At 34.9% G+C, this 72,089-nt stretch overlaps 2 protein-coding genes across 2 annotated transcripts; both read left to right on the plus strand.

Moving 5' to 3' along the window:
- Positions 1 to 935: 935 nt before the first annotated feature.
- LOC150108549 (uncharacterized) lies at positions 936 to 15,779 on the plus strand. Its single transcript, XM_090415978.1, has 6 exons — positions 936 to 1,095; positions 5,375 to 5,436; positions 11,679 to 11,780; positions 13,499 to 13,522; positions 14,987 to 15,054; positions 15,303 to 15,779. The coding sequence occupies exons 1-5, from the start codon at positions 1,005 to 1,007 to the stop codon at positions 15,038 to 15,040; spliced, it is 333 nt and encodes a 110-aa protein (XP_090272104.1). The 5' UTR covers positions 936 to 1,004; the 3' UTR covers positions 15,041 to 15,054; positions 15,303 to 15,779.
- Positions 15,780 to 43,665: 27,886 nt separating this feature from the next.
- LOC150108550 (uncharacterized) lies at positions 43,666 to 57,101 on the plus strand. The gene is made up of 6 exons (XM_090415979.1): positions 43,666 to 43,784; positions 46,073 to 46,134; positions 50,382 to 50,483; positions 52,143 to 52,166; positions 56,328 to 56,404; positions 56,654 to 57,101. Exons 1-5 carry the CDS (start codon positions 43,694 to 43,696, stop codon positions 56,388 to 56,390), a joined length of 342 nt encoding a protein of 113 aa, XP_090272105.1. The 5' UTR covers positions 43,666 to 43,693; the 3' UTR covers positions 56,391 to 56,404; positions 56,654 to 57,101.
- Positions 57,102 to 72,089: the final 14,988 nt, after the last annotated feature.

Genomic DNA, 72,089 nt, shown 5'->3' on the forward strand with positions numbered 1-72,089 from the left:
GAGTTGATCAACTTATAACAATATGTCACAGCAAATCACTAAAGATTAATATTCTGACTTTTTTTTACTAAAATCTTGGTCAAGTGAGTTGTGAACAGGGTACACAGTTCCACCAGAATATCGCGATAATGGTGCAATGATATCGTCGAGAATGGAATGCTAATACTGGTTTCTTCTTCAAAACGAAACGCTCGAAGTTACAAGACGAAAAACATATACAGTATATTAAAACCAACTTTAAAATGTGTGCGTATTTTTAGAATTTTTAAAAAAAATTCTTACTTATGTAAATGCATTCACGTGCTTTAGTTCTAGCATAAGATGTATTCATTTTATTGAATAAAAGTTGTCTTATTTACAATTATCTTGTTTATTTAATTTTAATTTTTAATCACTGAGTAATACTTTGCCAAATTTATGTTTTAACATACTTGTGATGAATCCTGATGCAATGAAAAAAATTTAAATAATAACGACATGTTTTCATCCCACTTATTAATATTTTGTTGATCGAAAAGGGACCAGTGAACAACTTCCTTTACTAGAAAACTATTCCCAACTATTAATGATATGCTATCTACCAGAGTTTAGTTGGCAACCTCGAACTTATCACTTGTCAGTTTAATATATAATTAGCTAATCTGTATTCAAATGAAAGTCCATGTGAGAAAGCATACCAGATTGGTAGTTTTTTTGTTGTAATCATATGCGCAAGGGCATTCATTCCATTAAACACCAATAACGAAAAACTTGTCAAATAAGCAGTTGTCCTTCCTGGAAAACAGTAGCCATTTAGTCTTATTCTCTTCTACAGCTGACCTCCTTTGAAAGTATCACGGTAATAAAATTGCCCCACCTTTCTTTTGTTTAATATCAAGATCACGTGATTTTATTCTCTTTCTTTCCTTATTGGGATCTAATATAAATTCGAAACTCAGGAGTCGGTTGCTTTTTACAAAACTTATCTACGGTTGTATTCAGATAAATCAAGAACCCGCATCAAAATGAAACTCGAAATTGCTGTCGTATTAATTGTAGCCGTTTATGCAGGCTCAGTCCTTTCATTCACGGAAAAAGAAGTTGGACTTATATGTGGTAAGTAGCTGCGATATCCTAAACGTATTTTGGTATTTTCAGTTTAAATTTTCACTTAAACTGAATTTAAATCTTATCACTTAATTCCAATTAAATTTAGTCTTCTTTTAGTAGAAAATGAGGCCAAAATGCATTAAATGAACATTCCTTAAAAGCCACTTTTATCTGTTTTTTTTTTAAATATTTTTCTATATTAATAATACTTAACTGAATAGCTTTACGGAATGTGTTAATCTAATGAGTACACATTTGCTTGATATTCCAACAACTGATCATTTTCTTATTAATCATTGAGAGTCAGAATATCTTAAAAATTAATCAACTTTCATTATGTCAGATTTCTGTTTTGAATGCTTCTATTTATTGTTCGGTTTGATAATGCGATGTGCCTATTTCAATTCATATTATAAACTGAATGTGATAAATATTTAAATCTCAAATAATGCACGTTTTAAAATAATAATACATTTAGCACTCGTGAAAATTGGGTAATGTTTGCCGTTTATGCTTAATATTAGCTATCAGGAGAAATGAAAGCAAGCGATCATTTGCGCAAGAAGCTCAGTCGGAAACGATAATATGAGTCCTTCTTTTGAAAAGGCTTCGATTCGAATCTCGTTTAGGACATGAAGGACTTTTCATTTGAAAGTGGATGGCAGAAAATGTTTTTCCTTTTGTGTTTCTCGGATACCTGAGTTTTTCATTCTGCCAAATATGCAGGCTTGTTAGAGAATACATGCAATTAGCAGACATAACAAACTGGATTCATAGCTTCGATCTTTAATTCTACACAAACAACCAATGACAACTCGCTTTATGTGTTAATACCATTTATTGTTCACATTTGAAAAGTCGTTGTATGCGTGAAGGGTGAGGAGAATGATATATGTGGAAATATACGACAGGATTGGTTGGTATTCCGACTGGATAACGTGTCCGCTTTCTAGTTAACCATCTGCGGCATAGATGCTTGTGAATATCTTTTGATGGTAGATAATTTTCGACAATAAGCAGACGATCTGAAATGACTTTGTAAAGTATTATTCTGGATTAGTGTATCTAAATTATCTAACTCATATTCAGCCCCAGAGCTAACGATTTAGGTTCACAACTTTTCTAAAGATCTGTTTACAACTGAAGGAATACTACAGGGTGTCCCAAAATTCACGCAAGAAGTAATTTTGATAGAAAACACAGGTTTTTAATTAAAAATTGTAATTTCTTATTGATTCATAAAGTATACAGTATAGGGTTATGCATGGAATAGCATATCGGGTAAATGGCCTCCACGGCTTTGCTGGCACACACGCACTCTTTTGTCGAAATTTTCCATGACCGTTTTGCATAAATGTAGCTGAATTTCGTTGATACAGCTATTTTTAATAACCCTGAACGGTCAGCTGTCACGCTGTCTTTTTTTTTTCTCGTTGGCAACACTTTACCTCACAAATGGCGCTAAATTTAAATCTTGCGTGAATTTTGGGACACCCTTTAGAAAGGACAATTCCAATGTTCAAAGAACAGCTTCTGATTTAGTTCCGAAGCATTTAAAAGTAGGATATTTAGGGTCAGGTAGAGATTAAACAATAATTATAAAGATGATAAGTAAGGAATATGAAATTGAAGAGGTAGTATAAGAATGCTCTCTTGCTATATAGCAAGTAAGAGGAAGGATGATGATTTTGGATGAAATGGTTTGGGTTTATGAATATGGCGATGATAAAGTTAAGTAATTTTGTGCCTATTTCATAAAGGAATAAAGCAATACAGATGGGCACATTAAAAGTGAGTAACTCTGGGTTCCTTTGATTTCTTTATTTAATCAAAGCCTCCAACCGAAAAGGTCGGTTACAGACAAGTTAAAAGGGAGAGAAATACAGGATTAGGATACGGACATTATCCTTTATGATGGCCAAAAGGGATTGTTCTAGACATGTTAAATTTTAGTAATTTGCTTACATTTTTTTATGAAGTGACATGGCATTACACGAAGGAGTTTCGTAATCAGATACAGTGGAATCTGTCTTTTGCAAACTTTTGACCAGTGGAGACTCGTTGCTGGCTTAAAAGAGCAAGCTAACCTTACGGAATGGTTGGTAGGCTTGCAACCTTGGCGGGATGGAAAATCGGAGTTTCCTGGAGACATAGTAATGGTTTTTCACGTCTTACAGGGGATTTGAACCGATGTTTAATAAACGAAATGGGATTATCGGTAGTGACTAAGCCACGGTAGCTAATAGGATAAAAATCATGTACGGAAATAATCCGAAAGGATCACAAAAAAAAAAAAAAAAGGTCACGCTTCGTGAGTGATTATATAGAATCGTTCTATCAAAAAAAGTGAGCCAGTCAAGTCTGCGTACTTGACTATTTTACCCACAGTAAGTAAGTAATCGTTTTATCATTGGCATTAGCAAGATCTCAAACTATTGTTCACCTTGGTCAGTGTTGTCAACGACTGCAAACTAGTGGTCAGTGCACTAGACCCATGTTTTCCCGCTCCAAACCTTCTACCGATGCCACTGAGATCCTTACAGCATGTTTTACCTATGAGGTTACTGTATTATCGCAGCACTTGAACACAAAACGTTTTTGACTTAAACATACACAGGTTCTGTTTTTCTACTGTCCTTTGTAAATTATAAACATAATTGGTGTAATTTTTTAATCATTTGCACAATTTTTAAGGGAAACGATTAGTTGTAACATAAAATCAGCCCTAAATTGACTTGATTTTCACCAAAAATGGAGAAGAGAGGTTACTGAATAAATTTTTGTAAGTTTTGGATTTTTTGTTTTACTGTTTAATTTACAATACAAGACACAATATAAGAAAATAAACAATATACTAATATTTATTAACTAAGTTGCTAATATTTAGCTAGTTTTATGTCCAGCATTTTCAGAGAACAAATAGCAACAATTATTTAATAGTGGGAACAGTTTAAAATTGTAACGGACAATATAAAGAACTTAAACTTAATTGACGCCATCTATTGTTGAATAAAGAGACTTGAATAAAGAGTATTAATTTAATTTTAAAATGACTCTCATTTTTGGTAAATTGATACAGCAATACTTGTTGAGTTTGGTGAATTTTTTTATAGTCACTGCTAATTCCAAATACAGCCCCTCTCTCTCTCTCTCTGACTTCTATGTAACACTGTGTTTTTTTGCCCATCTAATACTTCCTGAATGGGTATGTTCCCCGAAGCATCAACAGATCTTCCGTCTGTTCATAGCAAGTCAGGTCACGAGTACAGAGCACTTCTTATGCTTCTAGATATGATAAAGGATGGAGTTCTTAACATGAACGGATGAGGATTGCTAGTTTGATATTTGATTTAAATGTGATTTGGAGCTTATATTTGATAAGTATTCTTGATATCTTTCTAGATGTGTCCCGAATATATGGAATAGTGACATTTTTTTCTAGGGTCTTATGTATTAGGAAAGGAAGAATTGGAGAGGGGGGAATTTTTAGCATTTTATCTACTTTTTGTTTGGCGAAGGTAGTTAAATTCAATGGTAAGAAGAGTATCATCGGAACGGAGCCCTGGCTCTATGTTAGTGTTTTTCGGATACCATACTGTTGGGCTGCATAACTTTTGTGGCTGTTTGTGTAAATATCATATTATAGTATGTATAGGTTTTCTATGAATAGAAAAAATAACCAACCATTCGAAAACATAGACCTAGTGTATGTAGAAAGGACAGACAGTTATTTGATTATTTTCATTGTGAAGTAGATTTTAAAATGTTGGCTATTTAAATGCACTAAAATGTATCTACTGTGTCTGATCTAAGTGTGGCTGTGGTCAGTGCTTGGTTCTCTAAATGTTGTACACGTAGAACACTTATTGAAATTGGCTAATGGGAGGTAAAGGATAAATCCAAAGCTAACTCATCCAGTTTTGTATATATTTCCTTCTCCTGTGAAATAACCAGCATGTACTAGTTATTGCTGGTAATCATTAGTTATTACTGGAGTAATATGATAATTAATTTTCCCTAATTAATTTTAAAAATAAATAAAATTTTAAATGAAAATTTTGTAGTAAAATAAACGAAAAATGTAAAAAAAATATTTCCTGAACCACCGTCGAGCCAACCACAAATGTTAATTCGAGTGAAAACACATTGAAATGGTTTAATTCAAATGTTCATTTATTAAAATGTGAACGGTTTTGAATTTTATTATACAATTTGTATTTTAGTATAGAAGAAATCCACATTCTATTATTAATTAAAATATTAAGTAAAGCTAATTTACTTCCAGCATTGGATCAAGAGGATAAGGACGAGCTTGTCTCATGTTTGTTAGGTAAAGCATCTTCTGGAGTAAGTATGAATATTATTATCACAAATAAATTAAAAAAATCATATGTATTATTTGGAGCAGGAGTGGAAAACCTTTCCAAGAACAAGAGCCATAATAGCTAAAAATACGTTAAAAATAAAATAAAATACTGGTTTGGTGGAATTTAATGAAATTCGGCATGCAAGATCTTAGTTAATATTTCAACTATTTGTAGGTGGTAAAATTAGGCAAAATAAAATTAAAATTGTATATGTCTAGAGTTTGTATGTAAGTCAAAAGAAGGAAGAAGTTTAATAAAAAGCGTTATAAATTTTGACACTTGTAAGATTTTTTATCAAAGTACCACTGATTAGTGTGGTTCGTAGTGCGATTTAAATATCGAAAGTTTGTCGTATAAAGTTATGGACTTCTGCGGTTGGATTACCAGCTTTCTGTCAGGACGCACACTATGTGTGGTGGTGGATGGTTCCCTATTCTATCACCATTCAACTAATGCCAGGGTTCCAGAAGATTCTGTTCTCTCACCAACCTTCTTCCTTCTATATATCAATGACCTACTTCAGTTGACCAATACACAATTTAGCCATTGCACATGCTCCCTTTCATTCTTCCCATTCTTCTTCTCTTTGATAAACCTTACTCTATACAACTCACCTCAACCTACAGAACATCAACCACCACAGTCCTCAATTCTGATCTCCAAGCCATTCTCCAATGGGGTTCATATAACCTCGTCAATTTCAACGCTAATAAAACCCAGTTCTGTATACAAAAAATGAACCATTTTCCCTCAGTATTATTTTTAGACTACACTCAAATTTCCACACAAAATGAGATTTCTCATCTTGGAATCACCCTGCCATCAAGCCTCTTCTGACTTAAAAACATTACACCCATTGCCTTCTCAGCATCTAAAAAACTGGGATTTCTCTTTCGCCGATTATTTAGACATTATTTCACCTCTGAACAGTTGTTAACCTCATACAAATCACAAATCCGCCCAGCTATTGAATACTGCTCTCATTGACGCAATGAATTCAGAGGAGGGCAATTAGATTGATTAATAATCCATCTCTTATCTACTCACCCCTACCACTTTCACATAAGCGTTTGGTTTCTGCATTATGTGTATTCTATAAATATTTCCATAGCAAATGTTCATCTGAAATAGCATTAATAATTACCCCACTCAGTACTATGTCAGTTGGAACTCGTGCAGCTACGCCCAACATCCCTCCACGGTACGCCTTGAAATCCATAGAACAAGTTTCTTTTCCTCCTCCTTCATGCCTGATACTGCTGTATTGTGGAACGGTCTTCCCCTGATGTGTTTCCCAAGGAATACAATATACATGCTTTTAAATCATGTTTCAATTTAAATTTAATTTTCAATTTAAAACAAGTTTCTCCTTTTCAACTTACTACCCATACAGGGTACTAATGTACTACAGGTTGATTAACTAACCTCTTGTGTATGGGCTCAACATAAAAAAATAAAATAAAAAAAAGTGAAAATTAAAAGGAACTGTTAACGCTAATACTCCATTGGTGAACCGCAAAAGGCAATAATAATAATAATTAGTATTATGTTTAATAATAATAATTTTTTGACAAAGTTTATTAATCTCTTCACATGTACCGAATATTTGCAAATATACAACTGAAGCATTACTATTATATTTTTATATTCTGTACTGAATATTACAAATATTTAGTACAGAATGGTAAGTAAATATCTTATTTAAATACTAATATTACTATTTATGTATTTTACATTTTTTTCACATATATATTTACAATGATTAATTTAATGTGTTAAGAGAGAGAGGAAGAGAGATTTTTCATATTAATGATATCGGTTGTGAAATAATTTATATAAATATATATAATTTTTTCCTGCATTTTATCATTTAAATTTATATGTCAACCTGCAGCTCATTTTAATTCACAAATTCTATTTACAATTTCGTTTTGTTATCAGTAGAGAATGCTGAATGGATTCATTTCACTTTTTAACATTGCTATTTTTTAATCTATAATATTTTTTTTTCAATTTCAATTTACAATTTATTGTGATTTACAATTTATAATTCACTTTGATTTACAATTTACAATTTATTTTGATTTATAGTTTGCATTATCAGTTTCTTTTCTGTTAACATGCAATAGGAATGCTGAATGTATTCATTTCACTTTTTCACAAATACCATTTTTAAATCAATAATAATAATTTTTTCTTTATAGTAAAATAACACTTTATTAATATACAATTTAAGAAATAATGCTACGATTTCTCACATATGGTTCAGTTCAGATTCCAGTTCATGTCATATTTGCGCACTGTATGCTATTCATTTAGTAGAACAATTCATGTAATATTATATAACAGTTTCTATAACTATATCTATAACTATCACAGTAATAGTTTGCAATTAAACTTCACAGTTTCACAGGGTAGTTAACATCCTACCTTTTTCCCTTTTTCAGTTTATATATAGTCATCCCTCGAATTACGTCAGTTCGAGTTACGTCCTTTCGAAGATACGTCCGTGATCCCATAAGGGAATAACTAACATTTTTTGGCTATTCTTTCGAACAAGACGCAAGCGAGCGTAAGGTAAAGCATGCACAGTGGCAACAGCGCTTTCAGCGACAACCTCCCTCGGCAGTCGGCACGTGTCTTCAACAGTTCCTCTGTTTATTTTGTGTTTGAGAAATAGGTTATTTGTGTATTGATCGTTAAATATTTTGCGATGTTTTGCGCAACATGGCCCCTACACGCACAATCAAAAAACCTAATGAAGAATCACAGAAAATGAGGCGAGCAATTGATCTTGAAACGAAGTTTCAAGTTATAAAGCAATATGAAGCTGGTAAGCCCGTCATTGTGATCGCACATGACTTCGGATGGTCTCATTCTACAGTGATGACCATTTTAAAAAATAAGGATAAAATCGTAGAGGCCGTGAAAGGATCTGCTCCCATTAAATCGACGATAGTGACGAAGCAACGACAAGGTCCTATCGGTGATGTGGATAGAGGACCTGAACCAAAAGCGCATATCCCTTAGCACTATGACCATAACTGCTAAGGCACCAAGTCTCTTCAACATGTGATGAAGGAGAAAGCAGAACCCGATTATGACTACGAATTGGACGTTTCTTCCGGTTGTTTCATGAGATTCAAGCCGCGTTTTGCGCTGCTTGAATAAATCGAAAATGTTTAGGAATCTGCAAGTGCTGAGAAGGCTGCCAAGGAGTTTGTGGAAAAATTGGATAAAATTATTACGGAGGAAAATTATTTGCCACAGCAAATATTTAATATGGATGAGACGTCCTTGTTTCGAAAAAAAATGCCCGAGCAGACATTCATCCACAAAAAAGCTAAAATCTATACCTAGTTTCAAAGCTCTTAATGCTCGTGTTACGATTCTGATCCGGGTAATGTGGCTGGATGTAAACTGAAACCATTTGTAATATGGCACAGTGAGAATCCACGAATCTTCAAAAGCATTAGGAAGTATACTCCCAGTTCATTATCGAAGTAATAAGAAGTCATGGATGACTCAAACATTGTTTGAGGATGTCTTAATCAACTGTTATGCGAGTGAAATAAAAAGCTATTGTTTGAAATAAAATGTAGAATTTAAAATTTTATTAATTCTAGATAATGCTGCAGGTCGTCTTCACCAAGTTCAAGGTCATGTTTCTCCCACGAAACACTACTTCATTGATCCAAACGATGGATCAGGGAGTTCTTGCAGTTTTTAAAGCTTATTATCTAAGGAGAAATTTTTCACAAGCCATTTCTTCTACTGAAGGAAATGACCAGACTCTCATGCATTTCTGGAAACCATTTAATATTTGTCATGCTATTAAAAATATTGCTGTGGCTTGGGACGAAGTGACCTCTCAATGACATATGGGTGGCATATGGAAAAGAGACATTAAAAAGATTTGTGCATGATTTTGGAAGTTTGTAATAGTGGGTCTAACAAACAATCTGAATCTCAAAGTGAATGATGCCGACATAATTCAACTCATAGAAAGATCCCCTGAAGAGTTTGACCAACGAAGAATTGGATGAAGTGGAGGAACAGCGTGTGGCAGAAGAGGAAGAACGAGAAAAGTAAGAGGGGAAAAGAGAAACAAGAGATGTAATTAAACAATTTACAGTGAAGGATCTTGCAGAAATGTCATTTGCAGTTAGCGATGTTCTCAAAATTGCTGAAGACATGGACCCCAATGTTGAACGCTCCTTATAAGTAGAAACGAAAGTAAATGATGCGTTTGCTCATTATGAACAAATTTATGATGAAAAGAAGAAGAGGAATAAGCAAAACACATGGGATATTTTCATCAAAAAAACAAAGGTTACAGCAGAAGCGCCGCAGCCTGATCGTTCACACAGAGAAGGCAATGAAGATGTGATTGTGGGGGAAGATTTGGGTGATTATTCTCCTGTTTTACAGTGGCAGTAACACACTGTACAGTTTCATAATAAGGTTTAAAAATTAAAATGACAGTATACTTTTTACTGTCATTACCCTAAACCCTATAATTCTGTTGATTTAATGCATCGACTTACGTCCTGCCGGATGAAACGGAACCCGGACGTAAGTCGAGGGATGACTATATATAAATATATATAACTGAAAAAGGCTTGCCAGATGTCCCGTATATACGGGACCGTCCCTTATTTTACGTCGAATTTTGCTGTCCAGTAGTGAACTTGTAGGGGCAGCCTAATGTCTCGTATTTTAAGGAAACGATAAAATTATAAATATTATGTTAAACAATTATAATTTTCGAATAATCCAACTTAAATTGATGGTAAGCCATTAAAACTAACAATTCGACGAAATTAATTGTGTTTACAGTTTACAGCGGCGGCATTGCGCCGAGTTCCTTTCATTGATCGCTTTTTATTTAGTATAAGCATTTTTTTTAAAAATAATTCTGTACAGATATATTGCATTTACTTATTTTCAGACAGTTCTAATTTGGACGTTGTGCGGTGCGGTATCGGTACAGAACGTGGATGTTATTTCAATAATTATTAAAAAAATAATTTCTCGCTTTTTCGAATGTGCGATATTTGGTTAATGCATAAAATATATAATTAAAGATAAATTAATTTTCTTTATTAGTTATACAAAGGTAAATTAAAATTTGCTTTTTTCCTTAAGTCCTTAACAATGCCAAAACTAAAGTGCGTTTTTAACGATGATTATTCGAAAAAATGGAATTTTATTGCAAAAGGAAATCATTACGACGAAGTTGAATGCAAATTCTGTAGACGAACGTTTAGTATTGCACATGGGGGGACGATTGGATATTACACAACACGTTAATACTTAGAAACATACATTGGGCATTTCGAGTTCCAGTTCCAAAAGTAATGATACTTTTTAAAAACCAAATACCAGCAATGAAAGAAACATTATTGCTGCCGAAATAACTATGGCATTTCATGGCGTAAAGCATCATCATTCTTTTAATTCTAATGATTGCAGCAAACTTGTTCCTCTAATACTCTTTTTTTAATACTATTCACATATTATATTTTCGGTTTAGTACAGGATGTTACATAATAAACTATATGATACAGTGCAACATTCATTTTTAGATAAATAGTTATAAAGAATACTGGTAGATGTGGACCAAGTGAGATATTATGATATGCACAAAGAGAGTGAAGTATATGTAACAAGGAATGAAACAGATTGCTGTAAATAATATCTTAAAGGGTCAAGTAGAGGATATCAGTTAAGGTATTGTCACGTGGAAGTTAATTGTAGTGATTGGATAATGAGGATTAGTTGATTAAAGCCTGCTAATCCCACGACTTCAAAGCTAGGGTTAGCTTTTATAAATAGAGTGACATGATAACAATAATAAAAATTATTATTATTATTATTATTACTTATATCATAAACTAAATACTTGATGGAATAAACTTATAGAAGGAAAATAGTTAACATTAACCATTTTCGTTTTACTTTTTATTTAATTGTTATTTTTTAACATTACAAAATAACATCAGTTTGTAACAACGTAACCTAACTTTCTCGTTGTTTTATAGTAGCACCACTTTTAGGAAATAAGATTAACAATAATAAAACTAGACCTTCATATGCTGCTTTGAAAAATAAAATTTTAATTTTCAGTAATTATAAAATGTCTTAGTTTCTGATTATACAGTTTATGCAGATATTTATTGGAAATTTGCATATTTAACTTTCGTATTCATGAAATTACAGATCCAAGACATATGGAATGATTGTAAGCTGAAAATTTATGAAAGAGAGATATCAAATGAAGAATTAATGAAGATATCTTGCGATTCTGGACTCAACAAAAACGTAAGTGAAATGGATGGATGGATTGCATTTATGTAAGTAATAAAACTTCGATAAACATAAAATTTCCACTAAACAATGAGAGTAATTTAAATACAGATGTTTCTTTTAAAAAACTAAGCTAAAACAGTAACAAATATTGCGATGAGACAGTTTGATAGACTTTTTATGAGTAAGTTCAATATAAGCTCTGTGTATGGATAGTTGGCACACATTCAACCTGGTATCTCACTGCTTATCACGTCCGCTCCTACATTAATATTAGAATACGTATAGCAGTGTCTAACGTTGTCTTGAATGTTTTGTAGTGAAGTAATTTTTAATGTCAACACTTTATCTTTTCCGTAACTTGATAAGGGAAAATGTTTTGGATATAAGTTCAAGACCGCCAGGTGATCAGGAAATTTATATTTTTTTTTACTCAGCTATTTGTTTTTCTGAACATTGCCAGTTTCTTTAAATACATCATTCTAACAACTGAGATCCTCCGTAACTCAATTGGTTTCGAAGAAGCAATTTGGTTAGAAAGCTCTGGGTTCCATTTCTGTCTATGATGCGAAGAATCTTTATCAAGGCTTTTCAAAGATGAGTTAGCCAGTTTCACACAGAGAGTTTTCTCCGGGAAAGGGTTTTTTATTTTTTTTTTTTTGTCCATCAGAACAGCAAACTGCCCCGGTGAACACAGGTATCTTGTAGACATAAATCCTTACTGTTGAGCAAGGAAAGCAACGGAAAACCACTTTGTTTTATAATAATTTTCAGTAAAGTTGCACTACTATCCCATTAACCATTGGATTGAGCGATTGCACACTATTACTACCAACTGATACATTTATCATCAAATGGATTAGCTTGATAAATTTGTCTAAATTTTATGGGGGCAAATTACTTATCAAATTTGTGTCTCAAACACATATACAAACACATTGAGCATTTTCGTTGAATTATCAACAGTTTGTGATAATGGACAAATGGGATAACCACATGCACATATAACTCTTCGAGTGGGTAAACAACTAACTACCTTAGGTTAGAAAACTCAACAGTTTGGGTTCATAAATATTAAATCCTACGTTAAAATATTTGTATTCTTCTTGGTAAACCTTCACTTAAAACTGATACCTATCGTTCAGATACTTTTCCCAAATGTAAAATCATCAATTTTAGAATACGAGTCTATGCCCATGATATGCGATATATAAGATGCCAGTTAGAATCTGCCATTGATGTTTTTTTTTTTTTTTTTAGTTTAATTGTTGTTTGAAATACTTGTCTACCTAGCTGTTTAAAAGAGTTGTTATGGCGAATTTGCCAAATTATTGTATTTACTCCAGTCAATTTAAAAAAAAAAAAAACATACAAAATATTTCATTTGGAGTGGGAAAACTCAGGTTTGTTTTCGTTTCGATAATGGAGTTGGAACTTGTTTAGCTGACACAGTTCAGAAAACACATTGTGTAAATGCGGCCTGCATCCCGTGCACCATTCCGGTGGTACCATTGCAAGCCCATGTGTACTCACATTAATAGATTTTTCATAATTCGTTTATTTCATTAATTCAAAATGCGATCATAACAACAATAAGCTGTTTGTAAATTCTCAGTACCTTTTTTTAAAAATATTAATTTTAAAGTATAATAATTTACATCCAATAAAATTATATTTAATTTTATATTTATGTATTTAAATTATATTTATATCTGCATTTCTTTACTTTTCAGTTCGAGGACTGTCTGTATGGAACGGTAAGTACTGATATATATATATATATATTTTTAATGAAAGTATTGAAAATATATGTCTCTGCTTGTTTGTGATTTTTGAAGTAACTTCCCTTCCCACGTGGGGTAAAAAGGTCCTAATTTCAGTATGCTTTCCTCTTTTTTTTTGTTAAAATTCTATTAAATTATTTTATTTATTATTATATTGTGTTTTTGAATTCATTACAAATTCTTGCGTTAATAATTTCCAAAAGTGTGTCGTTTCAAAGCAACCAAATCCTTTTTTAGAAGAATCATTTATTTAATTTTTATTATTTCTTTATTTATTAAAAATATGTAGTTTACACAAGATAGGTTGGAGAACTAAAATATAGGTTTGTGGAATTCACACGCTTTATCGTTATCAGGGAATCTAATTTGTGTCAAGCAATGTACTCAACACTGTTCCAATGTCATCACTGCAGTGCTGCTTGCTGACTCAATGGATCCTTTGATTCACGTTGTGATCGCTATATCGTGATCCTGCAGTAAACTTGAACTTGGAACCAAGATTTTTCGAATCACGTCGATCTTCTCTTTTATCGTCGGTGTAGCCACTTGTAAAAACAAGTTTTAGTTGATAGGAATGGAACTCGATTTAAGTTGTCCGCTGCCGTTGTTGTCGTTATTGCTTGCTGTACCCATAACTTACAAGAGATATAGCAGCGGTACCAATACTGTGCAATCCGATATGTTCCTTTGCAGACTACTGTGGTACTATACCAGCTACCTGACAGATTGCGACCTGTCTATATACTGCACAGTTTTTTTTTTTTTTAATCTCCATCGACAATCATGTCAACAAACTTGGCCGAATGCTTTTGATTGTAACCATTTGCGTTCTAGTCGCTGTTGCGCATAAACACCTCAACAGAGCGACGTTTATAAATAAACCATTTATTGACATTTACTATAAATGGTTTACAGACAAGTCAGTAAATAGTTAACTAATGGTTAAATGATTAAATGGTCTGTAAATGGTAACTGACTTGTCTGTCTGTCTGTATAAGAAATCTTGTGCATGACAAGATATCTGCTGATAATAAATCGTAAAGACCTGCTGATGTCAGTCTGGTGGGACGAGTGTTTAACATACTACTTTTCCAACCCATAGGCTATAATTGCGAACCCAGCCGTGGAGAGAGGTGTTTGTGATTTGTCTTTAGGTGAGAGAAAAATGATATGGTCCGGTGGGTGAAACTACCGCTTATCAAAGGCTTGAAGTGGCTTTAAAAAGTTCCATGTTTGATCTTAGAGTAGGATGTCGCTATTATGTGATTGAATAAAAATTAAAAAAAAAAAATCACAATTTTTCATGGGTGAAGACACATTAAATAAATAAATAAATAAATAACATAAAATCGTGTTATTCGAGAAATATTTTAATCTGATTTTTTCCCCCAGCAGATGTATTCTTAATGGTTTTAAGGTTTGTTTTCTTTCTTTTAGTTCACCGAAGAACATGTAGCAGAAAAGAAAAAATTAGTTAAGGAGTGCTTATAAGCAACCTTAACAGAGTAAGTAAACAAAAATAAATAAAATAATAACAATTAGACTTCGATTGCAATTTAATAATTTGTGGAATCTAATATTGTAATAGAACCATTCATTTTTCTGAATAATTTGTGGTTAATTTGCATTATTTGAATTTAACTGCCAGTCTTTAATATTGCAATCATCAATTTCTATATGATGTCTTTTTCATATCTAAAAACAAATAAATTATAAAATAAGCAAGTATTCATTGTTATCTCATATTTTTTAGATTTTCTACAGCTAACACTGTGTAACTGAAGGCAAGGTAAACTTCTGCTATCTGAATTAACCTACCTATCTGCTGATATGACAGAAGTAACCAGCTTTCTTACCCCTGGATGCTGTACCATAATAACATTTTATTTGCTAAAATGTTTTCTTATTTATGTTCTTCTCAAATGAACTTCATAGTTATTGTTCTAAAAACATTAATATGTAGAAGAATGTAAAGTATCACTTAAACAGTAATATTATTGTAAAATATTGTAAAATAATTCAAACAGACTGTTACAAGTGAGGTGTACAGATTAAGTAACGTTTTTAAAACAAAAAATACAGTGAAAACCTTTGATTTTGAGTATTAAATATGCTGATGTCTTTTAGCTTTAATTTTATTATAAATGAAACTATGGAGTGTTCCCTACATCCTGTATAAATACTCTGTGTTGTAACTCTTTTTTGAAATAAATTTTGCTGATCTCCACTATTTCAGTTTTCCATTTGCGTTAAATTTGGAGTGTATATTACTACTACTAAACGATGTCTCTGAGAGACATCGTTATAACCTTATAGGAATTTTATGTACTTGCTGTATTAGGAGAAGAACACTTAAGAATTTAAGTGTGTTAGAATCACTACGAAATTTTTAATAAATTAATGAAGATTAAATTCACAAAAACGAAAATATTAAATTCAAAAAATATCAAATTTATTGCTCGTCATAGAGTACAAGCACTTGTTTCGCTTTTATTGCTTAATTTGATTGCCATTTACAAAAATTAGTGGGGACCTGTTTCCCTCCGTTATCATGATCCGTTTGAATGAGTAGAGAACTGGATATTTTTTTCGTCGAATATATTTATCGGTTGCCTAATAATTCTTGGCTCCTTGTGATATTATTTATTCTGAAAGTACGGCGTTTTTGGTCAACAGGCATCGGAGATGCATTTGTTGGGTAAACACTGACGGAAGCTTGTTACACTTTTGCAGTCCAAATTGCAGTCCGAATGCTTCCAAATTCTTCAATTTGGAAGCATTCGTAAAGACCATTGAAGGGGAATAATTCAATTCTGTGCATATTCAAGTTAGAATATTTATATTGAAAAAAAAAAGGTACAATATATTTTTACGTTGAAAAAATAATTTTTATATTTTAACTGTTCTTGGACGATGTCTGTTTCACAGATTATTAGACAAAGTTAATTATTAAAACAAGTTAAAAAACTGTTATATTGTTTTGAAGACTGATTTTCTTGTGCCTAAGGAGTAAACTCTGCAAAGGCTATTATAACACAAAAATAAAAGAAAAACAATCCACGAGAATCATGATCACAAAAAGAGCAATCTAAGTGATACGAAAACGCCTGCTTTGGGCTTCGAAGAAAGATTTTCATTTCTCTATGTGTTCTCCTTACCTTTTGGTTTTTTTAGAGCTTTGCCAGAAAAATAGGTTTTGTTAGTCTGTTTCTGAGGAGAAGAAGCGATAGTCGGTGGATATATTTTTAAATAAATTTTAACTTAATAAAAATTATGCATTCTAGTAACAAATTAACTATCGGGTAAACTATGGACATTAAAGAAAATACATATTTCTGAAACACACAATTCCTATATACAGAAATTTATGTTTTAAAATTAGTTTTGTTTAATTCACTTCTCTTTATATGCTGCAGAGAGAGAGAGATAAGAGATAGACACAATGAATTATTATTATCGGCAGGGCATACGTAATAAGATTGAAATTAAGAGAAATAGAAGATTCTTAACACAAAATCAAAGACAAGAAATGTCGACGATTTCTCAAATATCGTTAACAACGAAAAAACGACCGCCTCACTAGTAAGGAGGTAAAAATCACTGCTGGATTAGCACAAATATCGCCAAACACAGAAATCATTTCCGAATCCTGATCCTGGATAAAACTGTAAATACGACTTCTTCGGAGTATGATTTTGCAAGTCCAGAGCAAATCTTGCTTGACAAGACTACTTAGCAGTTTATAAGACTTGTAACAAATAATTCACATTTAACTAAATCCCTCCGCCTTTCATCTGATTATTACATCCGTAATACTAATAAAAACAAATATAAAGAAATTTGGAAAGAAATTATACTTTCAAAACTTCAAGTAACATAGATTACCTGATCTAAATAAACAAGACAGTAATTATTTCCTATATAATTTTTTTTTTCACGACAGGTGTATAGAGATTTTTTTTGTTATTAAAATAAGAGATGTATAAATTACTAAAAACTAATAACTTTTTGTGTCAAAAATACAAAACATTTCATTATTTTATGTTTAGCAGTAATAAACTGAAAATGAACAGAAGAAAATCTATTTTTTAATAATTTTTGTTGTTCGTCTTCCCATCCAATCTATTATAGAGTAGTACGGTGGGTGTGTTAAAACATTTTTATAATTTTTAACCTTTTTTTGTATTTTGTTTAATTTTTATATAATCCGGGAACACTCTTCTAGAGACCAAACATGAAAGTCAAGTCACTTATAAAGATACAGAATACCATTCATCCATGGCTTTGTTTGAATCGAAAATTCTGAACCGGAATGAAATTTCCAGATTCATTTACGGTGACCATTCCGCTCTTTTGACGGATTCACAATGATAACCCACGGAATCAGTTATCAATAGCAGAAGATGATCGAGTAACAAGCTCTAAGTGAAAGTTAATTAAAACTTAATGAAGTATAGGCTATATTATTAATCGTAAAGATGATTATTAAATTAAAAATTTTGATCACGGATAAATTCACTGAGTGATTATTCTTACCTTGAAGCAGTCCTTGAACATTTAAAAATATCTCATTCCACTAACTTAAAATCTACAGTAACAGTTCAATGTTCTCAACTACGCTCATTAAGAAAACTTTCTGCTGTGCTGTGTTCCACTTACGCTTGTTTATTTTGGTCATCCATGCCAAGAGAATAGTTAACCGCGCGAGACCGAGCAGTTTACTTTGTTTCTGTGTTGTTTGCATGTACATTCATGAATACTGATCATTCTCTGTGGATGATTTTAGTAAGCAAACTTATATAGAAAGATCATGCAGGAAGAAATAAGGGGCCAAGTACAAAAAGAATCAGAAAAACAACTCACTTGCGAAGATATTAGTCTACTTCATGTAAGACAAAGCAAGTCAATCTAAGAAGTTTTTTAAAATTCATAAATGAAATAAAAGGAAAAAGGAATCTAAGAGGATTTCAAAACGCCCAACATGGATAACTTGTGAAACCATAAAGCTTTTGTTCCCGATGGGATAATGAAACAATGGAACATAAGAAATCCTAGAAACAGTTTACGGCATAAGGAGTAGGAGAGAACAAGAGGTAACTCCTGGAAACTGTGTAAGAGTATGATTAGCAAAGGTGTGCGGGCAAGGTTCTTTGCTTGAAGAGTGGTGAATGAGTAGAATGGATTGCCAGAAGTAGATGGACGTGCCTCAACGGTGAATAAGCTTAACATGTGCATTGCCAATCACGCGATATCACGCGATGCGAGCTCTCACCAAAACGGCCGATCACGCGTTATCGCGTGGACGTCGCTAACTAAATAAAATAATAAAAAAAAATTTGCCCACCACACGAAATTCCAATTTTCAGCTTGGCAATGAAAGTGTTAAGGAGAAGTGGGATAAGTATTATGTGCATGATGATTTGTGTGTGGATCTCCGACGACGAGTCTTTTGCAGTTATAGAGATATCCGTATACTACCACTACTATTACATTACTACTACTGTAATTTTTTATTATTATATCTCAGATAAATTACATACATATATACATAAATTTTTTTTTGCTAACATATTTTTCAGTAATAACATTTTTTGTTATTATTAAGAAATATGTTAGCAAAAAAAAATATGTTTTTGTACAAGTATTCTGTATGTATCCATATATCTTTACATTACATATGCATAACATATAATTTATTTAGCATTTTATTATGTCTCAGATAAATTACATACAATACTTTTTTTGCTGCATTTTACATTTTATTATATGTACATACATATATTTTCTTTTCTTTAAGTTTGGCAAAGTATTATGATTATCATACAGGCTATTTACATATATTTTTGATTCAGTACAGAATGTTATATAATTATTATTATTAATGTTATATAATTATAAAAGAATAATTTTATTTTTATTTTGTAATAACTTTATTATCATTCACATATAATATTTACAATACGTACTTGATAACAATATGTGATAAGATATTTTTTTTAATAATAATTTTTTTGTATACAAGAACTTCTGTATATATCCATATGCATATGCACTATTACAATTTTTTTAACATTTTATTATGTCTAAAATAAATTAGATGGGAGGCATTTGTGATTTCTTCCTCGAAGCTTTGCAGAGCTTATCTGAGGAAGATAATAGATGGCGGAGGTTTCGTGGTTATGTTTCTATACCGGTCACAAACCAGGTGTTGATTTTACTGTTTGTAGTTACGTGCTTGGAAGACTGCAACTGCTTTTTGACTTTTTTTGCATGTAGAGTTGAATTTGGACATGGTGTGTTTGTGTCCTTGTAGGAGTGTTTTTTGAAAGGGGGTTTGTGATAGGTTTTGTGTGTCTGTGTGTGTGTGTGTGTGTGTGTGTGTGAGAGAGAGAGAGAGAGAGAGAGAGAGAAAGTTGAATTTCTCTAATTTTCATTCTCGCTATAATATTTATATAGCGCGTGTTTCAGCTCTCTGTATGTCCCTAGGTTTCTGTCGTCGAACGGCAGTTTGTTTACCATGTCAGGTACTGTACGTAGAGGTTTCTGGTGGCTTTGCCATTCTGATTGTTGTAGTTATATATTATGCAGTTTGTTGACTATGGTCTTGTTGTCTGATATGTTGTTCTGATTACCCTACAGGTTGGGTTGAAGTAATGTTTTAACATGACTGTGTAGTGGCATAAGTGTTTCACCTTAAATATTTTGTGTTCTATCCATGCTGCCCGCATAAGTGTGGATTGTTCCCAGAATATCAGATTTATCATTTTATCTTGCAACCATTGTAACCTGTTAAGTCTGTAGTCTGTGCAGAATGCGTATGATGTGATTGCGTATCTAAAAATGTTTTCACATAATGCTTTATAGATTAGTATTTTTGTGTGTGTCGAGGCAATGTCTTTTAATCGGTATAGTTTGCTTGCTATTATCCTGAGTTTGCTGTGTAGGTAGTTTATATGGCTATTCCAACTTTGATCAGCATCGAAGTGAAGTCCGAGATAGCGTGTTGTTTTCACCTGTATGATGGTTGTGGTTTTAGGATCAGCGCTTTGTGTATAGGAGAATGAATGTCTGATAGTGAGATATTTAGTTTCTATGGGTAGGGTTTGGGGGTTTTTGAATATCATTAACTTTGTATTTTCAGGGTTTATATATATGACGTTTTCGGTTAACCAGTTAGTGATTTGATTGATGTCGTGTTGCATATTTGTGTAAGCGATATTTGCGTTGTTGTGAATGGATATTATGGGCGTGTCTTCTGCGTACTGGAGGATTTTACTTTTTAGGGGAAGATGGCTTATATCGTGTGTGTATATGTTAAATAGAATGGGAGATAGGACAGCTCCATGGGGTACTCCACAGGTTACCGATACCTCTTTGCTGTACGCTGATCCTATACGTGTGATGTTCTTCCTGTTTCTCATATATGCTTTAAACCACTGGAGTAGACGACCTCCGATTTCGATATGCGTTAGTTTCGTTAACAAGGTTTTGTGTGTTAGTGTGTGTCAAATGCTTTTGTTAGTCAATGAAAACGACTAATGTTATTCTGTTTTTATCCAATGCAGCGTTTTTAAGGTCTGTGAAATCTTCCAGGAGTGTTGCTATTCCTTTATTTTTTTGAAAACCATATTGTGTTTTGGGTATGATTTGAAATTTTTCAACGTATGTGGAGATTTGCAATGCACGATACGCTCCAAGATTTGGTTGATTACAGACAACGTGGCGATGGGTCTGTAATTACTTATAATGTTTCTTTTTCCATGTTTATGTATGGGTGTGATTAATGCAGTCTTCAGTGTTTCAGGTATGTGTCCCGTTTCGAAGATTTTATTTAACAGTTTATAACTGGACATAGGTTGGTTGAGTGTTTCTTGGTGTCTTTTCGTCTGATTCCGTCTATCCCTGGTCCTTTGTTAGGTTTAATTTATTGAATTGCAAGTAATAGTTCTTCTTTTGTTACTGTAGGGAACCACATCGACTATGTTGCTCGTGGACCTGGTGGAGAATGTTCGTTTGTGTGAAGAAAGGTTGTTTCTTGTAGTGTTTGGACAGAGTTCACGAAATGCTGATTAAAGTTCTTTGCCAACTGTTTGAGGGATTTGGGGTCGCAAGCAAAGCTGTGTTTTATTGTTTCTGAGGCAGTGGTTCTGTGTATATTGTCCAGCATTTCATTAATCAGGTGCCAGGTTTCCTTTATGTCGTTCTGAGCTGTTATTAATTTGTTGATGTAGTAGTTTCTTTTTGCCGTACTAATCTGTGTTGTTAAGAGATTCCGTTTTCTTTTATATTCAGCTTGTAAAGCCGTATGGTTGGGTGACTTCTTAAGTTGTTTCCATAGGGCATCTTTTCTTTGTATGTCTGTTAATATATTGTCTGTTATCTATGGGTGCTGTTTAGTTTGGGATCGTATTTTTATTTTTGTTAATGCTTTGTTATATATTTTATTAAATGCAAGTTTAAGATTATTATATACAGCTTCAGCAGAGTCTAAAAATGCATCCAGGCTGTTTTTCTGATTTCGTCGTTTACTATTGTTTCGTTGATATAATACTATGGATATAATAGAATGATATAATACTGTTTTGTAGTCACAGTGAGTTTTATGGGTTCTGGTTCAGAACGTAACTGTAATGCTGTGAAATAGTGAAATGCCAGTTTGGAGGGCCCGTATATTTATATGGTCAATACAAGATGAGGTTGTTGTATTTCCGACTATCTCTTCTCGTGTATACAGCTATACGGATGTGGTTATGTTATATGCTGATAAGAAGTCTAGGTATTGTTCTGTGTTGTTATTTATGTTCCTATTGTTTATATTCATGTCACCTATTATTATCAAGTATTCTGAGGCGCCTTCTTCCGTGGCTGAAAGCCATCTGTTTAATTCATCTAGAAATTTTGTGGTGTTTAAGTTGGGTGGTCTGTATATTGCGTTTAATACCAAGGAGTTTTCTTATTTGATGCTTTTAATTTCGATGCATAGGTTTTTTGCATATTCAAATTTACAGTTTATTACTTCTGGTTTATGTTTGGTAAATATTATTATACCACCCCCTCGTTTAATAATAATAATAATAATAATAATAATAATAATAATAATAATAATAATAATAATAATTTTTTTAATAATAATTTTTTTTTTCAGATACATTACATACATTATATGAACACAACTTTACATAACAAATACTTTCTCGTACATAATTTTTTTTTAAATAATAATAACAATAACTGTTTATAACGTATATTATTATAATATTCTTAATGGTGATTATTACAGATGTTTTTAATTATTAATTAACATTTTTTTTAAAAAAAATTTTAACATTTTATTATTTCTCATTTGTAATAATAACAATTAATAATAGTAATAATTACAATTATTATTTCTCATTAATTTTTATTTATATATATTTTTTATTTTTTATTTTTAAAGTTTGAGAAAGAGTGATTATTCATACAAATTTCTGCATCTGCTGATTACTTGTAGATGAGTGAGGCAAGTTAATCCCACCTACTTCGAAGCTTGGGTTAGCTTTTATGAAGAGAGTGGGATTTAGCCTTCACTATTTGTGTTGTTGCTACTGTTTATGTGTGGGGTGTAGGCATTGGATGCTAGTGATTTATAATGTGTATATTAGTGTTAATGGTTTCTTAACTTTGTTGGTATATTTTCCAGAGTTCGTTTTTTAATGTTCTGTAGTTATCTACGTGTCTTAACTTTCTTGGTAGGTTGTTGAGTTGCGTGGGTATCTGATGTGATCTCACAAAAGAACCGTATGAGTTGTTGAAGGGTGTGGGGATGTAGAGAGTTGTTGTAGGTCGTGTTATACGATATGTGTCTCTGTTGTTTCGATAGGTGATGTTGAAATAATTCCTTGTTAATGTCATGTAGTGTTTCAGGTTTTTAATGCTCAGAATTTTGTGTATCGCCATGTGCTTGTCGGATATTGGTTGTTGCGTGTAAGGTGTCCAGATCACTGTTGACACAATTTTCCTGTGTAGTGTTTCTAATTTTGTTAGGTGGCTGTTTGGTGTATTTGCATAGACTGTTATTCCGTATCTGAGTAGGGATTTGCAGATGCCGTGATATAGGAGTTTTTTTATGTTGGGTGGAATAATATCTTTAACTTGGAAGAGTTTTGCTGCGATGATCCGGAGTTTAGTGTAGGTATTCTATATGTTTTGTCTATTTAAGGTGGGAATCTATATAGAGACCGAGGTATTTTGCGTGTGTTACAGGTTTGATTTGGGAACATTGGCAGGTATTTTTGCTGTTAATGCAGCAGTATGTGTGACAATGTATCGATAGTGATGTAGGGCGTATGATTCTTGGGTTGTGTATTATCAACATATGTGTTTTGGTGCCGTTGATTAGAATTGCGTTTTGGTGGAAGTATGTTGTGATTTCGTTTAGGTCTTGTTGTACTTTGTAGAGAGCTGTGTTAATGTCTGTGTGGATTGCTAGTAGTGCAGTGTCATCTGCGTATTGAAATATTTGAATTCTTATGGATATATTATGAACATCGTTAATGTATATGTTGAATAGAGTGGGTGATAATATGGCACCTTGAGGTACACCGTGTTTTACTTGTATACTCCGACTGTGACATGTACCTATTTTTGTTACTTGTGTTCTGTTTGAGAGGTAGTTCTTGAACCATGTATGCAGTGTTCCTCTTATACCTATTGAGTATAGTTTGGTGAGTAGTATGTCATGCTTTGGTTAGGTCCAGCAGTATGAGGACGGCGTACTTGTTTTTGTCGAGAGCTTTGTTTATTGTGTCGGCGATGTCTTCTAATAAAGTAATGGTGCTTTTTTTTTTCTGAAATCCATATTGGTTTTGTGAGATTATGTTGTACTTCTGTAAATAGTTCTGTAGTCTGGTGTGTGTGTTATTTTTTCTAGAATTTTTGAGATGACTGGTAGTGTAGCTATTGGTCTGTAGTTCTGAGTGTCGTTTCTTTTGCCGTGTTTGTATATCGGCGTAATTACTGCAGTTTTTAGTTGTTGTGGAATAATGCCTGTGTCGAATATTATGTTCACGAGTTTCAAAAGTATTGGATTTATTTGTTCAAAATGTGTTATAAGGTCTGTGAGTCTTATTTTGTCTATTCCTGGAGTGGTCTTTGGTTTTAGTTGTAGGATCTTCTTTCAGTTCTTGTTTTGTTATGAGTGGAAAATACATCGTTTGTTGTTGACTTTGTGTCGGTAGTTTTTTGTTGATCGTTAGTAGTTTGTCTTTTTTGAGTTGTGTGATGTTGTTTGTGAAAGTATGGTTGAATGAGTCTGCAAGTTCCTCTTGGTTTGTGTCCTGACCGAAGCTTTTTGCAATAAAATCTTGTGCTGAAGTTTTCTTTTTTCGGGTTATTAATTCGTTGAGTGTAGTCCATGTTGCTTAATATTGTTGTTATATTCCATGAATTTTTGGAAGTAGTATCGTCTTTTTGGCCTACGAATTTTTGTTCTTAGTTTATTTCTTGTGTTTTTGTATAAGGTTTGTAAATGTGTGTTACTGGGTGACTTTTTAAGTTTTTTCCATAGATTTTCTTTTTCCAGTAATAGTATTTAGTATGTCGTCATTTATCAATGGGTTGCTGTCTGTTTGTCGCCTCGTTGGTGTAGGTTTTGTTGCTTTTTTGTATATTTCTGTGAACATTAGTTGAAAATTATCGTATAATGTTACAGGATCGTTTATTTTAAGTAGGAAATTCCAGTCTGTATTTTTTACTTAGTTATCGACAATGCTCTGTAGTATGATCGCGTTTTGTCGACTTTTGTGGTGGTGGGAGGGGGGTAGGAAACGTAATAAAACGAAGTTGAGACAAAGTAGTGATCGACAATTTTTACGTTAATTACTGATGATGTATATGTATGGATGGGAGCCGGTATGTTGATATGATCAATGTATGATTGTGTTAGTGAGTTATTGAGTATTTCCTCTTGTTGGTGTGTTAATGGTGGGGTTTATGTTGTACTGACTTAGTATATCAAGATATGTGTTAGTGGTTGAAGAAGCGTGGTCTGGAGTAATAATAATAATAATAATAATAATAATAATAATAATAATAATAATAATAATAATAATAATATTATTATTATTATTTTTTTTTTTTTTTTTTTTTTTTTTTTGAACATTTTATTATTTCTCGGATAAATTACATACATTATATGAAGACAATTATGCATAGCAAATACTTTCGCGTACATAATTTTTTTTAATTATAATAATAACAATAACTGTTTACAACATATATTATTATAATATTCATAATGATGATTATTACAGATGTTTCTTTGCAATTTTACACTCTATATATACAATATCAATGGATATAATCACTCTATATTGGATACTTTTGTTACAGTTATTACATACATTACATACATTTGATTACATATGCTACATTACTTACATTTGTTTACATATGATACTTACATTACATACATTTGTTTACATATAATACATACATTACATACTTTGGTTTACATATGATACGTACATTACATGCACTTGGTTACATATGATATATCTTGGATGAGAACTAATTTATCTGCTTTCATCCTCGAAGCTTATATGTAAGCTTATCTAAAGATGACACTAGTTGGTTATTATTTATTGTTTTTTTTTTTTTTTTGCTGTGTTGGGAAGCTACGAAATCTATGATTGAGAAATTCATATTCATATGTAGGGGGTGCGTGCGTGCGTGCGTGCGCGCGCACGTACGCACGCACCCCCCCCCAACACACAATAGCTTGGAATGTATTGATGCGTCGCTGAACTGGAAGCCTGAACGAATATATTGTGTTTCATTAAGTTTGTGTGGTATTTTGGGTGCGTGTTTCTTGTTCATAGTATGTCCTTAGAGCTCTTTTCAGGCTATTGTAAGTTTGTAAGGTTTCTGTATTCAAAAAGTAATTTGTTTATCATGTCTGAGATGTAGAAGTTTTGCGTGGCCTTTCCGTAGTGATTATTGTATTTATATGTGATATAATTAGTAGTCTGAAGTCTTGTTATACGGTATGTATTTCTGACTGTCCTGTAGTTGGCATCGAAATAATGCTTTAGCAAAGCTGCATAGTGACATAAATGTTTTGCTGTGAATATTTTGTGTTCTGACATTGCAATGTATATAAGAAAATCGTTATTTTCTCTTTGTTCGCAAAAGCTCAGTTTTATCATTTTGTACTGTAGCGACATTAATCTATTTAATTTGTAGGGTGCACAGAAAGCATACGTTGTTATAGCGTATCTTAGTATATTCTGGCATAGTGCTTTGTATATTAGTGTTTTTAGGCGTATGGGAACTATCTCTTTTAACCTGTAGAGTTTGCCACTTATTGTTCGGAGTTTGCTGCGTAGATGGTTTATGTGGCTATTCCAGTTCATATCTGCATCGCCTAAAAATTCTGTTTAACACATACACACACGATATCAGCCATCTTTCTATATAAACTAATATCTTCCAATACGCAGCGCAGCGGACACGGCCATAGCATCCATTCACAACAATTTGTTATCAACTCGACCAGTTGATAACAAATATATAACCATCCAACATCCACTTTCCAACACACAGAACAGCAAAACCACTACAATCACTCAGGTTGAAACAATACGATACCTTGGAAGGTTATATATTTGTTATCAACTGGTCGAGTCAGTGGATTTCTGAATATAATTAATTTTGTCTTTTCTGAGTTTAGGTGTATGAAGTTTTTCGTGAGCCAGTCTATGATCAGATGTCATGTTGCATATTTGTTTGGGTTATGCTTGCGTTATTATGGATGGATGTTATTGCTGTATCGTCTGTGTATTGGAATATCTTACCTTTTTGAGTGGTAGCTGATTAATATCGTGCGTGTAAATGTTGAAGAGTTGGGGAGAGTACAGCTCCCTGTGGTACTCCACAGGTTACTGGTAGCTCTCTGCTTCGGTTTGACCCGATACGTGTGATATGCTTTCTATTTTGAAGGTAGTTTGTAAACCACCTGTGAAGAGGCCTGTCTATTCCAACATGCCTCAGCTTTGCTAACAAGGTTTGATGTGTAAGTGTATCGAATGCTTTAGTTAGATCAATAAAGACTACCATGGCAATTTTGTTTTTGTCTAAGGCGGTATTAATTACGTCTGTAAAGTCTTCCAAGAGAGATGTTGTCCCTTATTTTCATGAAAACCATATTGTGTTTTGGGGATAATATGAAAGATCTCAGTGTATGCTGTGAGTTTCTTCAGTATGATCCGCTCCATAATTTGATTGATAATTGGTAATGTTGCTATGGGTCTGTAATTGCTGATTAAATTTCTTTTTCCATGTTTGTATATGGGTGTGATTATGGCGGTCTTTAGCATACTTGGTATTTGTCCTGTTTTAAATATTTTATTTATTAATTTTAGTAGGATAGCACTTAAACTAGTTGCATGTTGCTTTATATCTTTAGGTCTTATACCATCAATTCCTGGGCCTTTGTTTGGTTTGATTTGATATATTGCAGAGAGAAATTCTGCTTCTTTTATGATTGGGAACCATAATGTCTGTTTTGATTGTGGTCCAAGTGGAGGGTCTCGTTTTGTGATTGGAGGAATATTTCTGTGCAGTTCTTGGATGGAGTCTGCAAAGTATTGGTTAAAGTCATTTGCTAGTTGTTGAATAGGTTTTGCGTCTTTCATGAAGTTGTTTTTTATGGTTTCGGAGGCGGTGGTGTTGGGAACGAAATCTAGCATCTCATTGATCAGATGCCAGGTTTGTCTCATGTTGTTTTGAGCAGAGGTTAGTTTGTCTCTGTAGTAGCTTTTTACATTTCTGATATGTGTTGTAAGGCGATTCCTTGTTATCTTATATTCAGTTTTTAAAGCTGTGTTATTTGGATATCGCTTTAATTCTTTCCATAAAGCGTCCTTTCTGTGTATTTCTAGGATTAAGTTTTGTGTTATCCAAGGATTTTGTGTTGTTTTTGAACGAATTCTGACTTTCTTTGTAGCTTTCTTATATATTTCCTCTAGTGTGAGTTTAATGTTGTTGTATAAGATATCTGCTGAATCTAATGCCAGGTGTTCCCAGTCTGTTTTTATTTCGTGGTTGACTATTTCTTCGTCTATTATTGTTTTCTGTCGCTTTTCTTCTGTGGGACATTGCATGGACATTGTCTTGGTGTGCAGGTTTAGAGCGGTGAAGTAATGGTTTGCTATTTTGCACTTTATGACTGATGCAGTGTAACTGTTTGGTGGTGCTCGGACATTTATATGATCTAGACAGGAGGCATATAATAATAATAATAATAATAATAATAAAATTTCCAATATGTACCTAAAAGGGAGGGGGTGTATAGAATATTATGATAGTACCACACGAAAAAAAAGTTACATCATTACTATCTGCCTGTCGATATTTACCCTCCAAATTAATATTTTATCTGTCATGACTCCCATATTCTTCATACTCTTTTCCCTACCACCCTGTTAAAGAATATTTGTTTTGTTAACCTCTTATCTCCCATTCTGACCATATCACCTGAGATTAGTTCTGCTAATGCATTCCTGAATGTTAAGAATGTTAACTTTTTTTCCTAATATGCTCACTTTTAATATGATATTGCCATTTATGCCATCTATTCATTTCGCTAACCTTTCTAGGAACTTTCATATTTGTGGTCTTCAGTCTTTGGTCAAGTGTTTTACTTCTAACCCAGCTCTCAGATCTACAAGTTAAAATCGGTTTCAGCACTGTATACTGCTAGTTTAGCATTTTAGCTAATTTCGTTCTTATTTCATTTTAATTTATTCAGTTGATTTCCTACCACAGCAATTTGCTGCTTCTGATGTATATTTCAATATTTAATTTGTCACCTTGATATTGTTTGATATATTGTCCCATTTACACCATATAACTGTACATCGTATAACATCATATAAGACCTTTAGGATGATCAGCGCACGGCAAAGAGGTACCGGTAACCTGTGAAGTACCACAAGGAGCTGTTCTTTTCCATTCTGTTTAACACATACACACACACGATATCAGCCATAGCATCCATTCACAACAATGCAAATATCTTTTTCTTCTTCGCGTTATTCCCGCTTCCTATGCAGGGTCCGCGTGTTACTTAGATGCGACTTCATGTTAGTACTGTTTCCAACCGACCTGTCGCCTGGTCTGCCGCTGGGCAGACCAGGCGACATATATTTTTGACTGTAGAGGCGTATGTTCACGGGGTCGGTTTGCGCGATGAAAAATGCCAGATAAACTGGCGGAAAAAACTCTACTGACCGCGCCCAAGACCGGCTAACTTGACTATGCATGAGGAAGATCCTCAAAATTCCTCACGTCTACAACGGGAATCGAACCTGGGATACTCCTTCCCCAGGCATATGGTTGCGAAGCGCAAAGCCACTAGGCTAACCGCGCGGTCACAACAATGCAAATATAGTTTAGACAAATATGCAACACGACAACAATCTGATCACTAACTGGCTAACTGAAAACATCATATATATAAACTCTGAAAAAACAAAGCTAATGATATTCAAAAACCACCGGACCCTACCAACAGAAACTAAATATTTCACTATCCGACATCCATCCTCCTATACACAAAGCGCTGATCCTAAAACCACAACCATCACACAGGCGAAATCAACACGTTATCTAGGACCTCATTCGATGCTGATCAAAGTTGGAATAGCCATATAAACTACCTACACAACAAAATTCAGGATAACAGCAAGGAAACTATATCGATTAAAAGACATTGCTCCGAACATAAAAATATTGATCTATAAAGCATTATGTGAAAACATTTTAAGATACGCATTTTGCGCAGACTACAAACTTAACAGATTTCAATTGCTTCAAAATAAAATGTTAAAACTGATATTCTGGGAACAAAATTGAACAGCCCACACTTATACGGGCAGCGAGAACAGAACACAAAATATTTAAGGTGAAACACTTATGCCACTACACAGTCATGCTGAAACATTACTTCAGTCCAAACTACACAGCAACCAGAACAAAATATCAGACAACAAGCTACATAAAATATAAGTATAATAATCACTACGAAAAAGCCACCCCTAACTTCTCATACCTTCTCATATATATATATATATAAGCTTTGAGGAAGAAAGCAGAAATGCCATCCAAACAAACAAACGAACAAAAATGTACAGTAAATCAAAAAGAATGTACTCAGTAACTTGCATACTGAATTTTTGTAAAGAAATAAAATCTGTATTAAATACAGAATCTATCTATAAAAATAATGTCGAAAGAAAAACACAAAAGACAAAATTCAGAAAAACATGTATATTAATATAAAATCATTCCATTGATATTATTACTATTGAACTGTGTGTTGTATTACTGCATTGTATAGCGAATTGTATGCAATTCGTACCAACCTATGTGTAAATACGATAGATAAATATTTAGGTAGTTTAAAATATGTAGATTTATATTTATAAAGAATTAAGTACTCTGAATTTTGTACTGAATCGTTGTACTGTACAGAAAACATGTCTCATTGTATGTATGCAAATACTCTGTACGATAATAAGCCTGTTCATTGTCAAAAAAAAAAAAATCCCTAAATAAATCCTAAAATATTCCTGGAGGTACTAGAAACCTGGCTAATAAAAATAAACGACAACCTTAATTAGCTATAATTATAGCAGTAGAACATGAACATTAACACTTTAAACACCGAAGCATAACTACAGCTTATTTAGATACAGTATATTATCCAACTTTGGCTTAACAGCAACCATTTTATCTCATACTAGGGAGGAAATTAAATCATAGCGCAATCCTATATAGACCATATTAACGTGCGTGTTAGAAAAAAACTATTAAAGCAAAACTAGCAGACCGCTACTTTATATCATTACATCCCAGTTCTGGAGAAACAAAACTTCAAATCCTTACTCACATCAAACTACTTTCAAAAAGTAATAGACGATAACATTGTTGATGAAGAAATTGGAAAAACCCCATGGCATCTTATAATGCAATCCGATAATACGGAAATATTGTATAACTCTTTCGTCAAATAGATGCGTCGTATACACAAGCACAAGACAGATACCCGGAAAATAAAGATTAGAACCATCAGGGATTCACTTCCATTGCTCACCGACGATATATTACTTAAAATATACAAAAAAAAAAAAAAGGTGATTTACGGTACCAACTAAAGAGAAATCCACGTAATCAGAGCTTAAAAAGCGAATATACAGAATACAGAAACAAACTGCTATCAGAAATACGCCGAATTAAACGTAATTATTACGCCAATAAAGTTAAATTAAATAAAGGAAAAATTAAGGGAACAAAATACCACCTCCACCTGCCTCAATGACAGGTGGAGGTGGTATTTTGTCAAACATGCTTAAAGTTTAATTTGTAACTAGCGGAAATAATACCTTTAAAGACAAAATTGCGAATTTAAGACGAACTATACCTGTCTTAGAAAGCTACACACCAACAGTATCCAGACAACAATAAGACTTTTTGTCCCAGATAACACAAACATATTTGGCTACGGTTATCTCAAAAATCAACTTTAAAACATCCCCTGGATTTAATTAAATACGACCAAGAGATATCAAATTACACTACTCCGCCGTATTGCCAGCTATACACAAATTGCTAACCTTAATTTTCCAGAAGCGAAAAATACTGCGAGACCTAAAAACTACAGTGATCTCCACATAAAAAAGGAAAATCCGACGAAATTAATAATTACAGGCGTATATCCTCGCTGTCAGTAACAGAAAAAATCATGGAAAGAATAGTGAAAAAATATCCACATATCTAGAGAAATACGAAATAATATCGAATACTCAATACGGATTTCACAAAAATAACTGAACCAGTATCTTATTGGCAGACCTTTGTGATATAAGAAACTCATCCCTGGACTAAAACAACTTCGTGTTGACACTTAAAGCATGAGGCATAAGAGGAAACTCCACAAGTGGTTCAAAGACTTTCTGAAAAACAGAACCAACATTACAAAAAACAAAAAAAAAAAAATCGTACCTACAGCAACAGAAGCGATATTAATTGTGACATTCCGCAAGGGATAATCCTATCGTCATGCCTTTTCAATATTTTTGTAAACGATCTATCTAACCTACAGCTATAAGTCACATCTAATAGTACGCAGATGACGCACTACTCATATCAATACACGAAGACCCATCAATAGTCTTACAACTTTTACAAAAATACTTCAACATAATCACTGATTGGCTCATGCGCAATTATATCATAATAAATAGCAACAAATCTTAACTCATAATATTTAGAAACCCTCGAATGGCTACAGATCTCTCACGCATATCATTGAAATGTCATATTTCACATTAAAGTATGACAAAGAAAACAAAAACCTGCCCTTGCCCCCCCCCCACGCACACACACACACACACACAAAACCTGTGGATAATTACTTTTTAAAATGCGCTAGTTGCAAGATATATTACCTTCAAATACAAGGAAAATCATCTATAAACTCCTAGGTGAGTCTGTACTGAGATATGGTATTTAAGGATCCAAACTTTGAGAGTGGAGGCGCGCTGGGCCCAGGAGCAATTTAATGCCTCGGGAAGAGTGTAAGTACGGCCCTAGTCACCCAAGATGTACACAACATATGTACAAGTAGGTGGTCATTGAATAAATTGACTGAGTGATCTCCAGATAAATTGTCTTTTGGTAAATTGTCGTTCGATGAATTGTTTCCAGTGAATTTTCTGGACACCATGGTTCTGCACCGCAATACTCAATGAAAGAGCTAAATGCATTACAAAACAGGCCGATGGCAACAACAGCTCTTCAATGTCAAAATAGTATCCCTCTTTTTGATCCATCTACATATACAAACAACCGACTTCTGACTATAACAAATCTTAGACATTACTCTGTCATGCTAGACACTGCATTTCCATAACAATAAGACCTCAGCATATAAAAAACATTACAAGTAATCAATAATTATAAGAATGCATATGGAAAAAAACCTGTCAGTTCTATTTGCAAGACCTGTTAAATAAGCTTCCATACGGTATAAAGACCCAAACTTCATATACTGTTCTAAAGAGCGCTTTTTGGTCGATATATACAACAGGTGTCATTAATAATGCCTAACATTAATATCCACATGCAAAAAAAAAGTAATCTAATTATATAGTTATTCATCTTCACATAAGCCATGTATCAGCTTCAAAAGATGTGAATAAAATTATGAAATATACGGCGAATATAACTGTACTTACTATTATTATAATTACGTACGCGTATATTAAAAAAAACATAAATGACTTCAGCATAAATGTATCAGAAAGATAATAATTATAATACTTTAATTGTAGATATATTAGAACTCTGGCCACATGAAAACAATAAATAATAATAGTATTAAACATATAAACCAAAGCTTATTTTTTATAAACCTATTAGCAGCCTTATGACGGCGAATTATTTTTCTGAAAGAGACAATGGTTAGTTCTTTAGAAACGCCACAAACTAGGAAGCATTGCATTCATCGTCCAAAATGTTCAGATAATCTCGGAGTTCAATGCTCGTGGCACCACAGAGGTCCGGAGCCAAACCAGGAAAAACAGGAAGGACCATACCATCAAACCGCCACCTCCGAATTTCATAGTTGCCGTCCAGTGACATATGGAATCTTATCAAAATGACTCTTTCAAGCTTCGTAAGTTCCCTTCTCACAACCATTTTACGGGGACACAGTTGCACTGACTTGGGAGCATCATATTCCTTCAATTTATACCGGCCACAAACACGTCAATCGTTACATGGCACGACGCACCTTGCCCATGGAAGTGTTTACTTTTTTCCAAAAAGTGCATGCATGAACAACAAATATTTTGATTAATTGAAAAAAAATATATTATACAGGTATCTCTAACAACACTCTTATACAACTTCCACTCGTAATCCTTTTTTTCCTTCTTTCGATGTACTGAAAAAAGTCTTCAGTGTCAATCCTGAAGCCTACATACAGCTATTCCCATAGGGAGCATTCCACAGACCTGTTGCAATCTTTGCGATCGCCTCCGGATCCTCTCACAACTTTTTCATCACCACGAAATCCGGGAATCTAGATCTGTGTGCAGTAGTCCAGACGTGGCCTTATTAAAGCCTTATATAGGAGAAAAATAACCTCTCTAATCTGTTTGTTAGAATGCTCTTCAACAACCACGTAATCTAATGTGCTGTTTCTTGCAATATGTCCTCTGAACTTCAACTCCCTATCCAGAATCACACCCAAGTCCCTGGCCTCATCAGTTAGTTCTGTTACATCAGTATACTACACATCTTCTGATCGCTTTCCAAAGTGTATCACCTTACATTTGGCCAGGTTACAGTGAGAGCCATTTATGTTTGTCTTCCAGCAGGATTTCTACATCACCTTCATTTACCATTGCTCTTCCCAATTTAGCATCATCAGCAAACAACTGAATATTAGCTGTCAAATCATTTCCTATATCATTGATATAAATTTAAACAATAGAGGACCAAGTAGTGAGCTCTAGTCACTTGCCTTCTCCTGGACTCAACTCCTCAATAAACCACTCTTTGATATCAGTTCATTAGCCACCTTCTAATCCAAATGACCAGATTCATATCCATCCCTATTTGCTCCAATTTTTGCAATAGAGTTCTATGCAGAATCTTGTCAAATGCTTTTGCAAAGTCTAGTAATATCACAGTGTAGCCATTTCTCTTATTCAACTCCATTGTCACTTGATTATAAAAAAGAAAACAGCTTACTAAGGCAGGAATTACTCTACATGAAACCATTCTGTCCGCTATAGAGTATCATATTCCTATCCACCCAGCCCTGAATTCTACCTTTCACTCATTTCTCCAATGATCGCTTAATCACTACGTCTGAGATGATGACTGGCCTATACTTTGCTACTTCTGTCTCGGAGCCTCCTTTATGCACTGAGACTATTTTACCCTCTTTTCACTCCATTGGCACATTCCCAATACTGAAGCTTAAATTAAACTTCTTAGTCAGAGGAGCTGATAATTCCTTTGCACATTCTCGAATACACGGGCTGACATGCCATTTAATCCCACAGATATGTTTTGATTGAGGTTCTGCAAATTTTAAGCACCTCCATTTCTTCAACTTCTATTCTCCTATTAGTTAAGATCACATCTGGCACTGCAGTATCACCACCCAGATGGCACCCCCCCCCCTGCAAAATGCTCACTCAGTAATTCAACTATCTGGTTTGATTCTGTTACCTCTTTACCATCAGCACTTTCTAAAGTCATCCTTCCATAGTCATTCCTCCTTTTCCTCGCCACATTGCGAAAGAACTCCATGGAATTCCTTTTGGCTTCGTAACTAAGGAAGGCCAAAGCTAATATATAATTAGCTTTGGCCTTCCTCACCATACCAGTCACCCTTCTAACCTGCGCTTATACTGCTCACAAGCGTGCCGATCATAGTTTTCTTTATGATCCCTTCTTAACGTTTTCTTTGGGTGCAATTCCTGCTGAATGAAGCCATTCATCTATCTAACTCCTTCTGATTTATCCTGCTGACTCTAGATATACATACAGCCTGCTTCTTTCTTCAAACACCCTTTGACCACCTCCCATGCACCAATAACATCTCTCTCCTCCAAATTCTTATGCTATTGCTCTTCTGAAAGTTGTCTCCTAAGCTTTTCACGATCACCTGCTTTGTAGTTCCACATACTGTATAATTCCTTCTTAATAGAAAAGTTTGCATGGCTTGCAATCTCCCAGGTCAATACTATAGGAGATTATTTTCTCCAAGTGAAGGCAGCGTAGCTAGATTGGTTAGTGTTAAGTTCTCTGACGAAATGATCAGATCCAACACTCTTGAATCTCGTGTTTCCTGCATTACATGTTGCCTCAGGTAATTATCTCTCAGCAGTTGTATAAATTTCATTTTCTTCCCACTCTGTGACCAATCCTCCTCCCAATGTATGTCTCCATATTTAAAATCCCCCATAACAATTACTCGACCTGTACTCATCATATTAATTTGCACATGTCGTCTACATTCTCCCGTATACCCCCTGGATTACAACACCAGCCAATTACACATTTAGTCCTGTTGGCCCCTCTTTCTCTCACTCCCCCGCAAATAGCCTCAAACGTACTGTCCTCTGAATCCATGCCCCCCACACACACACCGATGTACTCCTCTCAAGTCTTTTGCTATTATTAGCAAAACCCTTCCCCTCCGTCCTGTTTCTTCTGTCCTCTGTGAAGATACTATATTCCTTGCGTTCTATTCCTATGGCCGTATCATTTTTGGTCAACCAACGATATCCTTTTAGCTACGATATGTTAGTTAAAGTTCATAAGATGGAGGAGTGTGAGATAGTGCTATTAACTAAGGATTGTTGTGAAAGAGTGACCTTCTGCAGTTATTGAAATTTTGGAGAAATTAGTAAAGCTTGTATACAAATTTCGACAGATGAGTGTGGAGATCAACGTGGATTTGTTAAGGAACTTTAGTTTCAGTAACGTGGTCACTCTTTATTATAAAGTAACGAGATTGGTGGTTGATGAAGGACATGCATCTATCGTAATTTTTCTAGATTTCACAAAAGTATTTTACGAATTCTCACATGGTCGATATTTAAGCTGAAATATCTAGTTAGTGAATTCTATTTGAAATTAGTTGTTTTAGCTGATATCAAAGAGTTGTGAACGAAGGAGCAGTTTCAGGGAAAAGGAACCTTGCAGTGGAGTTCTCAGAGTCTAGTACCAATTCCATGAATTCAGCTTTTATGACAATGATATTGCTACTGGATTGCACAGAGGTATTCGAATTTTTCTTATTATAATCTGAAGTTAGGGGAAGATTAGAGTGATAGTGCTAATGTTGTGACGCTGCAAAGGAATTACATAAGCAAGAAATGGGGTAAAATAAATTGAGGATAAGTTTAACTTACCAAATGTAAGAATTTGAATTTTGAGAATTACAGTGGACGAAGCAAGGGATCTTCGGGTGATTTACGCGAAGGTGGGGGGGGGGGGGCTGGAAAGTTCTCATAAATACCTAGAATAAAAATGATATTAAAGCGACTGATACAACCACAAGAAACAACATATCTTGAAACCATTTAACTCCCATGTTTCACACAATTGTAATAATTTGTTCTTTTTCTTTTAGGATATAAATGAAGACATGTCAGAGGATTTGAAGAAATTCAAAGACACAGATTTGTGGGAAGTCATCAAGTTTTTCGTGCTGCAAGAAAAGTCTTCGATTGAGATTCTTCAAACTTTGTGTGAGAATTAGGGGACTGTGCCCCAGCATATCCAACAGTTTCCAGATAGATGGACAAGATTAAAACTGGGCATCTTGGGACAACAGATGTCCCAGGTCATAAAGACCTTCCGCAGCGATCACGCTTGAAAACATCGATGCAGTGCATATCATGATCTTGGACGAAAGGCGAATAACATTCCGAAACATTGCAAAGTCTCTCGGGATATCCAAGGAATGAGTTGGGGTCATTATTCACCAATATCTGGGCATGCAGAAGCTCTCAGCGAAGTGGATCCCTCAAATGCTTGAATGCCGACCAAAAGAGAGAACTGTCATCAGATGTCTCCGTCTATTTCCAATTCCCGAATTTAAAGACACACTTGAAAGGAACAAAATTTACCACAAATGATGAAGTCATATCTGCAGCTGAGGACTGGCAACAAGGGGAAAGACTTTTGTTCTCAGAGGATTAGAATTGAAGCAGCAGCGTTGTAAGAAATGTATAACACTTCGCTGGGAAAATGTAGAATAATATGTAAGTTACGTGGTTCTACCTCAATTCCTTCATGGTGATTATCACAACTTTTCAGCACACCCTCGAATTTATTTTTTTAAATGACTCCCACCTCTGAGAGAATTTTTATTATTATTTTTTTTTTCATTTTTACCTGATTAGTTTCGAACTTATCAAGCCACTTTAGGCCTCCAATAATCGAGATAGTTGTCTTACACCATGGATTCATGCCTATGACGGGTTTCGAATTCGTAGCCTGTTGGTTGGAGAAATGAAGAACAGATGTAAATAGAAATTTAAAATTCTATGGACATATTGTAAATGATACGAAGACAACTTAGAGGAGTTGCTGAAATACTGAGAAGGATATTGTCTGGCAGAGGTAAGACGGTAGGGGTTCTATTAAATAGAGCGTCTGATTCCATCTGATTACAGTGCTCAGGTATAGTTACCGAGATTTGGAGAAGATGAGGACTTTAGAGTATAGAGGAGGTTTGACAAAAATATTTCCATTATTACAGAAGGCAGGCACTAGCAAACAAAGTTATGTAGAACGTATATCATCTGTAGAGTCTGGTGATGTAGGACAAAGAGCTGTTGATAGGTGTTTATGAGATGGACGTGAAGAGAGTTTTAGATTTTTCAGATGGTAGAACAATAGACAGAGACAAGGACCAGGGCTATCCATGCACAAAGATGGTAGGTGTTTTTTTATTTATTCATTTAACTTAAAGATTGATTATTGAGTGGAATGCATACGTGGAATGTGTTGTGAATGCTAAAAGTTCAACCCTTTCGTAGCTCGGTTAATAACGATATAGCAGATGAAAGGAGCTTTCCTAGAGAAACTCAGATTTTCATGCAAAAGCGGTAAAGCAGGCCAGAAGAACAAAAGCAATTAACAGACACAATATACTGGCGTCATAGTTTCTTCGACCATAATTGTAAACTAGATAAACGCATGACAGATAATACTGCTGACTGATTAGAATTTATACGATAAGTCTGTAGACTGCATTGAGGTTTATTAAAATAATAATTTAATTACTGCTGTAAATGTTGATATGCTTTTAGCGTCTGCTAAAGTTCTGTATGAAAAATGTTAAATTTTAGCAGCTTTAGTGAAGAAACTGCGCATTATAAAGCATAAAAAAATGATATGAACACATTTTGATTTTATGTTAAGTGTGTACGAGCTTAAAACCGGCTCTGAACAAGGTTATTTATGATAACGTCACCATTGATGGAAGTAATTACAATATTTATATATTAAGCATTCTATAATCATAGCATTTAACTGTCATTTGCGTGGCAATATTTCCAGTCGTACGATGTGTAGAAATATCAAGGCAAATTCGGTTACTATTGAAGCAGAAGCCACGGCGCTATTGTCGAGAAAAATTCTTCCTCGTATATCTGGTTGAAACTTATAATTTTCGACAAATTAGAAAGCTGAATTCATGAATGTATAGTTTCCATATTCGATAAAAGATAATTTCCTCTTATCTTTAAACTGTTCGTAACTTTTTTATTACGATGTCTTCCTCGAGTGTGTGCTTGCTTATCAGATGGTAATTTCTCTATTGTGTGTGAAGCTTTGGTTACAAGTGCATCAAGATCCAATTTTGTGTTTTTTTAACGGTTGACCAAACTGGAGATTATTTTTAACTTTTACGTGTAGCTGATTATTTGCTAGTTCCCTTTTTCATTGTGAGACTTGCTTTTTATGACATTTCTTTTGTAGAATGCGTTAGTGACTTAGATATTTTCTTTGAAACAAAAATTTTATTTATATAAAGACGACGAAGAAGAAAACATGAATATTGTCTACATTTTCCAATGTAGAATTCGTGAAAAGAGTAAAATCAAAGGAGACAAGTGAAGGCATAAGTTTAGATTCCAAAAGAAAATGGAAACGAAGTTATCCAAGATTTGCAGAGAATTGAATGAAAATGAAAGACAAAATAAAATACGTGAAGAATAACAACAGCAACAACAAAAGATAGAGTTCTTCTTAATTCTATCTAATATGTAAGAAAAAAGTGGGAATTAGTATTTAATTTGGTTTGTTCTTATAAAATGAATACTGTTTTCCGAACAGGAGTCAAGTGCACGTCCATGGGTTCGCTCTTAACAAACAATAAATAGACATTAATTTATTGATTATTATGGTTAACTTCCATCCACGCACATTGACACAACGTATACTTCACTTGATTTAGTAAAGATATAACCAATGCTTATACTGTGTTCCATTTAGAATTACGACGAATTTATAACCCAATGTGAAAATATAAATTAAAGCACTCCTTAAAAGTTATTTTCGATGTAACATTAGACCTGATATTAATTAATAGAAGTAAGACAGTGCTCCTTCTATAGTTTAAGCAATGATTACGAAATAGTTTAGTTGGCACTTCACCAAAGAAAACAGGAATGATTTTAATCTTTTCCTGATTGCTGAAATGCGTGACAGATTTCGATTTTTGTTTTTGGCCTTCAGTTGATGGATGAGATATTATCAAATCATTATTGAAGATTTTATATATCCTGTACTAGCAAGTGTATTTTCTCAGAAAACGATGTAGAAACAATGCGATGCTTCAGTAGCTTCAAACAGTTGCTGATTTCTAGTTAAGGCGAAAATAAAAAATAGTCATCTTTGAGCACCCGGGAAATGTTAAATTAAAGGAAAATGAGTAATTTATTGCATTGTTGAAAGTTTTTTACTTGGTTATACTATCAATTAAAGATACTAAGAAATTATATACTTGGTTTAATCTTTTATCCAAGTGTAAGCAAACAAAGTTTGTGCCTGAAGTATTTTCAGGACTGGGGCAACTCGTAGTAAAGGTGGTATGACTTCACATCACTTGCCTTAGTATCCCATAATGCAAAGCACATCTCCTTGCTGACATGTACGTGGGCTGTTCAATAAGTAATAAGACTAATTTTACTGTGGCGAAACTACTCATCACAATATTAATTTCTGTGGAATAAAGAAATGTTGCTGTCTGTATTAACAAAAGAGGTTGAAAGATGGCGTATACGGGCTGATGTGCCAGAGTGTCACGTGACTAAACGCAAGTGCTCATCGGAGCGCCTACGAGGCGCGACCAGTCTTCGAAATGGAAGCGTCCTTGGAACAGCGTTATGCGATTAAATTTTGTGTGCGTTTGCAAAAATCGGCATCGGATACTTTTAACATGATACGCGAAGCTTTCCACGATGAAGCAATGTCGAGGGTAAGTTTTTTTCGCCGGCATAAAACTTTTAAGGAAGGAAGGCAAAATGTGGAAGATCTTGAACGTGAGGGAAGACCGTCAACGTCCATCACAGAGACAATGATCAACACAGCAGCGATTATCATCAAGCACGTCAAAAGGAAGCGTCCATTGCTGAAGAATGGCTTCTTATTGCACCAGGATAATGCAAGGCCACATATTGCTGGTTGTGTAGTGAACGTTTTGCAGAAGAACAACACAGATATCCTACCGCATCCTCCATACAGTCCTGATCTCGCATCGTGCGATTTCTGGCTGTTTTCTCAGCTCAAGAAACCACTAAGAGGCCGCCATTTCGAAAGCAACAAAGCATGTGTAAAAGCTGCAGAGGCGGTTTTGAAAGAACTCTCAAAAAACGGACTCTCACATGTGTTTAAGAAGAGGACGCAACGTTGGGACAAATGCATCGAGTCTCACGGTAGTTACTTCGAAAAAGACCATGTAAATGATGACGATTAAAGGTAGTCTGTTTTCTGTATAAATATAGTCTTATTACTTATTGATGATCCTTCCTATAATGCATAGCATTATACGTAGTCTGTTTCGCCATTTATTGAGGTCTCGTCAGTGGGAGCCAGACCCAGAGGCGATACCAAAGTTGAAGTAATGAAGAAGTCATTTTTTTTATACGAGTTGCCAAAAGGTGTCACCCTTATACCACCTTAAGTCATACCACCTTTACCACGAGTTGGCCCAGTCCTGAAAATACTCAGGCTCAAACTTTGTTTGCTTACACTTGGATTAAACCAAGTATATAATTTCTTGGTATCATTAATTTATAATTTATTGCATTTTAGTTTTATTTTGTATTATTTTATCACATTTCTATTGCATCGTCTTGGCTTTGCAATAACTAAACCCTGAACAATAATACGCAATATCACTTCTCATCTTTTCACATGCTTATCGTGATAAAAAAAGACACTTCGGCGCACATTGTCTAATATTTTTGAATTCATAGTCAATTTTTTAAGATTAAGATTGCAGTTTCAAAATTATATAAAGATATCATATATGTAACCCAAAAGCAATAGTTCATTTGAATTACAAGTACTCGTATAACATTCATATGACATTCACAATATACCAAAATAGCGCATTAAATAAAAAATACTATTATATCAAGGGATACTGTAGCACAACTCAAGATTTTGACTCTTTTTTTTTCATGCACAGCTGGATTTCTAGTTTGTTTCATTTTTTATTATTATGCCCCTTTTAAAATTCATTTTACACATATCTTCGTTTGACGAAATAAAACTCTTTGCTAATTCTCAGCTATAGTTTTTATTTTAAAATTATTAAGCAATAATTTGGCAAGTTGATGTTTTAGCTTCCTTGTAACAGAATCCTGTTGTGCTGAAAAAAAAGTTCCAGTTTTAAATTCTATACAGTGAGAGAATCCACCTGTTTTTCATCCTACTAATTAATTTCTTGTGATCAAGAAATGATAATTGAACAACTTCATTCTAGAAAATTTTTTCTTACTTTTAATGATATGATATCACCAGAGTTAGTTGGCAACCTCGAACTTGTCACCTTGTAATGCGTTCTTTCTTCTTTAAAAAACACCCAAAAGAACATTTTTTTAAATACTTAAGTTGATCAGTTGAAAGTTGCTACTTCGAGTTTCCTACACTACCAAAGTACAACCGTTCATGTTTAAATATATATAATTAGCTAATCAGTATTCAGATAAAAATTTACGTCAGAAAGCGTATCAGATTGCCAGGCGTTTTAGTTGTAATAATCATTTGTGCAAGGCAGTTTTTTCATTAAAGACGGCAATTGACAATTCTTTCAGCCATCTTTCCTGGAAACGAGCAGTCATTTAGTCTAATTTATTTCTACAACTTACATTTGACCTTCTTTGGATATATATAGAACCGCAAATATGCCCACCTTTGTTTTGCTTAATATCACAATCACGTGGTTTTCTTCTTTTTCTTTCCTTCTGCAATCTAATATAAATTCCCAACTCAGACATCGACTGGTTTTGTAAAAAAAGGTACCTTCGATTGCATTCAGATAAATCAAGAAAGCGCAACAAAATGAAAGTAGAAATTGCTGTATTATTGGTGGTAGCCGTTTATGCGGGTTCAGTTCTTTCATTCACTGAGAAAGAGCTTAAACTTTTATGTGGTAAGTAGCTGCAATATCATAAATGTATTTTGGAACTTCAGATTAAATTGTTTCTTAAACTGAATTTAAGTCCTTTTACTTAAATGTAATGAAACTTGCTCTACTTTCAAGAGTTTTAGCAAAGGAAAGGAGGCAAGTTCGTATTAAATTAGCAAGACTACCTTAAAAAGTGGCTTCTATGTTCATCGGAATATAATTAGCTGAGAAGCAAGAGGGCTTAAAAATTAATCAACTCAATTAAGTCTGGTTTCTCTTTCGACTACTTCTGTTTAATGTTCAGTTTAACATTAAGATTTGCTTCTTTAAATTCAGTTCATAATTATTACAAATTGAATATAATTAATATTTAGATTTCAAATAATACAACTTAAATAATAATAATAATAATAATAATAAAGCATTTATGAAAATTTGGGTTATGTCGTGTGGCTTTTATGTTTAATATTTATATCAACTATCAGAAAAGTGCGAGTAGATTATCTATACAAGACTAAGTCACGACAATACGCGTCTCGGGAAAGACTTGGACTGGAATCTTGTTTAGTACACGAAGAACTTACATTAGGCCTTTTCACTTGAAGATGGGTTAGAAAAGCAGTGCCACCTCTGTCATTATGGAGGTGGCAGTGCTTTTATTATTATTGTTATTCTTTCTAGGAAACTAGGGATTTTCATTCCGAAAAACAGGAGGACTGGCTGGCGAATCCATGCAGTTAATGGACATAAATGCATTGGCTTCATATTCTTCGTTGCTTTCGCCGTAATTCTAGACAAACAACAAAACAACAAACAACTCGTTTATGTGTTGGTACTATTTATTTTGCATATTTGGGACGTAGTGAAGAGAAAATATATGATATATGTCGAAAATTAAAATCTGGGACATGGATTTTTGTGAATGTCTTTAAATTGTAGATGATTTTCATCGTCTAGTGTGGGATACTAATTTTTTAGTACCTACTTTCAAGTAGATAATCTCTGAAGTTGAGTATCTTTATATAACTCATATTCGCTACAGTACTCATGATATCGTTCCAGATTGCCTGAATATATGCGATAGTGACAGTTTATAGTAGGGTCTTATGTATTAGGGAAGGCGAGAGTGGGGGGTAACACTTAGCTTTTTTTTTTTTTTAGAATTATAGCCACTGGCTGAAAAGTATGGCGAAGGTAGTCTAGGCTGGTTCGGTGGTAAATGTAATATCAGTTGAACAGATTGTGTGCGTGTGTGCGTGTGTGTGTGTGTGTGCGCGTGCGTGCGTGTGTGTGTGTGTGTGTGTGTGTGTGTGTGTGTGCGTGTGTGTGTGTGTGTGCGTGCGCGCGTGCGTGTGTGTGTGTGTGTGTGTGTGTGTGTGTGTGTGTGTGTGTGTGTGTGTGTGTGTGTGTGTGTGTGTGTGTGTGTGTGTGTGTGTGGGCTGGACGACGGCGTAGTCATTAATGCAAATATTTTCCAGTATATGTAGGTTTTCTATGAATAGAAAAAAAAAAAAAAAAGAACCATTTGCAAGGCACATGGACTAGTGTAATTAGGAAGGGCAGACAGGTACTTAATTCTTTTCCCATCGTGAAGGATTTCAGGATGTCTGCTATTGAAATGCACTAAAATGTATCTAATATGTCTCGCCCATGAGACCAAATAGCAACACATCTTCAACGTGGCAAAACCGAATCACTGTTTTTGAGTGCGGTTGTGTTGAGTGCTTAGTTCGCTAAGTGTTCTTTGTAGAAATCGATGTCCCATGCAGTTGTTTGTATTTTTTCCTTTGTGTATGAAATACCCAGCACGCTGGTAATTACGTGCTGATTATAACAGTTATTACTAGGCTAATCTGTTAAGCTTTTATTACTAGACTAATTCATATTTTTCCTGGTAAACTGAGGAAATAATATGTTATATTTTTGTGACACCTAAATTGAAGAGCGACCCTCCTAAATATTATTGATTCATGGTTAGAGCTACAAAAATGAGTTCATTTCAACGATGATATCACAAAGTTAATCCCTCCTAATGATTACTTTGCGAAATGCATGATTTCTAGAAGTATGAACAATTCACATCACCTGAACCATTGGCTGAGCCAACCACAAGTGTGAAAGCAAGGACTGTTTTGAAATCTCAGAATAGTCCTTGTCAATGTGTTTGCACATTGACATGGTTTCCTTCAAACGATTATTTAGGATAAAATAAAACAGCTTCTGATTTTAATAAACAATTCACATGTTAGTATAACAAAATATGCACGTTCTTTTATTAATTAAAATATTAATTAAAACCAATTTTCTTCCAGCATTGGATGAAGACGATAAGGACAAGCTTATCAAATGTTTGTTAGATAAAGCATCCCCTGGAGTAAGTATGAATTTTATTTCTACAAATAAAAAAAAATATTCATATGTATTATTTAGAAACAGGAGTGGAAAACGTCTCTTTGGTCACGAGCCATAATAGCTAAAACATGCTTTAAAAAACATAAAACAAAATACTGGCTTTGAGAAAGTTCGTGAAATTTGGTGTATAAGATCTCTATTAATACACTGCTTGGAAAGAAGACAACGGAACCATAGTGTGAGTACCGAACTGCCATGACGCCCACATTAATAAGAGGTAGGACTTCCTTTCGCTGCGGTGAATGCAACAATACGGGGGCATACTTTCCACAAGCGTACGAGAACGACCAGTGGGAATTTTGGACCATTCTTCCTATACATGCAATGAGGTCCTGGAATGTTGTGGGGCAGACGCTGCTTGACCTTACCCGACGCTTCAGTTCGTCAGACAGATGTTTAATAGAGTTGAGATCAGGGCTCTGTGGAGGACAGTCAAGTGTGATGACGTTCAGGCTCACAAACCACGCAGTTACAACAGCAGCTTTAAAAGAGTGCATTGTCTTGCTGAGAGAGACAGTGGTCAATTCCGTAGAAATGCCACAAAGCAGGAAGTATTGTTTTCTCCAGAATGTTTAGATACCTCTCAGAATTCAATGTTCGTGGCATCACAAACAGAGGTCCGTAAATAAACCAGGAAAAACAGGACCATACCATCACACCCCACCTACCAATACGTTACACCGGTGGATGCCCAGTGTAACCCCGTGGCTACACCGGGCATCTGTCACACGCACAACTGTCCATCTGCTCGATAGAAGGTGTAGCGTAATTCATCTCTCCATAACAAAGTTTCCAAGCTACAACGTTCCACTGTACCAGCACTTTGCACCACTGAAGAAGACGCTGCATGTTAGTTCGGCTAATGTGAAACTTGCATATCGTAGTATTACCATGGAAACCCATGTTGCGAAGCTCCATTCTGAATGTTTTCATGGAGATTCGAGTTTTCCAGTCAATGCTCGGAACTATGCATTCTGCTTGCCGACCGACGAATGGCAGTTTTTACATATTATTCTTCATAGCACTCTAGGGTCATGTTCGGTGACTGTGATGGGTCATCCACTGCGGGTAGCACTTGCAGTTGACTCCCTGAGCTTCCATCCCAGTATTGTATCACTGATTGTTAACCAGGAATGGCCCAAGTTGTCAGTAATTTGCAGAAATAGGTCTGCAACATGGAATCCAATCACAGCGTATCTTTCAAATTCCGAGTTCCTTTCTCGCAGCCATTTCATCCAGACGTAGTTGCACTGATTTGCGAGCAGCATGTTCCTGCAACTCATTCCGGCTACAAACGTGTGACTCGTTACATGGCACGATGCACCTTGTCCATGGTGTAGATTTCTTTCCCTGCGAGATATTTTGACTATTTATATGTGGGATAATTAGTCTATAAATGGAGCGAAGTTTAATAAAACTCATTATTAACTGAAGATTTTTAAAAAATACTCCGTAGGTGAAACATGTAGAGCAATAGACTTTTTTTCTTTTCTTTTTTTGTTTATTAAAGAAGTCCTAATTTCAAGACTGGTTGATAAAAATATTATTTCCTTTTTCTAATTTTCTAATTCTTTCCTCGATCCATACCCGAGGTAGTCGATCTCAGGAAACAACAGGCGACTTTTTTTCGCATGGAAACTCGGGATTTTCGTTCCGTAAACTCAAAAAAATCGATTGTAGAACCCACACTATTTCAGATAAATAATATACTGTGTTAGGATTAGAGACCACGAGATGGAGCTACTTGTCTGCATGGGATGAGTTATAATTAGTGGTAGTATTTTGTACTAGTGAACTATTCTCTCGGTTAGATTAGGGCTAAAACGGCCTCCCTACTTCATATAGGGAATGAAATGCGTTAGCAGATTCGTTATTAGTATTATTATTTTATTTTTGTCTTCATAATTTTACGTTAATGGCAAATCAGTTTGAAATGATATATTTTCCATAATTCACTTCACTTGAAAATCCTTTATGAAAGTTCTTCGCGTTCTGGACAGAGTTTGAACTCAGTTCAGTATATGAATGAATACAGAGCTTATGACGCGCAGATGCAGAGGCGTAGCTAGGGAGGAGCGAAGGGGACGATATGCCCAGGGGACACTTTGAACCTTTTTGAACTTTTGCAGTTAATTCTAAAATACAGTCTCGAGAACTCATTTCCAATTATTGTAATACTACTGCGCATTTTCCTCACAATTGTGCAGGTGTTGCTAGTTATGAGAGGAGTTTTTCTAAATAAAATAGATCAAGAATTACCTACATTATTATGAAATAGACTTCACCAATGTCATCGACGATTTTGCTAACAGAAAACCCAAGAAAAATAACATTTTAGAATGTTGAAATTAAAGTTTTACTTCGAAAATAAACATAGTGTTTTTAATTTATTTTCCTATACGTTGTTTTGACTTTTTGTAGTATTTTTGGTGTGTTTTGAGAGGGGCGACAAACTCAGGAATCAACCCGGGCGGCAAAAGCTCTAGCTACACCACTGCGCAGATGTAAAGACGTTGCGGCAGTGGCTGTTTTGATGGAGACATTTGTCCTTAGAGCAGGGCCGTACCTTACACTTTTTCAGAGGCGATCGGGCCCCCCTCATTATTTGTGCCCTTTACATTGACCTAATTTTTCGGTGACCCTAGCTAGAGTCTCGTGCGCCTGTGCATAGGTACGGCTCTACTGGGAAGATCTGGTTCGACTCCTTCTAGGAAGCAAAAACTTTCATAACGGCTTTTCAACCAACTGACGAGTTAGAGGTTAACACATAGCAATAACAAATATTGCGATGCGTAAGGAGTGAATTAGCTGTCTTATCCAGACGTGGCAGTATGTCTCCCCTTGAAATTTCGGATTTTTAATTCCGCAAGGTAATAAATTAGAGACATAATAACCTGGTCACACGACGTTAGTTGCTTTAATCGCAGTGACAGTCGATTACCAACGAAAGTAATCGGACTGTGGTAATGAGATTCTCTCTCACGCGCGCGCACACACACACACACACACACACACCCCAAAGAAACTAAAGGCTGATGATGTTATTAGTTATTAATATTTTACCCCAAAATGCGTTTTATTGAGATTTACACAAATTTATTTATTTATTTAAACCAGCTCAATACCAATTTACGTTGATTAATGAAAAAGAATAGAAATGATAGCTTTCTTGTACCATGTAATCATCAATGGAATAACTATATTTGACAATATGTAGTGCAGACATAATGTTATTTTGCTAAATTTTAATTAAAATGATTTCAATTAGCAAGACTCGATGAACTTTAATAGCTATCATAAATTTCCCTCATGTCACTGAGGAGTTATTATTATAATTTCTAATCGTATATAAAGTAATTTAGTGTATAAAGCTAAAAAAATTAAACTTACTAAAATCGCTTCCTCTTTCCAAATATTTAACGCTGTTGAAAGTTCCCGAGAGCAATTTGCAATTCAGCAAAAACAACGCCCCCTGAGAAAACGTACTAGCACTTGTTTGAAACGCAATAATAATAATTACTCATTTATATCATGAACTAAATAATTGATGGAATAAGCCTAGAAAGAGAAAGGGAAAATAGGTAACAGTAACAACAAATGATTATTTCCAATGTGTATTCGTTTCATTTTTATTTGTATCAATTTTCTTTTCAACATTATAAAAAAATGAAAATTTATAACGTAATCTAATTTTTGATTGTTTTTTGTAATACAAGTAACAACACTTTTAGAAAACGAGATTATGACAACAATAAAACACAAGCCAAAGTAAAAAAAAAAAAAAAGTCTATGCAAAATTAAAACGAAGTGCTTCATCAACAGATTTTCAAAAGATGATTAAAAAAATGATGTACAAGAAGGTCATTCTTTCACGGAATTTATAAAACATGAAAAATAATACTTTGCGGTTGAACTTCAGGTAGACCACACTTCCCTTTTTAATAAATTTAAATGAAAAAAAAAAGATTTTCTCAAAGAAATAGTAACAAATATAAACACAAAATCGTATTTCATTTTTTTTTCTATAAACCAATAAAATAAATAAATAAATAAAATAAAATTTAAGAAAAATTAGACCTTCATGTACTGCTTTGTAAAATAAATGTTTGCTTTTTAGTTATTATAAAATATCTTAATTTCTGATTATATAGTTTATGTAAATATTTCATAGAATTTGCCTATTGAACTTTTGAATTCATCAAATTACAGATCAAAGCATTATGGGATGAATGTAAGCTGAAAGTTTACGAAAAAGAACTGCCAAATGAGGAATTAATGGAGTTATCTTGCGAGTCTGGAATAAATAAAAACGTAAGTGAAATGAATGAATATATTGCATTTCTGTAAATAACATGCTTTTATAATGCTCAAATTTAAAATGCTTTTAAATTTGAGTGAATAAATTCAATATGAAGTCTGTGGATATCTCGGCATATATTTCATGTGTTTACTTAGTTCTTATCATGTGCACTTCTACATTTCCAGAGTAACTTTATTTAGAGAGCATCATTTGTTATGATGTTTACACCTTAAATTTTCTGAAACTTAATAGGAAAAAAAAATTGGGGGCTCTTTGGTTGAGACCACGAAATGACAAGGAAATGCATTATTTTCTACTCAACAGATTGTTTCTCTGAACATTGTCAATTTCTTTAAATTGATTACACTAATAATTGATACATTTATCGAGTGGAGAATCTAGAAAGAATTAAGGAAATTTTAGAATCACATTACTGACTCAAACATCAGATATACTGGGCATTTCTATTGAGTTATCGCCATTTTTTGATCATCACTACAATGAAAAAGGGATGATCGCATGTACACACAAGTCATTTCAGCATGTACATGACAAACTATCTAACTTTTGGTGACTATCAACAGTTCACTTTGAGAAATGTTTTCATTTAAAATATCTGCATCCCTTTGTGGAATCAGATTTTAATCAGTTTTAAACACATATCAGTTTTAAAGCTACATTTAAACCTGAAGCGTATCGTTCTGATATATTTCTTAAATGTGAATCCGACGGTTTTTGCATAGCCTATACCCAAAGTGTGATATATATGCAATGCTAGTTAGGATCTGCCATTGATTTATTTTAAAAAAATGACACTTGAAATACTTGCCTACGTAGCTATTTTAAAAAATAGTTATAGTGTGTTCTCCTCTTCCTAAAAAATTGTATTTACTCAAGTAAGTTTTCCGAGAGAGGCTTGTGTAGCCCTGTGAAACCGATTGCGTCCATAGCCTTAGGCTGTCCGAAGAAAGCTATTTTCATTTGGAATCTACTCGCTGATTAGAGGATCTCTTTCTAATTCTCTTTTCGACCATTTCCCGAATTAGTCGATCTTTGACACTATAAGTGTGTTTTTCTCCCTGAAACTTGAGTTTTTCGACTCGTAATCTCAATAAAATGGTAGAACACACTCTTTCAGACCATAAATATATTGTGTTAGAGTTTGACCATGAGATGGCGGCACTTGTTAACCGTCTCTTCACCGGATGCCTATTATAATTACTCTTGAGCCAGCTATCTCGGATTGGCTACCTGTGGAGATTGAACTACTCCCTTTAGTGAAATAAAAGACTTTAGCGGATTTATTTATATTTTCGAAGAGAAAGAAATCCATACAATGAAGTTTATTTAGAAGCGAAGACCCAGGTTTCCTCACCTTTTTCCCCTTTTCTACCACCTTAAAAGTGAGTTCGAAGTTGTTTAAAATTGGCATGGTTCAGAAAACAAATTGTATAAACAAAGTCTACATCCAATTCACTGTTCTCCGTGGTACCCTTGTGGTTAGATTTTTCAATCATTTCAAATGATTTTAAAATGCGATCATTACAACAGTAAAGAGTTTATCAATCCTCAGAACCTTTCAAAAAAATAATAATTTTAAATATAAAATATACATACATATAAAATTATATTTAATTACTATTAATGTATCTATTTCTTTTTATTTTCAGTTCGAGGACTGTATGTATGGATCGGTAAGTCCTGAAGATTTTAATGAAAGTATTATTAATTGTTTATTAACTAATTAATTATTGAAAGATAGTAATTAATTCTAGATTGATATAGACTGTTTGGCAGTGTTTTGAGGGATTCCAGTAAGCACAGTACAGGTCAAAGTTCGAATTCCATGCGGTTCTTGCATGAGTCCCTCCATCAAAATCTGAGATCTACGGTGACCAAAACGGCACAGCCAACTACAAAAAAGCTGTTAACACTTCAGTAAATAGTGCAGTATTATAATTACAACCTACATGCACACCCCATGTATGACCTTCGATGATATCGAAGGTCATTTGCTCTAACGAAGTTCGGTTACATAAAGCAGATAATTGGGGAGTTTCGAAATGATCTTCCTTACCCTACATAGCGAAGGCGTCAGTGAAATCCGTGCAACCTCATCTCGATAGAACACGCTACAGTGGAAAAATTCGGAGGAACTGGCTTAGAAATCTCGTGAATGACGACATTTGCATTCATACTCCTTCACTAGACAGGTTGTCTGACAAGTCTCGGTTTTTCGTCCCCTCCGTAGTGTGTGTGTGTGTGGCGTATTTCACTTCCTCCAGGTTACAATGAACTCCTCCAAACCGCCACCAAAAGGAATACATTACCCTTGTCTCCATTTCAGAAAGCTCATATTTCAAATCACAAAAATAGTGCTGCATCACCTAGTTCTTGTTAAAACCAGCTGTCGGCAGCTTTGTCTCTTTAAAAAAAAAAAAAAAAACATCCATAGCGCAGTTGAAAGAACGACGGTACATTGCGCCGTTCGACTGGGAAAGGCCTAAGTTCGATTCTCGTAGTAACGAGAAGATTCTTCATATGAGTATTTTCAATTGAAGGTGAGTTGTGAGTTAGCCGATTTCATACGGAGAGAGCGTGTGGAGGTTTCTCCAGGAAGCACAGTTTTTTTTCATCACACATATAGACAAATTGGCCATGAGAACACACATAATTTACAGACAAAAAATACTAGTAGTGGTGGGCAGCAGATGGCGTTGGTGGTAGCAGTGTTCTGATTGGAGAATTAAGTATTTTGAGAGACGGCGAGATGAGTTCCCTCCCGCGATGAGTTTTTGGACTCCTTAGAGAGAGTAGCGCACTCAGGATTTAATCTTGGGGGGGAGGAATTGAGTAGACGATTGGAGAATACACACTACGCATCGCATACGACCTCTGATCTGAGCATCTGCAATGAGCGCTAATTCATAAGCAGTATAGAAATAGAAGACACGACACAACATACATTTTTTTTTTAAAATTTAATTAGGAAAAGATTTTTTGAAAATTTTCAAGTGTGTTTATTTCCTTTTTCTTTGGGGGGGGGGGGCAAGATCTATTGGCCTCCCTCTGAATGCGCCACTGCTCAGAGATGTCATGTAATAATAATAATATGCATTTACTATTTTGTGATACTTTGTTATTTTATTCTTTGTTAACAACATTAAAAAATAAAATAATAATAATTAGTAATTCTCAAAAGTTTCAGTTTCGGAAAATGTTATACCTCATTTAGCGGAATTTCTTTTTATTCGGTTCTGTCTCTCATTTCAACTGAAAACATTTTTAGCATCCGCGTTGATATCCCATCCGACCTTGCAGAATTTTTGTCCAGTTTATGCAACTGCTCTAGTACCTCCTCCTCCTCCTCCTCGTACCCCTGAGGTTCTTCCTTCGTGACCCAACTGGATAAATTTCGGATCTCTGTTTGTAACTAATGCCTCATTTATGTGGACATCTTTGCACATGCTTAAGAGTCCGAAGCGGAAGAGCACACAGTCATCTTTCATCATAATAACCTCTATGATTAAGTACATTTGTATCATTAACACAGTTACATATCTAAGTTGCTCTTGTACGCAGAGTTTGATCATTCCCTTCATTACGATCTAATTCCCCTGACTCTTTGTGTTAGGTCCTGATATCGAACGCATTCAGGTGCAGATGAACGTTTTATTCTCTCTCTCTCTCTCTCTCTCTTAGAGAAAGAAGACAGGAATGTGTTTGTAAGTTGCTAGGTGTTATCATCGCTGGACTGAATATTGTTGCATACATTAGTGTTTAAGATACTAGTTATAAAACCATCTTGAAGCGCTATATTTATATTTAATATTTCAGGTGAACTCACAATACCACGTTTTTGTTTTGTTTTTTATTTGACAGTATTACTAATCTGTACAAAATTTTCAATCCGGCGATGATAACCTAGTCACTTACGAACTCATTAATGTTCTCTCTCTCTCTCTCTCTCTCTCCTAAAAATAAATAAGTAAATAAAAAATAATGTCTGATATGAAGAGTGTATATCGTGATTTTTCATTCCATTTCACATTTCCAACGATCTTCTGCCGAATCCGAGAATTGTCTTGGGTGATGCTTGGCTTCTACCTAGCAGCCCTTCCAAGGAAACCGAGGCTGAAGAGTCCAGCATTTGAAGTTCTGGCACTAAATCTTTATGCTTGTAGATATCCTGAACTGATGTGTGAGAGAGGAACGTACAACACTTTTTGAGTATTCCTATCTCTTTCCCCGTCAACTATATATTTGAAACAATTTATGTGATCTGCTGACTGTTTCTTTTAACCATTACTCTTCCATCTTGACATCATTCATCTAATAAATATAAAATAAATTTTTTTCACATTTGACGTCCGTAGACGCCCTATGGTCAATGCCGTTCCTCACATGGTTTTGGCAATGATGTCTTCTGCTAGAATAAGTGGTAGGGTCGCAGTTCCCTTTCCACACAAACTTTGTAGCACAATCACAAACTTTCATGCCTATGGTGGGATTCGAACCCACGGCCTGTTGGCTGGAGAGCGGACACGCTAACCACTCGTCCAAACAGGTCAGCGAATCATTCATCTCGAATGCTTTAATTATGCTGCAGACTCACGACTATTTGATGATTGATATATGGCGGTTCTTGATACAGCTCGATGGAAGTCAGTTTACTCTAGACCACGGTCTATTTCCAGCACTGTACATACTTCCTTGACGCTTAAATTTATTTATTATGCATTCCTTACCTTCATTCTTTGCTGCAACATATCACTGGTATTTCATTCTTTGTTGCTTCCAAACGGCATATCTCCTGGTACCACTTGGAAGCAGTTTATAGTTTATGAATGGCGCATTGTTTTTCTGAAAGTAACCGTTACCAGACCAATAAACAACTGAGGAAATTAACTTGGTCGGCCACAAGGCTCAACTACGCTTGTGAAATTCACATACTTTATCGTTATTGGGGGATCTGACTTGTGCCAAACAAATTCGCCCAACATTGTCCCATTAATATCATCAACCTGTAGTGTCGCCTTGCTTTATGAATTGATGGATTCATCGATTCTAATTGTTATCACCATATCATGGTCATGCCGTTGACGTGATACTGGAACTGAGATTCATCGAATCAGACTATCTTTTTGCCCTTTAGCTGAAAGGAGTGGAGATCAATCAGGATGTAGAACAGCAGAACCAATAGACTGTGTGTTTTTGATGTTTTTGCAGACCACGGAGCTCCCATTGGACACATTGTAAGATGTCTGGTATACTGCCCAGTTCCTTAACCTTCATAGGCCCTCATTAAATAATTACGATACCATTGACTGCACATTCTGGACACTGTTGTGCTTTAACATCCCCAAAAGGCGGCACTGAGTATATATAAGCACAGCTTTACTGACTTAGTCAAGCATCAGATTTCCTGGTTAACGACTCGGCCAACTATTCTTTCCTAACCATAGGTTGCAGGTTCGAATCCAACCTTGGACATGGATATGTATGATTGTCTTTAGGCGGAAGATGAATTTCATCGGCCAATGTAAGACTGCTGCTCATTGGAACTTTGAAGTGGCTTGAAAAAAATTCAATGTTTGGTCTGAAGAGTAGGGCTTCCCGATTATGTGAAAATTAAATAAAAATATAAAACTAAATTTTTGAAAAAAAAATTCTCTTAGCAGATTTGTTATGTATTATTTGCTGTATTAGGAAAGTAATTAATATACTATAGGTTTACAACCTTTTGTGGGTAGAATCCACATAAAAAAAGATGCAATTGTGTTATACGAGGAGTACTTTTATGTGTTTTTAACAGATATAGTCTTAAGGATTAATATTTGTTTTCATCCTTGTAGGCTTCAGAAGAATTCTTAGAAGAAAAGAGAAACTTAATTCAAGAGTGTTTATATGATGCATAAGAAACCTTAACAGAGTAAGTAAACAAAAACAAATAAAACTAATAACATCAAGCTTTGATTGCAATTTAATAATTTATGGAATCTAATATTGTAATAAATCACTGGTATTTCTTAATAATTTGTGATTAATTTGCATTATTTGATTTTAACTGTTAGTCTTTGCCTATTATACACACCTCTTTCTATCCCTATATTGTTTGTTTTGATATCTAATAACAAACATTTATAAAATAAGCAATTCAACATTATCTCATATTTTTCAGGTATTTCAAGAGTTCACATTGTGTATAATTGAAGGCAAAGAACTCTTCATTATCTGTATCCAATCAATGTGCTGAGATTTCGCAAGTCACTCACTAACTTGCTTATCTCTGGATGCTGGAATAATAAGCATATCATATCCTAAAACTGTTTTTTTCCTACCTGTGTTCTTCTCAAATGAAATTAATATTGTTCTATAATATCACCTGAATAGTAATTAGAAAATATTGTAAACAAATAATGCAAATAGACTGCTACAAGAGAAATATACAAATAAAGTAACTTTTTAGGGGGAAAAAAGTATACAATACTCAGGTTCTGATTGCCAAATAAGCTCATGTCTCTTAACTTTAATTTTATTATAAAATGGTGGAATGTTAGTTACGCCTTATATAAATACTATGTTGTAACTCTTTTTGGAAATAAATTTAGTCGATGTTCAATATTTCAGTTTTCCATTTGTGTTAAATTTGGACAGTATATTATTATTACTACTACTACTACTACTACTACTACTACTACTACTACTACTACTACTACTACTACTCTAAAAGACATCGTAGCACCTTATAGGAATTTTATGTATTTACTGTATTAGGAGAACGGTATAAAGAATTTAAGTGTGTTAGAAATAATCACTACGAAATTGTTAAGCAATTAATTAAGAATACTTACTCTATTAAGATTACAAAAATATTAAAATTTTATTGCTCTTCATAGGGTACGAGCACTTGTTTATTTACTTAAACTACGATTTTTTTTTCCGATAATCAACGCTGATGTTTAATATCTGTGGTGTATTTGTTGATAAACACTAAGGGGCGGACACTGAGATAAGAACATTTTGACAAAGACAGCGAAATACTTTTTTTTGCACGGAAGTATTTTTTGTAAACACTATTGAAGGGGGAAGAATTCGGCACAGTTCGGATACAAGTTAGAATATTTTGAGTGTCAATCTAGAAAGAGAAAAGGAGCACAAATATTATATTTCAGTTGACATGGTAACTTTCATAGTTTTAACTGTCAGTGGATGATATCAGTTTTTCACTGGTTAATAGACTAATTTTATTACTAAAAAGTGTAAAAAAAAACTCACATTGTTTTGAAGACCGACTTTCTTATGCGTAATCAGTAAACTTTCCATAGGCATCTTATAACATAAAGATAAAGCAAAAGCAATCCATGAAAACTATAATCACAAAAAAGCACAATCCAAGTGACACGAAAATGCATGCTTTGGGGTTCTAAGAAAAATTTTCATTCATCCCCCTGAGGGGGGATGTGTATATATATTAGAAAATATTATTAATTACTTTAAATGACTGATACCGAGAGATAAAGAGGTGGCATGGTTTATTTAAAAAGATACTACTAGTTTACTAGTCTCGTTGAATGGATCAACTTCTTCAGGTATCACAATCAAAGATATATACAAAATATAACAGAGACTTAAAAATTGCATTAACAGTACTAGCACAAAAGACAGTACTACATTTTGAAAACAGTAATGCGAGCTTGAGTTAAGGTAATTTCTCTAGATTCGACAATCTTTCTTTCAAGTTCATCATAGCATACATGGATATTAGAAGTTTGTGTCCAGTCCACAATGTGTTGGCGGCCTTCATCTGAATTAACAGAAAAAAGAACGCGGCTAGAGAGAGCGCTGACTCTAGTCCTGTTGTTGGAAATATCTCTACGGTGTTCTTCCATACGTAAAAGGATGGATTTAGCAGTCTGGCCGTAGTATGGCTTTCCACAATCACATAAAATCTTGTAGATTCCTAGAAACTGAGTGGGAAGATGTTTCTCTTTAGGTTTACTAAGTATGGAGCGAAGTTTTGGGAGCGTAGAGAAGCAAGTTCTGAAGTTAAATTTCTTGAGAATTTTAGCTAGTTTTGATGAAAGAGAGTTGATGTAAGGCAACGAAATAAAGGCTCTGGGGGGAGAGGGATCTTCAGAAGCAGTTGAGTGAAGGAGAGAAAGAAATTTATCAATCTTATTAGGAGAGAAACCATTATTAATAAAAATATTTTTAAGAAAAGGAGTTCATTTTCAATTTCTGTTTCTTCTGTAAGTAAAGACTTGACCCGGTGTGCTAAGGTGGAAATAATACCAAATTTTTGCTGAGGATAGTCATGAGAAGAAGCATGAAAGTGTCTGTCAGTATGAGTAAGTTTTCTAAAAATTGAGATTTTAATACTTTCAGAACATCTGGTAAGCTTCAGATCTAGAAAGGGGAGGCTTTTTATGTGTCAGGGATTTTATTTGGAACTCAAGCTCGCATTACTGTTTTCAAAATGTACTACTGTCTTTTGTGCTAGTACTGTTAATGCAATTTTTAAGTCTCTGTTATTTTTTGTATATTTCTTTGATTGTGATACCTGAAGAAGTTGATCCATTCAACGAAACTAGTAAACTAGTAGTATCTTTTTAAATATATATATATATATATATATATATATATATATGTAGAAACTATTACTAAAATCTTGGTATTTCTAGCCTGGCCCCCACTGATGAGACCTCAATAAAGGTCGAAACCGGTCTGGGTAGTGGCCCCTTGTCTTTAATACAAAGCATCATACATCTCCTCCAGGAGATGTATGATGCTTTGTATTAAATATATATATATATATATATATATATATATATATATATATATATATATATATATATATATATATATATATATATATATGTGTGTGTTTTAATAATATTCCAACCGAGTAAAATTTAATAATACTATTTTTAATAATATTCCAACCGAGTAAAATTTAATAATACTATTTTTAATAATATTCCAACCGAGTAAAAATGAAATTATGAAAATATCTACTTTCCTGATGACGAGGAATTAAATTCACTGGTCAAAGAATATGAGAAGAATCTCAGAGCGATTGGATTACACATCGACAGACTTGTATTTCTCAAAAGATGTAAGTGCAATTCTATTATTCCACGCTTCCTTAATTTTAAAGAATCGATAAAAATTGCTAGTGCTGAAAGGATTTACAGGAGAGAAAAACTGGATCTTTTATCGGAACGCATTTGTGATATCAAACGTTGTCTTTCCGCTTATTTCTCTAAGAAGACCTACCATGAAATACGTATATCGCATTCTTTAGACAGTTCATCTTGGAACTATTTAAAAGAAATTAGCACTCTTAAAGCTTCTAAAATACAGAATTTAAATAAAATCAACCTCATTAGAAAATATGAATCTCTTAAATATATACAGGATAGCAAAACTTCTCATTTTGACTCTACCTATTTAAAAAAAGTTGTTATCAATAAGTCTTCCCATCAACTATCTTTGGTAGAAGAAAGCATACTTGCTAAAGCTCTCAAATTTGTCACTGTTCCTACATCCATTCCTAAAGAACATCTCTTATCAAAGATAGAAAAGGCTGCTTCTTTATTATCAAACAAATAAGCTAATCTCCTCCGTATGGAAGCCATTATCACCATAAATAAAGCTATACCTCCACCAGACAACATTTCGTACTCTGAAAGAGCAGCTATTAAGTCTTTAAAAGATAATAATAACATCGTTATTCTTCCGGCTGACAAAGGGAATGCGACTGTCATCTTAGACAAGTCTGATTACCATAATAAAATCTTGGAACTTTTAAACAATGATACTTACCCAGAAATTAATAGTGACCCTACTATTGAACTACACAATAGAACTAATACTTTATTGGAGTTACAAAGAAACATTCGTCTTTCTCTTAGGTCACTTCATCCCTTGATTCCTCGACTGTATGGTCTCCCCAAGATTCACAAAACAAACTGCCCACTCAGACCTATAGTTGAGGGCATACACTCTCCTACCTACAACCTCTCCAAATATATCGCGAGTTTTCTAAGAAATCTTTCTGGAATTTCCTCTTCACATATTAAAAACTCTGCAGATTTTGTTTCAAAAATCAAGGATATCAAACTTGAAAAAACAGATTTAATGGCCGGTTTCGATATTGTTTCTCTCTTTACAAATGTACCTGCTCAAGAAGGCCTCGATCGTCTCAAGAACAAATTATCAAAAAAAAAAAAAACGCTTTGCTTTACTCTCCCATTTCATAAAGTCAGGATACTTCAAATATGACAATAAGATCTACTTACAAAACTCAGGTCTGGCCATGGGCAGCCCACTCTCTCCGATTTTCGCAGATATATTTCTCAAGATTTTGAAGAAAAAGCTATTAACTCCTTTCACCTTAAACCAAAATTTTGGTATCGCTATATTGATGATATTTTCCTCATTTGGGAAGATGGTGTAAACAACCTCAATTTATTTTTAGACCACCTAAACAAGTTTCATGAAAAAATCTCTTTTACCTTCGAACTAGAATCCGATGACTGCCTCCCCTTTCTAGACTTGAAACTAACCAGATGTACTGAGAGTATTAAAATCTCAATTTTTAGAAAGCCTACTCATACTGATGGATACCTTCATGCTTCATCCCATCACTGTCCCCCAGAAAAATTTGGTATTATTTCCACTTTAGCTCACCTGGCCAAATCTTTACTTACAGAAGAAACAGAAATTGAAAATGAACTCCTTTTTCTTAAAAAACTTTTATTAATAATGGTTTCTCTCCTAAGAAAATTGACAAATTTCTTTCCCCCAGTCACTCAAATACTTCTGAAGATCCCTCTTCCCCCAGAGCCTTCATCTCTTTGCCTTACATCAGCTCTCTTTCACCAAAACTGGCAAAAATTCTCAATAAGTTTAACTTCAGAACTTGCTTCGCTACGCTCCCAAAACGTCGTTCAATACTTACTTAACCTAAAGAGAAACATCTTCCAACTCAGTTTCCAGGAGTGTACAAGATTTTATGTGATTGTGGAAAGCCATACTACGGCCAGACTGCTAAATCCATCCTTCTACGTTTGGAAGAACACCGTAGCGATATCTCCTATAATAGGACTAGAACCAGCGCTCTCTCTCTCTCTCTCTCTCTCTCTCTCTCTCTCTCTCTCTCCCTCTAGTCACGTTTTCTTTTCAGTTAACTCAGACGAAGGCCGCCAACACATTGTGAACTGGATTCAAACTTCTAACATCCATGTGTGCTATGGTGAGCTCGAGAGAAAGATTGTCAAATCTAAAGAAATTTCTCTAGATTCTTCTCATATCAACAACAGCCTAAGTTTCAATCTCTCTGACGCACACGTTGCCTCTGTTCAGTATTGGCGCACTCGCGACAGCGCCTAGTCTACGTTTATTTGGAACTCAAGCTTGCGTTTTGTTTTCAAACAGGCTACTGTCTTTTTGTACTTGTTCTGTTAATACAATTTTAAGTCTCTAATTCTTTATATATTTCTTTGATTGTGATACCTGAAGATGTTGATCAATTCAACGAAACTAGTGAACAAGTAGTATCTTTTCAAATATACCATGTCATCTTTTTATCTCTCGGTATCAGTCATTAAAGCTTTTTAATAATATTCCAACCGAGTAAAAATGAATTATGAATATATATATATATATATATATATATATGCGTCCCGAATAGTGTAAGTACGGCCCTTTCTATTTTGATCAGACAGAGAAATCTATTGAGCTACTCATGGAAGAGCAAATGAGAGATATCACGTATGGCAGAATTAAGGCTAGCGCTCAGTCTAATCACATTTCAATTCTGATAACCGTGACGATGAATCACTCACCGAGTGATCCGGAACAAATCAGAAAACAATTTTAGATGCTATGATGAGTTTGAGAAATGAATTATTGAATAGACAAAAACTGTCCACATTCGGATCCACCTTAATACTAACCAATCTGACTGTTGCTCCTCAGTTATCCAACTTTGGCGTATCAACAATACTATACCATCCAGAACTCCTTCAAAATCCAAGATCAGAAATCATTAACAAGGGATAAATATCTGCCCCGGTAGTCAGGTGGTAAAAGCTGCTGTTGGCTTTTACCTCCGATTCTCAAGACCGACATTTATTTGAATATCGAGACGTTTATTTGATGACTACCTGACTACTGAGACAAACATTTGCTGGTTTATGCGGGAAGTAAACCAGCACATGCTGCTGATTCACATGCCATGTAAGACATGAATGTTTTCAAAATCCTGATGAAGCTCTACAGCTAATTCGGGCAAGTTTGCGAGTTCAGAGCAGAATCCTTCTAATTATAGTTTATAAGCCGTGCCTTAAATAATTCACTTATAACTAAATTTTCCCAACTTTCATCTAAGTATCACATGCGCACAACTAATAAAACAAAAAAAAAAAGAGATGGCAAAGATTAAAAAATGTGGCATAGATTACTTTATCGAAATAAACAAGACACAAGAATGACTCCTATATTCTTTTATTCCATAGCAACATACAAGGATTTTCAATTTTTCAAAATTAGCCCACGATTTACATTTATTTTTTACATAATTTTACATATCGATTTTTACAAATATGGGTTTTTTAAAGAACTGCTTTTAATAAATATGACTATGGTCTCACACTGTACAGTGAATTCCTCATCTTAATACATTCATAAACATCGTGCTTACGTCGGGAGTCGAACCCACACTGTATTGGTGTAAAAAGCTCATATTTATCCTTACACCAGTCTCTCATATATGAGAACAGAAGATTTTCTTAATAAGCGAATTTACCTGGAAATAGCTGAAATAGTCATATAAAACCTTTCAAATATCCTTTAAACATTACGAATATCCATTTCGAAAGAATAATAAACTAGGTAATTAAAATGAACTGGATAAGAAACTATATAGTTAGCAAATATGAAATCATACAGTAGGACTGTTTAATTTTATGGAGTTCGTTTGAATGTCACACGTGCTTTCTCCATAGACGAGAATAGGATAACCTTGGCATTTTGAGGACTGCGTCTTTGACAGTAAGGAAACTACCTTGAATTGTTAATTATGAACATGTGTCGATAGCTATATCGATTCATTGTTACATTTACTAAGTTACTTACTTCAAAAATGTAATTAAAATTCGTGCTGCTTTGTCCTTTAGAAAGTGTCTTCTCAGTGCAGTTGGAAGAATGTCACACACACACACACACACACACACACACACACACACACACACACACACACACACACACACACACACACACACACACACACACACACACACACACACACACACACACACACACACACACACACACACACACACACACACACACACACACACACACACACACACACACACACACACACACACACACACACACACACACACACACACACACACACACACACACACACACACACACACAGAGAGAGAGAGAGAGAGGAATATTAGATTTCATAAAGCTAATGTTGCTGTTCAAAGAGCAGCTTTCCATAGCGCAGCACGAGACTATTCGCTTGAAGATCGGCAATCAAATCTCGTGTAAAACGTGAATGACACTTAAGAAATGCGCGTTGAGTAGCTAGTCTCGTACGGAGATGGAAGGGACAGCCATCCTCAGCAAAACAAATAAACTAGCTGATGAACATACAGAATTGATGGACATAATATACGTAAATCACGATGCACGTGTGCTATAGGGCTACAGCCTTAGTTGCTTTAATATTAAACAATGTCATTTAAGGGATTGATATAATAAAAACACATCATACTCGTATGTACAGTATGTAGCAAGCATTTCGACGTAGTATATAGTCTTTGAAATGGTAAAGATATTTACCATTTACCATTACCATTATGATAATGGTAAATATATTTACAATTTCAAAGACTATATATTTAAAGATATTTAAGAAATAGTTTTATTTGGGAGCAGAATAAGACGTCTGTCTTAGTCGTGGTATACACTCAAACTAATGATTTGTAATCCACCTTCAGTCTACTAAAACAGCCTTTTCGAACAAAAAATTATAATTTTTTTATAATTTCAAACTAAAATTTATATCACTAAAAATAACAAATAGGATACTTGTCCAGTGCGAGCCTCAGCTACTGGGTGGGTCCGCAGGTGGTGATAGCGGAACGGCTTGCAGATATTTAAGCTAGCTGCAATGAGGGGAAACCTGAGCGGCCCCGAACCGAGGCGATAGTGTTAATAGGGCACTACCAATCACTGTAACATGGTCAGGTCGTCATGTAATGGTCATACCGCAGTCCCTTGATAACCCGTGCGGGTTACCAAGGGACGCTTCGGGCTTTAGGCAGAGGTTCAAAAAATATGTTAGTCTCCCTTAGACACCGTTCATCGGCACTCTGCTAGAGGAAACTCAATGGGCCCGCTACCTGTTTGGGGAGGTGTTTAGTGACAGCGCAAAGAAATGGTTCTGTAAAAGGACGGAAATGGCAACGACAACGGCACCAGACTATGGCTTTAGGCAACTGAAACATCTTTTCTCTGACAGGGAAGGAAAATGAACTGGTCGAAGAAGCTAAGCGCTACCAACTAGATTTAGTCGGGCTTTCTTCGACCAAGAGGAGAGGCTCTGGAACTGTCGACCTGGGTGAGGGGTGGAAGCTCTATTACTCCGGTGTGAGCCAAGCAATGTCTGCTCAGGTGGATAATCCCCCAGCTGTCAGACTGTGTTGCTGAGTGGATCCCATTGAGAGGACGGGTATGTGTATTAAGGCTCCAGATGAAAAACCACAACTTGACTGTGGTGCAAGCCTATGCACCAAATCTGGAGTCACAATACTCTACCTTCTTAGAGGAAGTGGATGCTGTTTTTGACAGGGTAGCAGACATGAAATCAGTCCTGCTAATGGATGACTTCAATGCACATGTTGGAACAGATGGCCAGACATGGAGGAGTGTGGTTTGGGAGGAACGGAGACCCTGACCTTAAGGCGAATGGTCAGAAATTATTGGGCTTCTGCTGTACAAACAGCTGGTCCATAATCAATACCTTCTTCCAGCACCGAGAAGTTCATAAGTACACCTGGTACAGGGATACACTTGGACAAAGGTCTCTGATTGACTTCTTTATAGTCTCAGCAGACCTATTTTCCTCAGTACTGGACGTTCATGTAAGGAGAGGAGCAGAACTGTCAACTTACCACCACCTTGTTGTCTTCACTCTACGGCTACAGAAACCAAATGCTACCATCAACGGTGGTAGACCTAAGCAGCTATATCGTGTGAAATGGGAGGCATTGGAAAATGAGGTTGTGAGGAAGAAATTTATAGATAACATCTCCTCCAAGTTCAAAGACATTCCCAGACATACTGCAGATGTTGAGGAGGACTGGGAACTGTTCAGAAAACTGCTGTCACTGCCTCTGCACTCTCATGCTGTGGGCAGAAAGCAGCTCATCGTGGCGACGGGCAGTGAAAAAAGGACACCTTGGTGGAACCAAGAGGTCCAAAACGCTATCCGAGCAAAAAAGGAGGCCCACCTAACATGGCTTAGGATCAGGTCACCTGAGATGCGTTTCCAGTACACTGAGGCATTGAAGACAGCAAAGAGAGGGCTTAGGAATCCTTTGGAGAAAGATTAGACTCATCCTATGCAAATGCAAACAAGATATTCTGGCAGACCATCCGCCGCCTTCGGAGGAGAAAATCGTGCACAACAAGGGCATTTAAGGCCTCTGATAGTGCATTTTTAACAACCGAGAAGGATATCTTCCACAGATGGAGGGAATAGTTTGAGAGCCTTCTTAAACCGGGTGGCCTGGAAGCTGTGGATACCCAAGAGGTGCAGATCGGGGTGATGACTAGTCTCACAGCAGAAGAGGTCCATTTAGCAATAAAATCGCTAAAATCAGGCAAGGCTGCTGGTGACGATGAAATCCGGCCTGAAATGCTAAAAGCCTTAAATCGAGACGGTTTTCTCTGGCTGACTCGAGTGTGTCAGGCTGCTTGGATATCTGGACGAGCACTAAAACAGTGGCAGGCAGGCATAATAATAGCTGTCTTCAAGAAGGGAGACCAGAGAGATTGCAGCATGTATTGTGGCATCTGTCAGTTCAGCCTAACTTGGAAAGTATATGTTAGGTGCTTGGAAAGAAGATGCGGGAGCATAGTTGAGTCAATGTTCCAAAAAAAAAAAAAATGTGGCTTTCGTCCTCGTAGAAGCACAACTGACCAAATCTTCACGTTAAGACAAGTCTTGGAGAAATCTTGGGAATATGCCAAGACTGCCTACACATGTTTTGTGGACTTGCAGAAGGCATATGACCGGGTTCCTCGGGATAAGCTTTGGCGAGTAGTACAGGAGCATGGAGTAGATGGCTAACTATTAGCTGCATCAAGTCCGTGTATGAATGCCCGGAGTTTTATGTCAGGGTAAACAACACAAAGTCTGAACCTTTCACCGTCTCCATTGGTCTCCACCAAGGGTGTGTTCTGTCACTCCTCCTTTTCATAATATTTCTGGACTGGATTGATAGGCACAGCCGAGGTAGTGAGTGTGTCAGAATTGAAAGATGTAGCATTGGACGCCATCCAATGCTACATCTTTGCCACAGATGACCTCCAGCAGACCCCGGATAGGTTTGTAGCTGTTTGTGCAGAAGTCGGGATGAAGATCAGTGTGGCCAAAACGGAAACATCTGTGGTCTCAAGACAACTGTCCCAGTCCACTCTACATGTGAGTGGAGTCCCACTGAGGTAGGTGGAGAAGTTTAAATACCTTGGGTCCATATTCACGAGTGATGGAAAGTGGGACGTAGAGCTAGATACTCGAAATGGCTCAACAAGCACAATATTGCAGGAGCTTGACAGTTCGGTAGTATTGAAGCGGGAGTTAAGCCAGAAAGAAAAACTGGCTGTCTTCAATACAATCCATGTATCCATCCTCACCCCTATAGTCATGAGAGTTGGGTAATGACAGAATGAATGTAGACACGAATCCAAGCAGCCTTCGAGGGGTTGCGGGGCTGCAATTCGGGAAACCCTCAATACTCAACCGCTGCTTCTCCGTGTTGAGAGATCGCAGTTACAATGGTACAGGAACTTGGTCAGAATGCCACAAGAGAGGCTCCCCCAGCAGGCCCTCTTTGGCAAGCCAAAGGGGGGTAGGCCACGTGGAAGGCCAAGGACTCGCTGGATAGATTATATCCAAAACCTTGTATGGACACGTCTGGGAGTCCCACCAGAGCACCTGAGCTTGGTGGCAGAGGATCATGACCATTGGAAGTCCCTCTTGCAGTTGCTGCCCCACAATCCAATTAGGAAAGGTGGGCCTTGAAGATGGATGGATGGATACTTGTAGCATCAAGGGCTCGTTAGTAGAATATACGATAACACACTTACTAGAATTCGTAGCGTACGGATTTTCAATATTTTTAAAGAGACGCTCCGCTTTTTTTCTTAAAAAGATAATAAAATTCTTGCGTTTCCTCCTTCATGTTTCATAACAATTACGAGTATACTTCAGACTAATGTAAAAGGGAAATGCACACAGAGATAATTATTTTAAAAATTACAGGTTTCAAATTCCTAAACTGGTATATTAATGTTAAAATATTTAATGGGATTGCTGGCTTGCTCTTCAGCACATACTCTGCTTTGGAAGAAGTCAGTGGACATCCCCATGGGCAATGTGCATCGTGCCATTGTGCAGTATTTTTAGCAAGTATAAATTTGAGGAATGTAATGCTAAGTCATTTCAACTGTGTCCGGGTGAAATGGCTGAGAGAAGGGAACTGACGGTGTTCGAAATAGGAGTTGTAGTAGGATGTCATGTTGCAGACCTATCTGTTCGGCAAATTGTTGAAAAAACTGGGCCATTCCAGGTCAATAATCAGTGATCCCATCCTGAGATGGAAGCGCAGGGAGTCAACCGCAAGTTCTACCCACAGTGGATGATCCATCACACTCACCTAAAGTGATCGCAGGATGCTACGAAAGATAATATGTAAAAACCATCATTCACTGGCCGACATATCTAGTGCTGAGTTCCGTGCATCTACTTGAACTGGAACACGAAAACATTGAGTGCAGATGTTCACTACATTCCAGGACCACAATATGCAAACCCTACATTACCCGAACCATCATGCAACGTTGTCTTGAGTGGCGGTAACATTGCGTACACAGTGGGAGGTGTGTACAACTGCTAACCAGAGAAATTCATTGAAATCTTAATAACCCAAATTCTTAAGATGTTGTGACTACATTGCAGTTAAACCATAATGGCAACTTACAATATAATAATGTCCACGAAATAAGCATGAAAGTTGCAAATGTTTTTAATGTTATATTGTATTGAAATAAGTGGATGGAATATCAAGTACATGCGGGAGTTGTGTTCGAAAATAAACAATAATATTCACCATTGCTTTGCATCCCCCTTTAGAAATGTCTCTCTTGCCCCATGCGTGACCACTGGTCTAGAATTTAATGTACCACTGCATGTTGTAAATAGCCTTAGAAAACTATACAAAGAAGAACAGGTACAAAAGCGTGCATTAAACACTAATATGATATCAGTAACAAGCATAGATCGCGATAGAAGGAAATTTTCAAACATATTGTTTCCTTGTTACAGCAAGCTGTTTGAATATCCCAAATCAATTTTTGACTTTGGGCGATTAATAGAGAAAAGGAAATGATCATCTTCATCAAAAAATAAAAATAAATAAAAAATAAACATAAAATAGTCGACAATTCTAGAGGTCATCTATAGTACACTTCCATCATGAACCACTTAGATATCTCGTTGGAAAATATGAGAATGGAGATACTGTAAGATTACCGAAAGACATCCCCTGAAACACCACTCACTTTGCATTGTATTTGCTCTAAAATCGTGTACTGAATTGTATTATACATTATTTGTAGGAATTAATGTACTAGATTAATAACAACTGGCATTCTATGTCATTTAGCAGTCTAACTGCCACATAATAAATTACTGTTGAATGATTGTAACCGAAACTTCAGTAAAGAATCTGCTTTTTGAACATAAATGCTTATATTATAAAATTAATAAACACATTTATGTTCCAAAAGAAGCTGAAATAATTCAATATAGTTCTCAACAGCACTGTACTTCTGAAACCAATAAACTGTATGCCCATCTTGAATGCCCGCTCAGCTGCTAATAACTATGCAAAGAGCCTGACTTCGGATTATTCTTCGAAGAAAGGGAAGACCAGAAGATACAACTATGGAAAGAATCCAAACTGCTTACTTCGTTACACATGACATTCTTGCCGTACTATCCATTTCAACATAATCATGGTCCATTTCGTTAAATGAATATAAATGAGTTTCTGTTCCTGATTTACTTAGAATATTGTCTGCTTAGATAACAGCATCATTTTTATTCCCTGTCCCAAACTTTCTTTTGGCTTTCTTCCGCCTCGAATTCTGCTAAGCTTTCAGCCTGACCTTCCTACCAGAAATGACTATGACTGATATTCCGACACACACACACACACACACACACACACACACACACACACACACACACACACACACACACACACACACACACACACACACACACACACACACACACACACACACACACACACACACACACACACACACACACACACACACACACACACACACACACACACACACACACACACACACACACACACCATTAATTATACTTCATTCAGCGCTCTCCGCTGCACATTTAAACACCAATCTCCAAATGACACATAAATACATTAAAATACTTTTCCTTACTCGATCCCTCCAGCTACCACAAGATATGCGATTTTAAGAAATTCTGGATTACATACAAGAAATTTCATCTGATATTATAGCATTTAATTGCTATTCCATGTTCCTACCCCCTCCCCTTGAAAGCAGCTTCCTTATGATGAGATAGCAAGGAGACTTTTTTAATGCAGTCTTTATTTGTTAATTAAACTTTTATTTTATTATTTTTTAATGTAGCTTAAAAACATCAGGTATTGCTTTTACTTATTCATCATCATCATGCTTTTCAAGGATTTAGGATTAGAGTGGCCTGTTTTGGTCTTACAAGACATCGTTGAATCTCTTTAGAGGACGTTTTTTATTTAAGGCTTGTTTTGGTCATATTTCTATTTACATTCTTTCAACATGTTCCACCCATTCATGCTATATTTTTACATTTTTTCTATTACTAATTCCTAGTTTAATTCTTTCATAATTTCTTCCTTTCTTTTGTGATCAAATAGAGTTGCAGTTTTTCTCCTAAACTTCACTTCAGCTGTTATTAATGTTCGTTTGTCTTTTTGTTTTATTGTCCAGATTTCACTTCCATACAATAGGACTGATAGGGCTAATGTATTTGTATACTTTTAGTCTGGTTTGTTTTTGAACTAGGTTTGGTTTAAATACAGAGTTAATTACACCTGTTCTTTTTAAATATTTTGCAATTTTTTGGTTTATATCTTTTTTCATTTTCATACGTAATCATACAACTTAAGCAGTTAAATGAATTCACCTGTTCCAAAATCTTGTTATCTATTACTATTTTAGTTCTTATTGGATCGTCTCCTTTAAAAGCCATCGTTTTTTATTTTTCTGTTGATATTATCATCCCATTATCTTTGGCTATCTCATTTAAATTTAAAATATCTTTCTGTAAGTTATTTTCAGAATTTGTAATTATTATTTGGTCATCAGCAAAAAAGGAGAGTGTTTAAGTTCGCAGTAGGAGAAAGTTATATACCTTGATGGAAATTTTTATTCCATTTTACTATTATTTCATTTAGATAAATATTAAAAAGAGGTGCTGAAAGGGGACATCCCTGTCAGACTCCTTGGTTTATCTCTCTCGGATATGATAGTTCATAATTTATGAACTATCATATCCGAGATAGCTTTGAGGATAGCTTTCAGGATATTATTTGGTATTTGTCTTTCTTTTAATCTGTTAAATAAAATACTTCTTTTAACTTTATTAAATGCTTTTTCAAAGTCAATAAATGTAAAATGTGTTTCTAAATAGTATTCTCTTCTTTTCTCTATTATTAATTTTAAGCAAAATGCCAGGTCTATACATGATCGTACTTTTCTAAATTCATTTTGTACTTCTAAAATAAAACTTTCAGAATATTTTATTAGTTTATTATTTAAAATTCTGTTATATATATTTTGTAACAGAAATTTAGAATACTTATACCACTATAATTTTAGGGTCCTCTCTACTATCTTTTATAAAGATAGGGATCACTATTGCTTTTTTCCCATTCTGTTGGTGCGTTGCTTGTTGAATAGATTTTATTTAAAAATAATAAGTCTTTCTTTGAACCTTATTCCTGAATATTTATATAATTCTGAACCTAACTTATCTTCTCCATATGATTTTTCCATTTCTTGTTTCTTTCAGGCTAATTTCTAATTCTTCTTCATTTATGATTTCGCTGGTATTATATCCAGCATCTTCGGAGCATACAAACAAAGTTTGTTACAGTAGCGAAACAAACTTTGTTTCGCTACTGTAACAGTGGGACTAGTATGAGTAATTGTAGGGTGCAACACAAAGACTAAAGTCCTAATTAGGCGCCATCTAAGTTTAA

Source organism: Typopeltis vanoorti, chromosome 3, assembly GCF_054136105.1.
Source record: "Typopeltis vanoorti isolate ZY-2024b chromosome 3, IOZ_Tvanoo_1.0, whole genome shotgun sequence".
Taxonomy (NCBI): Eukaryota; Metazoa; Arthropoda; class Arachnida; order Uropygi; family Thelyphonidae; genus Typopeltis; species Typopeltis vanoorti.

Bases quoted from the DNA above. Each gene is read 5' to 3' on its own strand.
- LOC150108549 (XM_090415978.1), top strand. From the start codon at position 1,005: ATGAAACTCGAAATTGCTGTCGTATTAATTGTAGCCGTTTATGCAGGC. The intron at 5,437-11,678 runs GTAAGTATGAAT...ATGAAATTACAG, and splicing joins TAGGTAAAGCATCTTCTGGA to ATCCAAGACATATGGAATGA. The intron at 11,781-13,498 runs GTAAGTGAAATG...TTTACTTTTCAG, and splicing joins ATTCTGGACTCAACAAAAAC to TTCGAGGACTGTCTGTATGG.
- LOC150108550 (XM_090415979.1), top strand. From the start codon at position 43,694: ATGAAAGTAGAAATTGCTGTATTATTGGTGGTAGCCGTTTATGCGGGT. The intron at 46,135-50,381 runs GTAAGTATGAAT...ATCAAATTACAG, and splicing joins TAGATAAAGCATCCCCTGGA to ATCAAAGCATTATGGGATGA. The intron at 52,167-56,327 runs GTAAGTCCTGAA...TCATCCTTGTAG, and splicing joins AGGACTGTATGTATGGATCG to GCTTCAGAAGAATTCTTAGA.